General features: G+C 50.1%; 5 protein-coding genes across 14 annotated transcripts; 2 read left to right on the top strand and 3 right to left on the bottom strand.

Annotated features, from left to right (window-relative positions):
• The first annotated feature begins 1917 nt into the window (after window positions 1–1917).
• On the top strand, window positions 1918–5986 carry Dpp7 (dipeptidyl peptidase 7). Its single transcript, XM_027422868.2, has 13 exons — window positions 1918–2076; window positions 2165–2278; window positions 2354–2493; window positions 2585–2748; window positions 3308–3443; window positions 3518–3599; window positions 3706–3872; window positions 4016–4076; window positions 4506–4624; window positions 4712–4868; window positions 5009–5073; window positions 5473–5543; window positions 5684–5986. Exons 1-13 carry the CDS (start codon window positions 1980–1982, stop codon window positions 5829–5831), a joined length of 1521 nt encoding a protein of 506 aa, XP_027278669.1. The 5' UTR covers window positions 1918–1979; the 3' UTR covers window positions 5832–5986.
• Window positions 5987–6084: 98 nt separating this feature from the next.
• LOC100756512 (endoplasmic reticulum mannosyl-oligosaccharide 1,2-alpha-mannosidase) lies at window positions 6085–24557 on the bottom strand. 3 transcript variants are annotated; one of them, XM_027422865.2, is made up of 13 exons: window positions 24328–24557; window positions 23755–23863; window positions 22996–23111; window positions 19152–19306; window positions 17077–17186; window positions 15041–15226; window positions 13067–13215; window positions 12578–12766; window positions 10194–10384; window positions 9731–9851; window positions 8979–9176; window positions 8764–8891; window positions 6085–7971 (listed from the first exon to the last, which is right to left on the bottom strand). In XM_027422865.2, exons 1-13 carry the CDS (start codon window positions 24436–24438, stop codon window positions 7872–7874), a joined length of 1863 nt encoding a protein of 620 aa, XP_027278666.1. In that variant the 5' UTR covers window positions 24439–24557; the 3' UTR covers window positions 6085–7871. The 3 variants fall into 3 exon arrangements, with proteins under 3 accessions (XP_027278666.1, XP_027278668.1, XP_027278667.1); XM_027422867.2 differs by having other exon boundaries at window positions 8764–8895; window positions 24328–24556; XM_027422866.2 differs by lacking the exon at window positions 15041–15226 and having other exon boundaries at window positions 8764–8895.
• A 15636-nt stretch (window positions 24558–40193) lies between these two features.
• Window positions 40194–64484, top strand: Grin1 (glutamate ionotropic receptor NMDA type subunit 1). Of its 8 annotated transcripts, none has more exons than XM_027422856.2 (21): window positions 40194–40451; window positions 41818–41952; window positions 44173–44349; window positions 46528–46590; window positions 47392–47492; window positions 51875–51996; window positions 52067–52241; window positions 53742–53886; window positions 53984–54067; window positions 57876–58017; window positions 58098–58225; window positions 58492–58656; window positions 58731–58849; window positions 58978–59090; window positions 59164–59312; window positions 59427–59584; window positions 59752–59913; window positions 60348–60457; window positions 60550–60695; window positions 61961–62071; window positions 64416–64484. In XM_027422856.2, the coding sequence occupies exons 1-21, from the start codon at window positions 40194–40196 to the stop codon at window positions 64482–64484; spliced, it is 2832 nt and encodes a 943-aa protein (XP_027278657.1). The 8 variants fall into 8 exon arrangements, with proteins under 8 accessions (XP_027278657.1, XP_027278656.1, XP_027278659.1 ...); XM_027422855.2 differs by lacking the exon at window positions 64416–64484 and adding an exon at window positions 64052–64168; XM_027422858.2 differs by lacking the exon at window positions 46528–46590.
• Window positions 64485–65476: 992 nt separating this feature from the next.
• On the bottom strand, window positions 65477–66560 carry Lrrc26 (leucine rich repeat containing 26). Its single transcript, XM_027422863.2, has 2 exons — window positions 65873–66560; window positions 65477–65796 (listed from the first exon to the last, which is right to left on the bottom strand). The coding sequence occupies exons 1-2, from the start codon at window positions 66558–66560 to the stop codon at window positions 65477–65479; spliced, it is 1008 nt and encodes a 335-aa protein (XP_027278664.1).
• Window positions 66561–67418: 858 nt separating this feature from the next.
• Tmem210 (transmembrane protein 210) lies at window positions 67419–68388 on the bottom strand. The gene is made up of 4 exons (XM_027422864.2): window positions 68301–68388; window positions 68011–68146; window positions 67782–67811; window positions 67419–67620 (listed from the first exon to the last, which is right to left on the bottom strand). Exons 1-4 carry the CDS (start codon window positions 68386–68388, stop codon window positions 67419–67421), a joined length of 456 nt encoding a protein of 151 aa, XP_027278665.2.
• Window positions 68389–68882: the final 494 nt, after the last annotated feature.

The following is a 68882-nucleotide window of genomic DNA, read 5'->3' as shown; positions in this document are numbered from 1 at the left end:
AAGTGGTCAGAAATTTGTTACCATAACAGGATTATTGAAAGCATTGACACTGGCTTCAAGAGCCAAGCAGGGATCCTCACAGAAGACACACACACAAAATGGAGACAGACATGCAGGCAAAACACCTATACACATAAAAATAAATGAACTCTCAAACATTTTCTAAACTCAAAAGCGCCTAAGTAGATGTGCACTACTAAGAGGAATGAAGGTAGAGGGGAAAATACCCAACTCAAAATTAAGGACACTGATACAGTGTATACCCTTTTCACTTTAAAAGTCAGAACGGGAGACGCTAGGGCCTGGAGAGTTGGCTCAGTGATTCTCAGTATCCAGATGGTGGTTTTAACTCTAGTTCCAGAGATTTCAATGTCCTCTTCTGGATTCCAAGAAAACCAAACATGCATGTGGTACATACATACATACATCCAGGCAAAACACATAAGAAAACAAAAGTCATCTAATGTTTAAAATAAAAAAGGGAGATGACACATGGGAAATTCCCAGTCTGTCAAACTCTAAAATAAAAAGGAAGAGAGCTAGCACTCAGGAGGCAGAGGTGGATCTCTGAGTTTGAGGCCAGCCTGGTCTACAGAGCGAGTTTCAGGACAGCCAGGGCCACACAGAGAAACCTGTATCCAAAAACACACACACAAAAGGAAGAGAGAAATACATGACAAAGAAAGAGCCATGTGTTACGCCACAGGAGATGCTGTCTCTGTACTCAAAGGGCATATGGAAGCAGACTGTATCAACAGAGGCCAGGCAGGAACCAAGAAGTAACATGGCATAAAATTCAAGGGCGATGCAAGGGCACGAAGAACAGGAAACTTCACTGGACACATTTAAATACAGATACACAAGCCACATATAGTTAATGTCATTCTGCAGGTAGGACTTACTGGGCAATGCAACACCAACACCCCCAGAAATATACAATAGCAAAGGTAGGTGTTTACACCGGGTGAGGGCTTCCCTAATCTGTGGAGGCACAGCACTCCACAGCTCTAGAATGTGTGCCCCACTGGACCGTGGCTGAGCTGACCAGATGTTCCACTCATGGCTGAGTCAGTCCAAGTCCCAAGTCCCAATTCCCGTGGATCTCTCCCCTCCTCCAGACCCGGGACTGGGTTTCAGAGAGAAAACTGCTTCTTTCTTTTCTCTGCACACCCCCTGCCACCAGGTAGAGGGCAGCTTCCAACAGAAACCCTGTCCCTCCTTCTCCCCCATTCTGTCTAGGCACAGGCACAGTGCCAACAGTCAGGAGAAGAAAGCAGCCACACACTGAAAGCTCAGAGATCCCGATGCCACTCAGATAAGCCCAGTGACCTTTCTCAGAGACACTGTCCCTCCGAAGCAACCCTCAATATCCCTACCTTCCTGAGGCCACTCGCTCAGGGCAGACAGAACTGTCCCAGTTTCCCTGGCCCTGGGATTATGGGCCTGCCAGCGAAGCAAGGTTGCTGACCAGAACTGAGGGCTGGGCACAGGGTGGCCATTCTGACTGCGTAGGTGTTGGTGATGTCCCAGCTCAGCTTTCAGTGCCCGGGACACAGAATAGCTGACAGGCTGAATGAGTAGGTAGCTCCAACAGCCAGTGGGAGATGTGGGTGTGCAACTCCTGGGGACTTCAACACCCTGCAGTATCCCTGTGTGGGAGGACCCTCCCATCACTATGTGGTATTCAGCAGCTGGACAGTTGGGAGACCATACAGTCCTGACACACCCTAGCCCTCTGTCTGCTTCCTGGGTCCACAGTGATCCTCTGTGAGAACATAATAGGAGCCTAGGGAACCCATCAGATTTGGATCAAAAGACCCAAAGGCTGATGCAAAAGGGAGGAGTAACCGTGGTCCTCCAGCTAGAATCCAGCTACATTAGGACAGCCCTGTGAAGCTGTCATGTGACGTTGCCCCGCCTGACGTGTCTGACATGTGACCTGGGTCACATGACTGCCGGCACCCATCTCAGAATCAGGCATGAGCTTTCAGCCTTGTGTCCCTGTGGACCATGGGGTCCCTTCCTGGGTCCTGGTCCTGCTGCTGGGACTGGGGCTGTGTAACCTCCAGGCCAGAGGTGAGTGTAGACTGGTTGCCCTCTCTCCTGACCCTTCTGGGTCCCCGATGATCCCTGCCAGCTCCTGAGCCTCTGCCCCTGCCCTCAGCTGACAGAGTTCTAGACCCGGACTTTCGGGAGAACTATTTTGAACAATACATGGACCACTTCAACTTTGAGAGTTTTGGCAACAAAACCTTTGCCCAGCGGTTCCTGGTGTCAGGTGAGTGTTGTCCCCACAGTACGTTTTCTGCCTGCTTATCCCTACCCTCACAAAAAATTCACATACTTCCCATAGATAAGTTCTGGAAGATGGGCAAGGGGCCCATTTTCTTCTACACGGGGAATGAGGGGGACATCTGGACCTTCGCTAACAACTCTGGATTCATGGTGGAACTGGCGGCCCAGCAGGAAGCCCTGCTTGTCTTTGCCGAGCACGTGGGTACCTGGACAGATCCTGGGAGTCCCTGAGCTGAAGGAGCTGGGAGTGCTGAGGCAGCAGTTTGACATCCCTTCCTGCTTCCTGCAGCGGTACTACGGGAAATCGCTTCCATTCGGTTTGCAGTCCACACAGCGTGGGTATACACAGCTGCTGACCGTGGAGCAGGCACTGGCGGACTTTGCTGTGCTGCTCCAGGCCCTGCGGCAGGATCTTAAGGTCCAGGATATTCCCACCATAGCCTTCGGAGGGAGGTAGGTCCTTGACTTCCCTTCAGGACAGAGGCGTATTTATCCAATCTGACCTGACACAAGATCTGAGGGAGCCCTACTTTTACCCCTCCCTGATGTCCACCCTGTTGTACAGGAAGGGCCAAACAGATGTCTCTTACATTTGCCACATCCTCTGCCCAGCCCCAGTGTTCTCAGTCCTTAACTTCTTACACGGTAGCCCTGGTCTAGCTTTACCTCCTCCTTGACTGGACCTCATAGGTAGTGTTTGCTGAGTTGTTCACACTAGTGGGCCAGTCCCCTCCCGACTTTGTCTCAGCAGTGTCTTCATGCTGGGTCAGGGCAGGGCGTCCACAGGTGCCTTTTTCCCAGTGAAGGTTACTTCTGCTTTGGCCCTTGGGTCAGCATGAGTGGGTCTAAAAGTTTCAGGCCCTTCTTTCCACGCTTGGGTTCTGAGCAGGGAAAGACCAAGGGAAGGAGACAGGTTCAGCCAAGGAACCTCAGCCTGGAGGACAGGAGGGTGAGGGCGCTGGCCTGAGCATGCAGGCCGTGTCCCACAGCCATAATCTTGTGACATCCCCAGTTATGGGGGGATGCTGAGCGCCTACATGAGGATGAAGTATCCCCACCTGGTGGCTGGGGCACTGGCAGCCAGTGCTCCTGTGGTAGCTGTCGCAGGCCTTGGTGAATCCTACCAATTCTTCCGAGACGTCACAGCGGTAAGTGAGTGTACTTAGGTACCCCCAGGGCAGTGCAGCTATGGCAGCGGCAGTAACCATGGCCTTTTCTCCAGGATTTTTATGGCCAGAGTCCCAAGTGTGCCCAGGCTGTGCGGGATGCCTTCCAACAGATCAGGGACTTGTTCCTCCAAGGAGGTGAGGAGGTCCTTCTTCACCTGCTGTCCGCTTTGGACACTCATTCTTGCCTTTCACATTTGCCAGCAGTTTCCCCAGCCTTTTCTCCTGGCCTCTCCCTTCCCAGCTCACGACACCATCAGGAAGAATTTTGGTACCTGCCAGTCGCTTTCCAGCTCAAAGGACCTGACTCAGCTCTTTGTGTTTGCCCGGAATGCATTTACTGTGCTTGCCATGACGGATTACCCATACCCTACTGAGTTCCTTGGGAACCTTCCTGCCAACCCTGTCAAGGTGAGGTGGCTCTCTGGGTGCATAGGCACTGTCACATACTATTCCTCTGTAGGCTAGCAGCCCTGACCTACATTCTGGGACCAGGGAAGGTCAAGCTGGGCAAGGGGTCTCTGCTGAGATATTCTGCTGCCCTTCTCCTCCAGGTGGCCTGTGAACGGATGCTGAGTAAGGGCCAGAGGATCATGGGCCTACGAGCGCTAGTAGGTTGGTCTACTACTTGGCCTTCATGGGGCAAGGGTGGAGAACCTAACAGAGTTGGAGGACCCATAGCCCTGGCCTGGAGCTTTGTCTTATAGGCTGAGATGTAATAGGGGACTCGGTACAGTTTTTGAAAGGACAGGGCCTGTATTGTTGGACTGGGCAAAGGCTGAAGTGGGTAGCATGACTTCCCAGAGGTCCTAGGAACAGGCACAGCTACCAGGCACATTCCAGCTGCCTGGAGACCTTTGGAATCTCCAGCCACAAAGCTCTGCATGCCCTGGTGTGTGGCAGGGTACCGGGGGTGGGATTCCATGGACCCTAGTGCTTTTCTCACCACGGTACACCTACCTTAGGCTTCCTTAAGGTGGGTGGGAAATAGCCTGAGCATGTAGTGTCTGGCTGGCTGCTGGTCCCAGCACTCCTCCTATCTAGGGCTAGTCTACAACTCCTCTGGCATGGAGCCCTGTTTTGACATCTACCGGCTGTACCAAAGCTGTGCTGACCCCACTGGATGTGGCACTGGTTCTAATGCCAAGGCCTGGGACTACCAGGTTTGTGGACATGGGGAGCTGAACTGCCAAGTGTAGGGGTGGGGCTGTGAGGCTTGCCTGTCTTACTTCACTGTGTGGTACCTGCAGGCCTGTACAGAGATCAATCTGACCTTTGACAGCAACAATGTGACAGACATGTTCCCTGTCATCCCATTCTCTGATGAACTCCGCCAGGAATACTGCCTACATACATGGGGCGTGTGGCCCCGGCCAGACTGGCTGCGGACCAGCTTCTGGGGTGGCGGTAAAGAGCTGGGGATTGGGACTGGGAGATGGGAAGGATCCTACCCTCTGTCCTGAGCTGGTTCTGCAGCCCCCAGATGCAGCTCACAGATTTAAGGACCATATTGGATACCTTACCACCACTTACTTTGTTCCTTTCAGACCTTAAAGCTGCCAGCAACATAATATTCTCCAACGGTGACTTAGACCCCTGGGCAGGGGGCGGGGTAAGTCCTGACCTGGCAGCTGATGGCCCTGTATAGGTACTCTTGGCAATGCTTGGGCTGTGACTGTTACTGTTCCCCACTTTGCCAGACTTCTCAAAAAAAAAAAAAAAAAAAAAACAAAAACCCTCTGCCTTTTCAGATTCACGCTCAGGTTCACTCTGCTCCTGTTACTCTTCTATTGAGTGCTTCCTTCCCATATCACTTAATGTAGTCTAACATCTGGTCCACCAGATTTCAATTTTCTTTCCAATGGCACTATTTGCAGCTGCGCAGTAAGCTCGTTATTGCTTCAGTTGCATCCCACAGACAGTGCTGGCATCTGTCAGTGCCAGGGTGGGAGGGGGGCTGCCTACCTGTGGCTTAAAGCACAGGCCACATGCTTCAGATTCCTCCCAACAGATCCGGAGAAACCTGAGTACATCAATCATCGCTGTCACCATCCACGGGGGAGCACATCACCTAGACCTCAGGTGCAGTGAGGCGCAGCCCACCTGGTTCCTTTCTTGATGAATCTGGGCCAGTGGTGGGATGTGGGCTGGATGGGTATGAAGCTCACTCACTCTGTATGCTTGGCACCTGAATGACCCCTCCTCATTTGTCTGCTCCTTAGAGCATCTAACTCAGCAGACCCTCAATCTGTCGTGGAGGTGCGTAAACTGGAAGCTGCCCTCATCCGTGAGTGGGTAGAGGCAGCCAGACCAAAGCAACCAGCAATGCCCAGGTGGCCTGGACCTGAGAAGCAACACTCTTCCAGCTAAGACACAGCATGACTCAGAGATCCCTTGTTTTATGTGAGCAATTGTGACTTGACAGTCCAGATCCATGGTGGCCTGCCTACAATGGACTTGAAGCAAGTGGTGCCAAGGCTGGTGGCAGATGAAAGGGACTGAATAAAACATGGTTGATTGTTGGGCTAGATGTGTCCTTCTCGCCTGGCAAGGTCCACGTGTGGAGGGGTGAAAGACCCTAGGGATGTGCTCTAGACAAGACAACACACTGCACACAGCCTGCTGAGACCAGTTAGACATTTAATTAAGCACAGACTCCAACTCTCAGGTTTCGTGCTTTAGGGTGAGAGGGAGGGAAATCTGCCTTTCCTGGGGAGCAACCCCCCCCCCTCCTCAGGACTGTTCCCCTGTTGTCTGCTTCAATGTGCCACCAGCTCAGCTTTGTGGACATCTTCAACCCAGTTATTCTGACCCACAGCAACTCCTCGAGGGGCACAGGGCAGTTGCTGTCCCCTCAGTACTGACCACACCTTCCAGAGATCAAGGCAAGAGATGAAGAATACATACTTCTCAACTGCTTAGGCTTTGCCCAAAGCCTGAACCTGCCTGTTCACGAGTCTATGGTGCAGAGGACAGAACACGGGGAGGCTGACATCCACGGGAAGGGATATAACCCGATGTGGGGAGGCAGCCTCTACACACGAGAGTGAGGCCTAAGGACACACCACCAGGCAGGTCCTTTGTAGACACCTTTGGGATTAGAGCTGGCTTGGGGTATAAGTGGTTGACAGGAAGTCCCTGGGGCAACTACTGTGCCTCAGAGACACAAGGTGGCCGCCACTGAGCTGCAGATGGGGAGTGAGCAAGTCAAACCTCCAGATCTTGGGGTGCACAGGTAACACAGGCCCCGAGCCTGAGGTGCCTTAGATTCTGTCTAGTTTACCCTACACTACCGCATGGAACTATCCTGGTCTTGGATGGGAAAACCCCATCCATGGCCAGGGACAGTCCACTAACAGGTCAGACAGGGCTACTCTATCCTCATCTCCATGAGCTCAGACACCAAGGCACAAGCATCTCACTATGAGAAAGGTACATGCTTCTGCTGGTGTCCCCCTTCCATATACGTACTCCTACCAGCCAGCAGGTAATCATCACAGACCATCTGAGAAAGCACAAACCAAGCTTTCTGGCCTATTCGCTCTTCAGACCTGAAGTGACAGCAGTTCTGACTAGGGGGCAGCCCCTACAATGTTACCTAGAGAACTTGCTATTCCTTAAGGTCAGTTCAGACTCTCCAGTCCACAGATACCACCCCCCTCCCCAACACAGGACGCATCACAGTGGGACCAAGTCCACTTTCATCTCAGCTGAGAAATCACATTATCCCAGGGTGTCCTGGAAATAAGACAAATTTGCTGTTCTAACCCCTGCCAGCCCAGTAGGGTAGCCAGGAGGATCCCTGAGTCCAACCCGTAAACACCAGAGCCACAAGGCCCCTTGAGGTCACATGGCCCACCAGACCTGTGGGTCAGGACTTGTACAGGCCTTCAGGCCAAGCCCAGCACCTCACTGACTAGGGATATCACTCTGAACTCAACACAGGTACTGGAGTCCTGAGTGGTGCCAGGAGGTGATAAGAAGTTTTGGGACTACCATGGGGGCTGCCTGCAGCCAGCCAACAAGGTCATTTGGGCATAGGAATCAGGAGTCATGGCATGAGTTTTCAAGGAAGTCAAAGGCTTCTGGTAGACAAGTCAGCCTAAATATCCCAGAATCCCATACCTGCTGATTTGACTCTTGTTCCCCCCAACATCTTCATGGAAAGCTGAGACAGGAGAGGCCTAGAACTGAGCAGGAGCATCACACTTGATGGCTGCCCAAAACTATGTGGGCCCTGTGAAGGTCACAGACCCAATAGGCCCACGTCAGCCCTCCATCTGTCCCCAGGCCACGGGCTATCCTCCTAGGCAGGAGCCCAGATGGGTAGGGGATGGGCCTCTGTGTTGAACACACAGGTGTCCAGGCTGAGCAGCTCCAGATCATCAGAAAACAGCAGGTAGAGGTACTTCAGCGTTTCTCCCACAAAGAAGCTCTCCATCTTATCCCTGGGATCAGGCTTCTGGGAATTTTGGACATTGTTGATAGAAGAATAGCCACCTGAGGGGACCTGCATCAGAGTCAAAGCCTTAATGACACAGGTGGAGCATAGCTTGGGCCCAATATGAAGAGCCAAGCCTTGGGAAGCGCCACTAGCCAAAGGTGTCACCCGGGCTACTTGCTCAACCCCAGCATTTATAAACCCAGGGTAGGCTCAGGGCTAGTGACCACCTAAGTAATGGGCACGGTCAACTACAGTTCCATGAGGACCCTGTAAAATGCCAACAACCCGAGTGGCCAGAAACTGTGTCTATAATGGTATGGCCACAGGACATGTCCAGGGTCTAGCTTGTTATACATAACCCAGGGCAGGCACAGGCAAAAAGATAAAATTGTTGAGGTTTGGGGAAAAGAGCTAGGTGTCACACCAGACCATGCCTAGCCCCACCACCTTTCCTAACCCTTCCCAATGGGAAGGCAAGGCAGGCCATGAACTCCAGGTAGGGATGGTGGGGGTGAGGGCAACACTCTGAGCACATGTTTCAGAAACCATGGGCACCACATAGCAAGAGAAGAGAAAGAGACCCTTTCTCAGAAAAGCCTGAGTTCTGAGAGTGAGTCCAGAGACACCGGACATCTGTAAGCCTTGAAAGACAACAGGGCCCCATGCCACTGAGCCCAGCAGGATGAGTACACTATCAAGGTCAAATACAACTCGGGGCAGCCAACTAGAGGCCCAAGAAAGCTGGCTCCTCCCAACCTGTGCCACAGCAGTCTCAAGGGTGGGTCCAGCCAGAGCTCTGCAGGAACCTAGCTGTGTCTGTCACCAGCCAAGACCACAGGGAGGTACCTAACAGCTCACCCGTGTGTACTTATTGAAGCTTTGCAGGATCTCCCAGCCCCAGTCCTGGTACTTGTGGTCCCTTGTGACACGGTACAGATAGAACAGGCTTTCCACAGTCTCCGGCCGCAGCAGGTTGTGCCTGTCAGCTGGCTAGGGGCAGAGCAGGAGGCTTAGGGAGTATCCACCCATGCTGGCATCACCCTTACCCAAATGCTGCCTATGCCCAGGCTCACCTTGACCTCCACATCCTTATGATCCGCCCGAGTGTACAGGTTGAAGTGTGCAATCTCAGGGCTCAGACCTGTCTCCATCTGCCGGTTCATCTCATAGCAGGTCTCCATGAGTGCCTGAGCCAGATCCATGTGGTCAGCTGGAAGGCCATGATGGACACCCAAAGCCAGTGTCCCCGGCAGGAAGCACACCAAGTGGTCCTGGAATCAGAGTGTCTCCTCACATCTGGACCTAGGCCCATGCTGCTAGGCCAGAACCAAGTACACTTAGCCTAACTGGAGGGAAGGAGTCCCAGGGGTAGTGAGGCTAAGCAATACTGGTCACATGCATACTCAAGCCCAGGCAATGCATACTGTACCCTAGAATTCAAGAGGAAAACTACAGTGCAGGCTCCTCCTGGGAGCCATACTGACCCAGGCCCGCTCAACCCCTTCAACCTACTCAAAAATACCTTCAGAGACCTGCTGCATTCCAGGAACCATAGAAGGTACCAAAAGGAAGGCAGCTGGCCCTGGGAGAGCCAGTGACTGCTACTAAAAGGCATGTAGGGCCTCTGTTTGTAAGCTATCATGTGATTAGGTCAAGGCAGGCAGCAAAGGCCAACCTGTGGCCATAGCACATAGCTGTTGACCAGATTTCCTTGTTACTTCTGGCAAAAAAAAAAAAAAAAAAAAAAAAAAAAACCAACCAAGGCTTTGGAAGCCACAAAGAAAGTAGTAGCTTCCTGAAGGTTCTGTCAGTCCATACAACTTACCATCTTGGCACTGAAGCGGCCATGGGCAAGTTCTCCCACGAAGGTGAGCTTTCCAGGCTGAGAATGCCGTAGCAGGTGTGTTTTTATCCCCTCAATGGCTTTAACATAGTCTTCCAGCAGTCTGTGAATAGCACAAGTCAGATTACTCTGGGCATGGCAGGGACCATCTTCCCTAGAGCTACAGGACCAGGAGCTTCGCTGAGCTTGACCCATATACGAGCTCTAGAGACCTAGCCCTCCCTGGGAAGCACATATTGCACACACACAGCCCAAGTCAAAGCTCAGACCCCTGAGCATCTGCCATATGGGCACTGATATAAGGCAGGTCTTGCTGAATGACTCATGCCATTTGGGAGGCAAGTTCACATAGGGGACCTAAACCACCTGCATCACTGCTAGCTTCTAGCAAAGGATGGGGACAGAAGCTTGGGGCCCTGCATCAAGGCAGTGGGTCAGGCCTCACGCTGTCTCCTTCTTGCCACCCTGGATCCACTGCTTTAGCAGGTATTCGTAGTAGCTGTCAGCCCTGGCACCCAAAGTGAACACTCCTGGGTGGGTGAAGAAGCCGCTGTTCGTGTTGATGAACATGGGTACCAGCCCGTCCTTCTTCCCAGACAGGGAGTGGATGTGCTCTGTTACTTTCTCCACGGCCTCCTGCGGCAGACAAGGGGAGAGGGGGCTTACTTTAGTCAATTCTTCCCAAACTTCAGGAAATGGAAGGGGCAGCACTTCCTGACATGTCCCATGAAGCCAGTAGTATCCTAGCACCAAAGCCACATGAAAGCACCAGCAGGGAGAAAACTAAAACCAAATTCTTTACCAACACAGAAACAGAGATCCTCTACAACATGCTAGTAAGGCAATTTAGAAACATATTAACCTGTCATGGCTCCTGATTGAAAATACAAGGATGATTTCAGCACATGAAAAATCACTAAATGTCACAAACATCAACAGGATCACCTCAATTAATTAAACAGTATCAGAACAACCAACGCATGATAGCTCATGCCTATAGCTCATGAGAACTGCATCAAGTTCAAGGCCAGCCTGGGCTATAGACTGAGATCCTGTCTCAAACAAACATATTAAACAAATGAAAAAACAAGCAAAAACCCCCAAACCATTAGAAGGAAACCAATTTTTTCTTTTCCTGATAAAAACATTCAAGAACAATCCCTAACACCTAAGAAAAACAAGTGGAAGCTGGATGTGGTGGCCCACTCCTTTAATGCAGCACTAGGGAGGCAGAGGCAGGCGGATCAATGTGAGTTCTAGGCCAGCCAGGGCTACACAGAGAAACCTTGTCTTGAAAAACAAAACCAACCAACCAACCAACCAACCAACCAACCAACCAACCAACCAACCAAATGAGGTGGCCATCAAAAGAACTCAAATAGACATTTCTCCAGAGAAGTTAAATAAGCACACAAAAAGACATCCATCATCAGGGTGTGGAGAAACTGGGAGACTTGTTATGACTGGTGGAAAGCACTACGCTGGCCCTCTGAAATAAACACAGAATTACCATGCGACCCACCAATTCCAGTTCAAGTGATGAAGCTCAAGAAATTGAGAGTGCACCTCAAATGGATATCTGTATGCTTATGGCCTAGAAGCAACTCAAATGTATACATCAGCAAGAGAGCAGCAAGACCACAGTAAAGTCATCCATATGGGATGATTACAGCAGGGAAAGAATGGAACCCCAGCTGAATGGAAACAGCCATCAGGAGATGGCCAAGTGTGGATTCTACCCACACTAGCCCCCTAGTACATACCCTTCACAGAGATAGACAGTAGACTGGAGCTGTCAGGGGCTGGTGAAGGCAAGCACAGTTTTTTGTTGTTGTTGTAGTTGTTTTTGTTTTTCCAGACAGGGATTCTCTGTGGCTTGAGGCTGTCCTGGAACTAGCTCTTGTAGACCAGACTGGTTTCGAACTCACAGAGATTCACCTGCCTCTGCCTCCTGAGTGCTGGGATTAAAGGCGTGCACCACCACCACCACCACCACCACCACCACCACCACCACCACCACCACCACCGGGCTGGCAAGCAGTTTTTAACTGGCACAAGTTTCCATTTCACAAGATGAGGAGGCTATTAATAACTGGCTTTATGTTAACAGACATATTGAAAATCAATGTGAACCAATCAAATGGCCCAGCAGGTAAAGGCAGCTGCCATGCAACCTGGAGACCTGAGCTTGATCCTTGGAATCCATGTATATAAAGTTAGAAAGACAGAACTGAGTATACCTTGGTTGTCCTCTGACCTCCACACATATACCATAGTAAGTACACACACACACACACACACACACACACACACTTTAAAAAAAAACAAAAAATGAATTACACTTGTGAGGAGCACTAAGATCCAAGGAAACCATGTCTATCTGGAACCTGTCCATCCTACCTGAAATTGTTTTCTTTTTTGGCCCTCTTAGATTTTATTTTTATTTTAAGTGTATGAGTGTTTGCCTGCATGCATGGGTACCACATGTAAGCCTGTTGCACATGGAGGCCGGAAGAGGGTGTCAGAACCTCCAGAACTGGAATTACAGAGAAAGTTGTAAGAGTGCTAGGTGTGGTGACTCACACCTTTAATCCTAGTAGTCTGTAAGAAAACACTGGTGGATTTCTTTGAGTTCCACCAGGGGCCTGGTCTACATAGTGAGTTTTAGGCGAGCCAGAATGATACAGTGAAACTATGCCTCAAATCAAACAATCAACCCAGCAAACAAGCACAAAACAGAGGGTTATGAGACATCACATAGTTTCTGGGTACTGAACCTGGGTCCTTCTGCAAGAGTAGCAAGTACTGAGCCTTCCCTCTAGCTCCTACCTGGAATTTCTTATTTCCAGTAAGACGAGAGAGCTCCCGAAACTCCAGCTGAATGCTTGTCACTTCTGCCACAGTGCTGTCTGATGTCCACTGGGGTGAGTGGGCAAATCCAGTGCCAATGTTCACATCAGAGTATGGAATCTTGGAGGGTGTGGTGAAGGCAGGCATTAACCGATTTCCAAAATCTTCCTAACATAAAATCACAACAGAGATTCAAGTTTGAGCGTTTTTTTTCCACATGACACTGATCTACACCCAAGTGGAGAAACATAGTTTGGTATCTCCCTAATACCCATCACATGGCAAAACTAGGCTATAGCACCAGCACAAAGGGATTTTCCTATACACCACAGCAGCAAAAAACAGTATTGTGGCAGCTCATAAACACCAATGCAGAAGAAACTCAGTTGTACTGAAAGAGGAAACTGGAAATAACGTCTCCAAATGCCACACATCAAGTCCCAGGAAACCTCAGTCAGGAACACTCACAGCTTTTCTCAGGAAGAGGCTGTCCCCCGATAGGTGGTATGTACTCAGCAGGCCCCCTAAGATTCGGATGGTACTCTCAAACAGGTTGACATCAACATTTTTCTGAAAGTTTAACTTCTCTGACACCCAATTCCTTGCTTCCTTAAATTCTGCGTAATGAGAGGGTGAAAGCAAAGAACAAATTTACAAATCTCTCATGCTATTATGGAACAAAGTGTAGTGGCACAGGCCTGTAATCCTAGCACTTGGGAGGCTGAGGCAGGATGACTGCCCAAAGTTCAAGGCCAGGGGCTAACAGTACCAGCCAAACCTATATACTAGACCCTGTTTTTTTTTTTGTTTTTTTTTTATGTATATGGGTGTTTTGTGTGTAAATATGTCTGTGCACCATGTATTTGCATGCCTGCAGAAACTAGAAGGTATCAGATTCCTCCTGGAAATGGGGTTATAGATGGGTGGTGGGAACCAAACCTGGGTCCTCTGGGAGAGCATCCAGTGCTCTTAAATATTGTGCCATCTTTCCAGTCTCTCAAGACGCTGTTTAAAAATACATGTTGGGGCCGGGCGTTGGTGGCGCATGCCTTTAATCCCAGTACTCGGGAGGGAGAGACAGGCAGATCTCTGTGAGTTCGAGGCCAGCCTGGTCTCCAGAGCAAGTGTCAGGACAGGCTCCAAAGCTACACAGAGAAAACCTGTCTCCAAACAAAACAAAACAAAACAAACAAACAAACAAAATACATGTTGGGATTTTATTTTTATGTGTTCAGATGTTTTACCTGTATGAATTTCTACGTACAACATCAGATCTTCTGCAACTAAAGTTACAGACAGTTGTTAGTTGCCATGTGGGTACTGTAAACAGAACCTGGTCCTGTGGAAGAGTAGCCAATCCTCTTATCCAATGAGCCTCAAGACACTTTTTTAAAACCAAAATAAACAAACAAAAAAGCCAGCCAGTCATGGTATAGCATAACATAGAGGTAGGTATCTTCAGCTATACATGGAGTTCAAGGCCAGCCTAGGCTACCTGAGACCTGTCTTAACAAACAAGAAAGGTGAGATGGTCAGTTACCCACTTACCAATAAGTCTGACTACCTGGGTTCAATCCCTAGAACCCACATGGTGGAAGAAGAAAACCAACTCCCACAAGTTGGTGTCTGACCTATACATGTGTGCTGTAATACACATAAGTGCCCACACACAAAGACACACAAAAACAACACATTTAACAAACAATCCCAAAACAAAAGGCTTCTTCAGAGAAAGGATATCCGGTGGAGCAGCCCTGGTAAATGTAAATAGTCACTACCAGACACTATGACACAAAGAGCACACGAGTGACTCACTGGTGGCCATCAAACCACTAAGCAATTAAACAAATGTTTAAACTACCAATTTGGAGCTGGAGTAATACCTCAGCAGTGAAGAGCACTTGCTGCTCTTATAGGATGGTTATCCGCACCATCAGGAGGGTCATAACTGTGTGTAACTCCACTTTAGAGGATCTGATGTCTCTGGCATTGCAAGGGTACCTGCACTCATATGCACATACCTACATGCAAACACACAAGCCTACACATGATTAAAAATAATAAAACTTTTAAAATAAACAATTACCAATTTAGAAATGATTAAGGATCCACACTACCAAATTAAATGGGATCTGCATAACCTAAGGATGACATCTTGGAGATACAGAGCCAAGTCCAGCCCTCTTGCTGTTTCAGAACAGACAGAATGAGATCCCAAGGCCACCCTCAGCTCTTCAGGAGATAAGAGACAGCTGCTCTGAGTGAGTGGCTGGATGAAAAATGGGCTCTGAACACACTAAGCACACACTTTCCTGTACCCAGGAAAAGAAAAAGTCAAAGTCCAATGGAGTAGCATTTGTAGCCTACATGGATCACTTACATCCTGCTCTGGTTTATGTGCCACACATGGAAACTCAGTCCAATTAATAAAGGAGTCATTACCTTCTTTCAGACCCAAAATCCACATGGTATCCAAGGCATCGATCAGCGTGAGGCCCAGGCCAAACCACTCACTGAAAGTTTTGGACACAGGCTTCAGTTCATCATGGCCCCAAGCGAACTCTTTGTAACCCTTCCAAGCATGGAGAAAGGCCTCAATCACCCCCTCCTGGCGCTCATTTGGGAGGCCTAGAGAGGAGATAGCACAAGTAATAGTGGACAGCTCCACTCTTGGGGCAGACTGCAGTTCAAAGACCAACTGTGACCCCTCAGTTATTATACTGACATGGATACTGGCAAGAATTATTAGTATAAAAAAGGGCAGAGTGAGTTACAGTGAAGCAGTGATGGCTGAGGCCAGAGCACAACACTAGACCCTCAGAGATATACACAGTGATCATTAAGCATGTTCTCTGGAGGCCATACTCAATGGCACTAGGACCTCAGGTCCCTCTCTGATCAAGGGATATAGGGCAGCATTCCTATGATCTGCCACAACATTGAAGAGCAAAGCCCTTTGAAGCAGATGGTGAATGCAGAGCCTAACCACTGAGACGTGTACTATAAATTTAGGAATAAGTAGTAACCAGTGACAGGGCACTATGGCATATACACTCTATATGCACACATATTGTCCAACCAAATGAGCTTCCAGAGTCCCATGGGGACAGGGGCAGGTGCAGATACACCAGTACCTATATGGCCTCCTTGAGAGTGCCTCACCTCCATGGGGAGCTTTTTCCTCTCAAACTAGGCAGCACATAGCAGTCTGTAGGGCGCCATACCACATGTCTCTTCTCACCAGGTCATAAGGTTCCTGTTGATGGACATGGCTTGACCCTACCACACCTAACACAGTGGTTTCTATGTGCCCCAACAAGTGGTACCAAGAATCAGAGGTTCAGCTTCCTATAAGCGGGACCGCAGGACTAGCCACAGCCTCAGTTTCTCTATGTACAATGGAGCTATGTAGACATCTCTTATCTCAAAGAACATCATAACAGAAACAGGCTAGGTACACTATGAGAATGGAAATGGGCTGGTACACACAGAGCTCTTAGAACAAGACTAGGATCAAGCAGATCTGTAAAAAATGCTACAGTCCCAGTGACCCACAGACCAGCCCAAAGACCTGTTAGGTCTTGAAATAAGTTGACACATCAAGGGACGCTGTGTCTCTTATTTTCTTAAAAAATTATTATGCATGTATTTTTTTAGGCATGAGTACTTTGTCTGCATTCATGTCTGAATGCTGGAAGAGGGTATTAGATCCCATTATAGATGGTTGTGAGCCACCATGTTGTTGCTGGGACTTGAAATCAGGACCTCTAGAAGAGCAACAAGTACTCTTAACCATTAATTCATCTCTTCAGTCCCTGATTTTCTTTTTCTTTTTTTGAGATGGGGTTTCTCTGTGTAACAGCCCTGGCTGTCCTAGAACTTGCTTTGTAGATCAGGCTGGCCTCAAACTCAGAGAGATCCACCTGCCTCTGCCTCCCAAGTGTTGGGATTAAAGGTGTGTGCCACCATGGCCACCTTCTTTTCTTTCTTTAATAAGGCATTTGTTTTATTTTATTGATGCCCAGGCAGTGGTGACACACGCCTTTAATCCCAACACTCAGTGGCACAGGCAAGTAGATCGCTGTGTTTGAGGCCAGCCTGGTCTACAAAGCAAGTTCCAGGACAGCCAGGGCTACACAGAGAAACCCTGTCTACAAAACAAAACAAAAAAATATTTGATTAAATCTTTATCATTAAATGTATGAATTTAATCTTGTCTATCTTCTTATGCTAAGACACAACCTGGCCCAGGAGCAGAATGGCAAAGTTAAAACTTCTCAAACACAGCATCCTCTCTAACAGCTTAGTGATCAGGTGAAAAATCAGGGGAACCAAGAAGCCACAGATAGTCACAAGGGCTGTATGTGGACAGAACATGGATGCTGAAGGGTGAGCTGCACAGGGGTCAGAATGCAGAATGTTAACTCCCAGGCTCTTGGGCACAGGATCTGGTGAGGCAAGGGGGCAGGAAGACTCACCTGACTCTTTCCATATCCTAGGTGCCAGAAAAGGAGGTTTGGTGGAGGCTTCAGCTCTTTTTGAAGGGAGTTCTGTGGCCTGTTCAGGCTCAATCACTGCTCCCCGCCAGCTGGGGGTGGGGGTAGGGCAGCACACAGGAGAAAAGCAGTCAGCTAGATCAAGGCCTGCTCAGTACAGAGTGACAGGAAAACAACCAACCAATCCTGACAAGCACTCATCTGAATATGGCTGCCTGAGTACAGTTATCTGGATGTGGAGAAGACAATCCCAGGGCTGTAAAAGGGAGAGGCTAGATCAGAGATCTAAGTAAGAGAAGCTCCTGCGATCTGTAGGGAATTTCAAGGAGGCACCCTGTGGAGGGATGCAGTAGCTAAAGGCTGATGCTGCTAAGGTAGTGACTGTGCTTTACTGAATAAACCCAAAGTAAAGTCAGATGGGTCAGAAGTCAGGGTAGCTGTCTAGACTGGCTCCTCTCTATGGATAAATATGACATCTGGAGAGTCCATCTAGGGTTCTGCTTAATGATAAGCACACCAGGAACAGGCAGAGGTTTGAGTGTAACCTACCTGGTTGAGTGTAGACCCAAAGGGTTTCTTTTTTGTTGCTGTTATAGTATATTTCTTTTTCTGTTTTTCTTAATTTTTATTTTATGTGTATTAAATGTTTTCCTGTATATATGTATTTGCACCATGTGTGTGCCAGGTGCCCTCAGAGGTCAGAGGAAGAAGTCAGATCCCCTGGAACTGTTGTTATAGATTGTTGTGAGCCACTATGTGGATCCTGAGAACTGAACCTGGTTCCTTTGCAAGAACAAGTGTTCTTAACCTCTAATCCATCTTCCCAGCCCACTCTCTCTGAGTAGCCTTGGCTGGCCTGGAGCTTGTTACATAGACCAGGCTGGCTTTGAATTCACACATATCCACCAGCCTTTATCTCCCAGGTGCTGGGATTTAAAAGGTGTGAGCTACCATGCTTGGCATCTTTCTTCTCTCTCTCTCTCTCTCTCTCTCTCTCTCTCTCTCTCTCTCTCTCTCTCTCTCTTCTTTTCTTCTCCCCCTCCCTCCCCCTCCTCTGGTTTTTCATGACAGGATTTTACTGTGTAGCATTGACTGTCCTGAAACGCACTCAATCACTCTGCAGAACTCACTCTGTAGCCTCAAACTCACAGACATCCACCTGCCTCTGCCTCCCAATCCAGCTTCTTTCTTTCTTTATTTTTTTTATAATATAGAATGCTTCACAGATTTGCATGTCATACTTACATAGGAGACAGACTAGTCTTTTGTCATTTCAAAGGATCTCTACAACAACCTGAGTAGAATTGGGCCCAGGCTCAGATACTACCTCTCACTCCTTCTGTGTTTAAGAGCACATTATAAGCAATACCAAGTTGAGTCAGATACCGGCTGTGGAAGCAAATCTTTCCCTCCTGCAAACATGACCAAGCGCTTCTCAAGACAAGCACTCTCTCTGGGACTTTTCTACGCTGCTCCTTTCCATACTGTCTCCTTACGTGATCACAAATCTAACACCTCAGGACAGCTCCTCAGGCTCAGAGCTTAGGGCACTCCTCCTGGTAGAGCGGCACCTGATGTTTTCAAGCGTGACGCTGAGTAGGAAACGAAGCTGAAAGCCTTTTAAGACTGAGGCATCTGTGAGTATTGCCAGCCAGAAACTTGTCAGCTCAGTCCAGGGGAACCAGGTTACACCCTCTCATTCTGTTCACTGTCAAGCCAGAAGTGCTAGAGAGGTGCCTGTCACCAGTTGTCACCCCCATAGCTGCCTGCCATAGAAAGAAGCTGAGTCTCGCTTTCCTCCTTACCTCATTCCTCTTGAACCTCACACTCCTTAAAACAACCTTGCTCTCAAATGGAAAAGCACACAATGAGAACAGGCCATAGACTAAATGTGGCTCTGAAATTTGACTGTATAATAAAACTTACTGAAGCCATCTTTAGAATACTGTTTGCTTCAAATGGAAAATACGACACGGACAAATGAATTCTCACTAAAATAAAACCAGCAAGGCTGGCATCAGATACAGCATATTCAGACCCATCTCCTGCTATCATACCTGATGATGGTTCTCTGTGTGTTTTCTTCCTGCTGAGCATTCCCCAGGGCTGTTTCCTTCTCCTTAGCATCATCCTCTGTCCCATCTTTGGAGACTGTGTTGGGGGGTCTGATCTGTAGGTGGGGAGGGCCCCGCCGGAAATGCCTTAGCCGCTTCTAAACCAAAATCAGAGTCTCAAATGAAAAATCATCACCTGTCATGGCCTGAGCTTCTCTATATGTATAAGATTCTGTCCCTCAAATGTGCATTCATACCCAAAGAGGACAGTGGGCTGTTGTGCTCTACCAAGCCTTGGGGGGAATTGGTTTCACTTTTTAGCAGTCTGCAGGTTTGAGAAATGAGTTGCTTAGGAACTTGGAGAAATACCAAATGGCTAGTACAGGTCTGGATACAGAGTTGAGAGCCCTGGTTGGGATAGTTTAAAACTGAAACAGTCCTAGAGAGATAAGAATGACAAAGACAAAGACACTATGGATGACAGTCAGGGTTACTCACTCTATCTGGGAAAATGTAAAAAGACCTTGGGTTCTCACAGATTACAGGGTTGCAAATGACAGAGCTAGGTTCCCACTGTCACCCTCCACCCAGGGCAGTCCTGTCAATAGGATAGTGTACTTCCCAGACTTATTCTGTGCTCCCATAGCATTAGGCACAGAAATTTAACCTTAGCTTTATTTATATCCTCAATAAATGATTTGGTAAATCACATTAAAATACACATGCAATGAATAACCTAGATATAAGAATTTACATGAAAGAAGATACCAAAAATTCAGGATAAAAATGCACACGACAGGGGGCAGAGGAGGAGGGGAGGGAAAGGGACCTGGGATTGACATGTAAAATAATTTTCTTTCTAATTAAAATAAAAAAATATTATAATACAAAAAAAAAAAAAAAAGCACATGACACAGACCTAGTTCCAGCACTCCAGAAGCAGAAACAAGCTAGTCTCTGAGTTCGAGGCCAGCTTGGTTTACAGATCCCATTCCAGGAGAGGCAGGGCTGCTGTGGGATAACCCTTCTGTATGCTGTGAATACGTATTTCTCTCATTGGTTAATAATAAAGCTGACCTGGCCTATAGCCAGGCACAATGAGGCTAGATGGGAAAGCCAAATGGAGATACAGGGAGAAAGAAAGGTGGAGTCGAGCCAGCCGACAGAGGAACAAGGCATGCTAGAGAACAGGTAAAGCCATGAAGCCACAGGGCAAAAGTAGATTAATATAAACGGGTTAATTTAAGTTCTAAGAGATACTTAATAATAAGCCTGGGCTATAGGCCAAACATTCTATAATTAATATAAACTTTTGTATGATTATTTGGGACTAGGAGGTAGGAACAAAAGAAAAGTTCCACTTCCGTTTATATAGGGTTACACAAGAACCCCTGTCTCGAAAAACTAAATAAGTAAATAAATAAATCCACATGATACCTAATCCACAATTGTGTTCAAATGTATACATCCAATTAAATCTACTAAAGTACACCAAATATTAAAAAATTTGCCTTGAGTAGGATGACAGTAGATACATTCATGTTATATCTGTCTTAGCATTCCAATTTTCCTTCTTGTGACACTGAAATTGGTTAAAGCATAAACATGAGAAGCTATCTCCTCCCTGTAGAGAAAAGCCAGAGGCTGAGCACATGACAAAGTCCATAAAGCTGCTCAGGGCAGCACACCGAGCCACTGGGAAAAACTACAATACTTATCTCTTGCATATGGCAACATCACAGCTTAAGGAAAAATCCAGAGCAGGAAAGTATCCACCCAATGGAAAAATCCCATCCTGCAGGGAAGCTTCTTAAGCAGGAAGCCCCTGAACCTGACCAGATTCCCTAGGCCAGTCTCTGCCAGAGTAAGCAATAACAGCTGAGAGTCCTACACAGAGGAGCTGAGTCGAAATGAAGACCCAGACCAGACAAGCTACTTGAAAGGAGCAGAAAACAGTGAGCTGCCCGAAGGAGTTTAGACCAACTAAGTCACCTGGAAAGGCCACTCTTCAACTTGAGCTGCCTGTCACTGGGGTGGGGTGGGGTGGGCTTTGGGTCATTTCTGCTCCTGTAAGTAAACCTCTCCCCCATACTCCCGTAAGTAACCCCAGTAAAGTAACTGGTTCACCAAGGTGAACTCTGGTAGAATCCTGTACTTGAGTCTATTGTGGGACCCTTATGTGTGTGTGTCGCACCTCCCTGGGGAAGGTTTTACCACACACCACCTCTGCATTCCCTCTTCTAGATTCCACAAGCCCAAAGAACACAAGGAAACTGGAAGCACCACCATATGCACACACACAAAGCTGTCTAGAAGCAAGTCTGTCACCCAAAAGCTGTATCAACAGTCATACATGGATGGCACATTGACTGTCCTTTTCCAAACTCTACCCACTCCCCATTACGGCCTGACCAAGGGGCTTGCCAGCATAGGGCTCTGTCTACTTTCCAGTACTTTCTAGAGAGTATTCAGAAACTTAGTAACAACAAGCTTTCTGAAGAAAAAAAAAAAAAATACAACACTCCCTGTTTAGAATGAAGGTCACTCAAATTCACCAGGACTGACAACCCTATGCTTGGATCCCTGACCAATGTGTGTCTATTTCTCAACTCAGGAACCAGTACTAGGGAAGCAGTTCCCTAGAGTGGCTGTCAGCAAGGGTTTCCTGTTTGTATGATACCATACCCTACAGGGATATGAAACCTCCACCTGTGTCCAAGACTCCACCCACAGGGGAAGTTGAAGTCTTGTAACATCTGCTAGGTGTAGTCTTGGCTATGGGGAGGAAAAAAAAAAAAGATAGCCAAAGGCTTCAGAGTGTAGAGAAACTCAATTACTGTGGGCAACTGACCCAACTCTCAAGAAATCTGGGTCTGGCCCTTCTCTGTCACAAGTCAGCTCCCAGCAACTGCCTCTTTTGTTGCCTCTGACCTACCTGTAGGCTCTACTCCATCTGCCCCACTCCCCACAACCCTAATCTTCCCAGAGTGGGCACCCCAGGATGCGGCCGGGCTGTTCCCAGAACCCCTTCTAGACAAACCACACTGCCTCTACCCAGGACTCCACAGACATGCCTCCCGACAGGTGATTCTAATACCACCCACCCTCAATGGCTCAGAGCTGCCTCCTAGGCACAACACAGCAGTCAGAAGGAGCACCTCAGCGTTCCCACTGTCTCTCCCTCATTTCTCACAGGCCCCTCTGCATGGGAGACCCCTACTCTTTCCCACACCATGCCCTAACTGTGCAGCATCTCCCTCCGCTTTCGCTGTGAAGCAACTCCACACAAGCACAGCTCTATTCTCCCTCCTCAGCTCTTCCTGATCACACCGTCTACACCCCTTAGACACCATCAGAACCACAACTGGACAGAGCCTAGTCCCTACTCCCCAGCCTGCTCCATCGGAAGGTCACTTCACAAAGGTCTATCATCTCCTTCAACCTTGCTCTGACCACCCAGACAGAAACAGGGGCTTCTGGAACAGTCCCAGATGGCTCCAGCTCTCAGCACACTGCCACAAGCCAACTGTCCAATCCTATTTGCTGCTCGTTTCTCATCAGCCCTTCCTATCAGCTCCTGTGGTTCCTCAAAAGAGAAAGGTCTCTTTCCTTATGAGTGGGAAGCCATCACCTAACATAGAAGCTGGACCACGGTGGTGTGCCAAGAGAATGAAGCAAGTGTCTGCTTCTTCTTTCCCCAACTTTATACAGACAGCCTCAACTGAGCCAGTGTGAGGTTGAGTGTGATAGTGGAAAAGCCTTCAGCCTCTCTGGGCAATACTTGCCTACTTGCAATGCTCCAGAACAGACCCCAGTGACAACTCCACATAGCCTTTACTGGAAATACCTGAGGGACTATATCTGGAAAATCTTCTGGTTTAGCTCTTTCCTTCTGAGGCGCTGGTAGGGCAGGTGGGACTTCTGGCTTCACCTTCTGTTCTTCTGCAGGTCTGCCACTCAGCGCTGTGGGAGAAAAATCTTTCACCTTAAGGCCCAGATGCCTAAACAGGTGTTATTTGTTTAGGTCAGTGAGATCTCCTAGAAGCTACTGAATTCAAGAAAGTCCAGAGGAATCAAATTAGATACAGGCTGAATCAATTCTTTTTTCAAGCACCTGGCAGTATGTGTCCTTAAGCACAACATGCAAACCCCCAAAACTATCAACCTAATAGTGTCTATTTTGGAAAGAACAACATGGTGGTAAGCAGCCTGATCGGAGCAATTTGCAGCACTGTTTGGGTCTCCAGAAACGGCAACCCTAGAGAAGCCCGGAGGGATCCTCACCACCCTCTTAGGAAATCTGCTGGTCTTTGGCAAACACATTGTATCAAGCGGTAGGGACACTTATGTGAATAGTGTTGATGCTTTTGACTGATATTCTCTGAAAGAGAGGCAGCACTGTTGGCACCAAATACCTAGAGAGCAGCCTTCAGAGTCTGCTGCACAACCAGGTGGTCATACTGACCTCCGAATTTCCCCCTTAGATGCATTTCTTGTGCATCTGTCACCGCATATGCCTCCTGGTACTGTTTCAACTGGATGGCAAGAATGTATCTTACTCCAGCCTGCGCCCCCACTACCCTAATACCGCTAGTATTTCTAGTACCTTTCCACTGGTCAGCCGCCTGGAGATAAGACAGGAATCCACAGAGAATCAGAAAGCCCAGGAGGAAGAGAATAACATTCCGCTGTAACCTTGAAAGTTGCTTCCATTTCTGAGGAAGAGCCAGAAATGACACTTGTCACAGATTCGGAGGAGAGCAATTCACAGAGACCCTGAGGTATGTCTTCACCCAAGGTAAGCTCCCTGTCAACAAAGTTTACATTGCTGGGGCAGCACCAGAGGTGAAAGAGCACACTAGCTCGTACGTGGCAAGAGAACCGTGCACCATCTGTCCAGCTGCACGTGCAACTGAGAAAAACTGAACTCCCCATGACCTGGCTCAGGCGTCGACCGAACCCTGACTCTGACCATACATGCTGTGCCCGTGCCCCTCAGCCAAGGACCACCAGGAACACCTGGCTTCAGTTAGGGGAACCAACAACACCGGAACACAAGCCGCGAGAGCCAGACGCGGCAGAGGACCTTCTAGAAGCTGGAAGAGACCAGGACACCGGGTCCAGGCTCCGGCTGGCCACTACCCCGGGCAGGACGTCCCCGGCCCGGACCCCGCCTCACCCTCCAGCATGAGCGCCGCCGCCGGCTCTTGCTGTTGTCGTAGCTCTCGCCCAGGCTCAGCGTCACCGAGATGAAGTCCCGGTGAGGCGCCGGCGGCGGCGGTGGGTACATGACTGCGAAACCGGCCCAAGAGACCTCGCTTGCTGGAGGCGTCAGGAAGCCCAAGACTGAGAAAGATCGCGGGCTGCCATAGCGAAGGCGTCCACACCCCGCCCATCGCCCTAGACACCAGCGCGCACGCGCCCGTCTTGGCGGTCATTGCGCAAGCGCACAATCCGCGTTAATCACCGCGCATGCGTACAGTGTCGTGTCGCGATTCCCTAGTGAATCGCTGGCGTCAGGATGCCCGCCCCTCCACCGTTTGACGTAATTTCATCGCGTCCTTACGTCACTGCTTTGCGTCCACCTGTGCTTCCGTAGGCGCCCTGCAGAGTCCCTGATGGGGGTGGGCCGGCCGCCGCGTGGTGGTGTGGTCCTTGTCGCGCTTCTGCCTCCCTTGAGATGCAGACGTCCGGTCCTGAGGGACCTCCGCGCTCGGTCTCGGAGAGCTAGGCCCCGCGTCCACCTACCGCGCCTGGAGGGGAAACGCAGAACTGGCGACCGAGGGAAGGGGCGGCCCTGCTGAGGCTGAGGCCTGGCCTGGCTCCGCGTCCTGAGGCGGCGGCCTTTTCTTTCTCGTCGCTGCGGTCTGGGAGCTACCTTTTCTCCGATCATTCCACTCCGAGCCCCCACGGACTTGGAGAACTGTGTACAACGACTGCGCTTTGCCGGGCGCGTGGTTCCCTCGAGGAAAACACCCAAAACGGCAAAACTGCCCACTGTCCGGGAGCCGAAACTACTGCCTCCCAACAGCTTAGCTGTGACATCTCTGGGTGTGTGGAGGGTTCCTTGCTCAGTGAACATACTTGATTTACAGAAGACCCTACTGTGCCCCTTTCCCCTACTTTAGTTCCTCTCTGGTTTCGATACTTGGACGACTGCGTATCTTCTAAAATTAAGTGGAATTCTGGAGCCAGGTCTGCTTATTCCCAAGTGCTGCTAGTTAGAGCTCAAAGTTAAAGAGTTAATTCAGAGAGAAAATAGAGTTTCTGGAACTCACTCTGTAGACCAGACTGGCAACGAACTCAGAGAGATCCGCCTGCTTCTGCCTCCTTAGTGCTGGGATTAAGATGAATAAAACACTTCTGTAGCTAAAAATCTTCTAGTTCAAGTCAGGCAAAAATGAATGATAATCTCCTGTGGAACAAATCCTTGTCCAGGTTCAGAATCTAGCATCAATTAAGGATTTGGAGTTGAGAGAGGAAAACCAAGTCAGCGACAGAGCGTAAAGATAAGGTAACCCCAGCCTGATACCAGCAGCAAAGTGACACTGACACTCTTGTATGTGTCCATATATGGAATCTTACCACCGCAGAGGGTGAGAAAGGAGGAGTGCTACAATTTTAAGGCTAGCCTTGGATTATGTAGTAAGTTCCAAGCCAGCCTGGGCCACAGAATGAAACTGTCTTTTTTTTTTTTTTTTTTTTTTTTTATGTGCATTAGTGTTTTGCCTGTGTTGTAGGTCTGTGTGAGGGTGTCAGCTCCCTGGTGAGCTACTGTATGGAGTCCGTGGAAGAGCAGCCAGTGCTCTTAACCACTGAGCCTTCTCTCCATTCTCTGACCTTTCTTTGTCCTGTCCTTCCTTTCCTCCTTTCTTTCAAGATACGTTACAGTGTGTAGCTTGGTCTTCTTGTGGGATTCCTCACAGTGGAAGCAGGGGCTGTCTGACTCTTTTGCAGGCTTTTGGGACCCTCTTCCTCATAACTGAATTGCCTAATCTTACTGAAATTTGATATGCCATGTTTAGTTGATACCCATGGGGAGCCTGCCCTTTTCTGAGTAGAAATGGAGGAGGAGTGGATGGGATGGGGCAGAGGGGAGGTTGGGGGAGGGACTGGGAGGAGAGAAGAAAGGGGAAACTGGGGGGTTGGGGTGTAAATATATATATATATATATATATATATATATATATATGCTGGGCATGGTGGCATTAGACTTTAATCTCAGCAGTTGGAAAGCAGAGGCAGGTAAATCTGTGAGTTCCAGGACAGCCAGGGCCCTTTCTCAAAAACAAAGCAAACAAACCCATACACACCAAAACTATAAGATAAAAACCTTACAGAACTTTTAATGAGAAACAGACATATCAAAACCAGTATTTAGAGCCAGATTTAGTGAAGATCTGTGCCTGTATCCTTGACACTTGGGAGGTAGAGGTAGAGGACGGGGAATTCAAGCTCTATTGAGAAACACACACACACACACACACACACACACACACACACACACTAAGCAGTTTGTCAGAGCACCCTGGCTTAGTAGTAGAGAAAGCAGAGAGGAAAGGGAAGGGCTAGGGCTAGGAGGGAGAAAGATGAGAGAGAGAGGGAGAGACCAGTCCAGTGCTGGCAATCAGTTGACTCTATCACACAGTACTCAACAACAGGAAGCTATACCTTTTTTTTTTATACCTTTAAGTGCACAGACATTCATCATAGGACATATGTAAGACCTAAGAGAAGTCCAGATAAATTTGAAAAGATTTAAATTACACAACATACTTTTAGCCACAGTAGAACTAAAAAAAACAAAAGAAAGAAATCAATAAATACTTGAGAAGTTTAAATGAATACCATTCTAAGTAAATGAGAGATAAATCACTAAATTAGAAAATAATTTTGAATCAAATAACAAGAGTTAGGAGGTTGATTGAAAGCATGTACTCATTCATGTAGAGGACCAGGGTTTGGTTCCCACACCTTGTACCTTACAACTACCTATAACTCTAGTCCCCAGATACCTCATGTCTCTGTCCTCTGTGAGAACCTTCACTCACAGCACACTCACACACAGAGACACATATAATTAAAATATATGTTAAAATTTAAGATGCAGTGAGGACTATTTTAGAGGGGGAAATTTTGACTACAAACTTTCAGTGGAAGTGATGGAAAGTCTTAAATGTTTCCATATTCCAAACTTGGGGTGGGGCTATAATTTCAGTGCTTAGGAGACTGACATAGAAGGATTTCAAGTTCAAAGTCAACAGAATGAGACCCTATTGAGGATGGAAGCTGTAGGGATGTGGGGGGGAGGGAGGAAAAAAGAAAAGGAGAGCTGGAAGGGAGAGAGAAAATACATTATAAGAGACTAGAACAAAGTATACTCATGCATCAGGAAACTTGGGTGAACTAGGGAAATTCCTAAAAAGATACCAGTTGCCAAAACCAATTCAAGAAGTGGGAAATGTAGAAATACCTATAGAAAGAGTGATTTAAAATCTGTCAGGAATAATGGCACACCCCTACGATCCCAACACTGCAGGCTAAGGCAGGGGGATCTTGAGTTCAAGTTCAGACTTGGTGGTTGAGACAGGAGAATCACTGTGAGCTTGGGGCTAGTCTAAACTACACAGTGAGTTCAAGGCCAGCCTGGAGTACATAGTGAAGTCTTTTCTCAAACAAAAACAACCACTGCCAATAAAAAGACCCTCATCCTATACATCTCCCTTCATAAGGTCAAGCCAGCATTCTTCCAGCTACTTGGACCTATAAACTTTGGAGTTATTCTTGGGTCCTCATCTTTACATTCCACACTAGAAAGAAATGCTTCAAATACAAAGAATATGGTCAAGCCTTTAGTCTAAGCTTGGTCCTTCCCCTAGAAATGGAAAACATGTCCAATCCTCTAATAGCTACCCAAGCCTTACCAAACACCAAAGAATGCATATGTGATGAAAACTCTACATTAGGAAAGTATGTGGCAAAGTCCAGTTACTGGAGACCAAACGGTCCATTCAGAAAGTCGACATGTGTGGTGGTTTGAATGAGGAGTGTCTGGCAGACTCAAGTATTTTTAACAATTGGTCTCCACCTGGTGGTGCTGTTTGGGTGATATTGTGGAAACTTCAGAAGGTAGTCTTGCTGGAGGAAGTATGTTACTGGGAGTGGACTTTGAGAGTTCATAGCCTTACCCACTTCCATTTTGTTCTCTGCTTCCGGCTCTGGCTTTCTGCTGCCATACCTCACCACCACTGCCAGGCAATAGTGTTTTATCTAAGTAACAAAAAGTAATGCTTGAGCCTGTTGTGCCCAAATTCTGAACCCCAAAATCACCAAGAGGCCCATTTCAATGTTAAAGCAATGAGTCTTTTATTGCAGTTGTTTAACGAGTTAATCCCATTAGCTCGGGCCTTTCATCCATCCACCAAGGCAGATGGCTGGGGAAAGACCCCGAGAAACCACAGGACAGCATAAGGGGAGTGTCTAGGGGTACTCACATGTAGGAAGCCGAATTAATAAAAAAAAGGGGGGATAATGCAGGAACCGGCTTCCTACACTCACAGGCTCAGGAATTGTGTGCTTCCAGGCTTGGAGGACTTGCCCTGTGTTGATTGGTCAACTGGTTGTTATGGCCCATAGGCTGCCAAAATGGGGAGCTGGTCCCTTCAAGCCATGATCTATAACAGTTATTTACACTGGATTCAGCATGAGAGAATTCATCCTGGGGAAACCCTATGACTATAAAGAACATGACAAAGCCTTTAAATCTCAATCCTTATTGTGTCACATTTGATAAGAATTTATACATGTAATTACTCTGGAAAAGTAAGCAAGATATTCTGAGAAACATTTTACAAATGTAAAGAGAGTAGCAAAACTTTCCTTAGATCTCTCTCTCTCTCTCTCTCTCTCTCTCTCTCTCCTCTCTCCGAGGATATGGACACTAATTATTCACTTGTGGAAGCCAGAGGACAATGAGAATCTTCTTCAGTTGGAGCTTGCTGTTTCTGCTAGACCAGTTGGTGAGTGAGCCCCTGTGGTCCATCTGCTCCACTCAGCTCTGTAATTACAGACACATGCTACCTGCCTGGCTGATGTAGGTCCTGGTGTTACGGAGTTCTGACCCTTGGGAAAAGACCATAGACACAATCCAATTATAACTAAAGGGTTTATTGATTATCTGCTAGCAGGACAACAGTCTGTGTGCCAAATGAGATTGCCTTGAGAAAGTGGACAAGGAAAGGACTTTCTTTTTAAATAAAATTTTTGAGTTTTTTTATTTATTTTGGTTTTTTGAGACAGGATTTCATTTTTAGCTCTGGCTGTCCTGGAACTCACTCTGTAGACCAGGCATTTTTCTTTATTTTTGTTTTATGTGTGTGAATGTTTTGCAAGCATGTATATATACCGTTTGTATGCAGTATCTATGAAGGCTAGAAGAGGGCATTGCTTTTTCTGTGACTGGAGTTTCAGATGGTATCTGCCTGATGTGGGTGTTGGGACTCGAACCAGAGTCCTCTGGAAGAGTAACCAGTGCTCGTAATCACAGAGCCATCTTTTCAGCACAAGGGAAGGATCTTAAAAGCAAAATCCACAAGAAGACCTTGAAAATTACACAGGGAAGCCAAGAGCTGTTTTGCTCTTCAAAGATTAGGTAGTCAAGACAACTTGAATATCTGCATAAGCAAATTACAGAAGCAAAACATGTTAGTCTTAACAAGTAGGTGGTCACTGCTGTACATTTCTGGGGTGTGTGTGTGTGTGTGTGTGTGTGTGTGTGTGTGTGTGTGACTGTGTCAGGGTTACTGGGAACGGATCCTCCAGGGACTGGAGTCAGAGACAAATGGCTGGTGGATACCAAGAGGGATGCCTAGCATAAAATGGAAGGTTTTAGCCATCACATTGGGGAATGCCCCTCAGATCTACAGTGCTTACTTGCTTCACCACCACACCATCTCCTCAGCCCCTCGTACATCAATTGTAATAAAGGAATTTTTGTCGTTTTGTTGAAACAGGGTCTTGTTGCCTGGATCTCTTGGTTTCTGTCTCCTTGAAGGAAAAAAATTCAACTGAAGCGGGGTGTGGTGGCATATACCTTTAATCCCAGCACTTGGGAGGCAGAGATAAGTAAGCTTCTTTGAGTTTGAGGCCAGCCTGGTCTATAGAGTGAGTTGCAGGACAGCCAGGGCTACAGAATAAGATCCTATCTCAAAAAAAAGAAAATTCAATTGAAAGACAAAAACAAATCTAAGCATAAGTTTAACAAAATCAAAGCAGGAAATTAGAATGGGCTACCAGGTGGAGGAGGGCAGCAACAGAGAATCCTGTTTGTTGGATTTTTAAAAGAGTTTATGAATATTTATGACATAGGTGGCAGTAGCATATTTGTGGGGTAAGATGACCCTTTTCTCTCGGAAGTCATAATGTATCAGGGGCCTTCCCCACCCGTGAAAGCCTCACAGCTTTCAGTGGGATGTTCTACACAAGAGATGAAGAATGAAACTCAAGACAATACCATCTTTGCAAGCACTGGGTCAAAATCTTTGAGAGACTAACCTCATGGTTTACTTTTCCTACACATTTAAACATAATAGAACTTGTAGCCAGTGACTTTACAATAAGACTGAATTCTATTGGCTGATAAACAGAGTTCTGGGCTAGGGCCTAGAGTAGGTGTTCTGAATGTTCTTAATGCTTCAAACCTTTAGTACAGTTCCTAACGTCGTGGTGACCCCCCAACGATAAAATTACTTTCATAGCTACTTTATAACTGTAATTTTGATAATGTTGTGAATCATAATGCAAATATCTGATATGCAGGAGTCTGATAATGTGACCCCTGTGAAAAGGTTGTTCAAATTGGGCGGTGGTGGTTCATGCTTTTAATCTCAGCACTCAGGAGGCTGTGAATTCTATGAATTCAAGGCCAGCCTGGTCTACAGAGCAAGTTCCAGGACCACCAGAGCTACACAGAGACACCTGTGTCAAAAAAAGGGTTGTTCAACTCCCAAAGGGATTGTGACCCACAAATTGAAAACCGATGCCGAGAGGAGGATCTATGATAAGCATAAGGATAGATCCTGTTGGTGGAGTACTTGAGGCCTCTTTCATAGGAATGAGTTCTATTAACTGTAGGATTAGGGCCTAAACATTGTTCAGGATATTGGGGATTCAGTTGGAGGTTGGCTCCTAATAGAATAGCTAAGAATCACCAGATTGATTGACCACTTTTCACTCTGGCATTCCAGGTAACGAAGTGCCATTTGTTTCTCTCCACTGAAGAAAATAAGCCCACATGGTTGACAAACCTGATCTGTCCAATGCTTATTATAAACTGTGCTTCCTACAATAGTGGGTCACTTAGCGCTCCCTTTCAGATCATGTGGTGGTCCTTTAGAAAACGCTATACTTGGGGTAGTGCAGATCCTTCCCTAGTGCACATGTTCGGGACAATATCCTGCTGCTTTAGATTCTGATACAGCAGGAGCAACCTATCTGTAGTTTCAGGGTCAGACAATCATGAAGGGGCCTTCTGACCCTCAGGAGACACAGACACCAAAACACAGTTATAGTTTCCCATCTAACTCCTTTGTGAGACTTCTTGAGGTCCCATGTTGGATTTCATGGGTATCTGTCAGTGAAGAAGGTTGATGCTTTATCACAAAAGCTGGTGTTAATCCCAAAGATGGGAGGGAAAAAAAACAGTGACCCAATTCATCGTGGCCACATTAATCAAAGCAAGCAAGTAATTAAAAGAAGCACTTTTATTCGTGTACATGGGCTGCCTCCCCCTAAGGTGGGGTTCAAGAGTTCAGAATTGGATATGAGGAAAACAAGGTTTTTATAGATAAGGGGTAGGGGGTTTTCAAATGGGGGATTGGTGGACAAAATAGACGGGGTTATGGTAGAAGAACATAAGCATAACACGTTAGTCCTAATGACCTCCTGAAACGAAGACATGGTTGCAAGGTGGGCAAGACAAGTAGTCATAGGTAGTCAAGCAACATTTTGAAACAAAGGTAGAATTGCAAGATGGTTATAAACAACTTTTTGAAACAAAGACATGGTTGCCATTCCTGGACCAGGACTTATAGAACCATTTGTAGTTAAGGTTACAGGCAAGGCATATCCCAATCCTTGAGAAATAAAAGTTTAATCATAAACAGGAATGAACCTAGTTTGTCTTTGCTATAAGATGATTGTTAAGGCTAAGATGGAAGCAAGCTGGTTTTTCACTGGGGCCAGTATTTTACAATAGCTCATAAGGCAATACAAAGAGAAATGGGATGTTGGCACACTTTTAGGAACCCACACATCTCCTAACTCTGTCACTCATGTCCGTCTTCCACTTAATGGTCTCATGTATCCAAGGATAGACTCAAACTCCTGATCTTCCTGAGTCCACTGCCAAACTGCTAAAATTACAGGATGGTTGCAAGAATTCCTTCCCTGGAGAGATATTTACTTTTCCTTATAAGGTCCCAACAACAAACCAAAGTTCAGTTCGACAAAAGTTTACACTAGGGAACCAATGAGTTTAGTAGGCTTGTAGAGCAAAGATGAGGGATTACTCTTAACAGGATTGTGGGGGAAGCCAAAGCAGCCACACTGGGAAGTCTCCATCCTGCATGAATGACAGTTGTCCACATGCCTAATCTTGATGGCGTCTATCAAGTAGACACAGACGATCTCATGAAGATACCGCCTGCTTGACATAAAAGACCTGGAATTATTGAAAAAAGAAAACCCACAAATATATGGCATGGGGTAAAGCTATAAACTATTGCCTATAATTTACTGGACATCTTTGATTGATGTAGCTGGGAGTAGGGAATGAATACCATAGATAACAGAATGGTACAGATAGCTCCTCTCAAAAAGGATAACTTTGTTATAAATCCAAATGTACTGTCAATTCACTTGAAAACTGTGGGAAATTCTTTTTGGGATTTATTATTTTACGTATATGAGTGTTCTGTGTGGATGTGTGACTTTATGCCAGAAGAGGGCATCAGATCCCACTATAGATGTTCATAAGCCACTGAAGTGTGATCCTAATTAGTTTTATCAACAAAAACCCAGAGTCAGATATGGAGATGAATGCTGAAAGATCAGAGAAGCAAAAGAGCAGCCACAATCACTTCTAACCTCTAAATCCTCAGACCGAAGAGGCCGAGATCCTGTCTACACTTAGCCTTATCACTCTGTCTCCTGTCTCTTCCATCCTATAATAAACCAGTTAATGTGCTCTCTATAGTCCATGTCCATCTCTTGAATTTCTAATTTAAACAAAAGAATAACACTTACATTATTAAATCATATTAAATGCCATATTCTATAGATCTCTGAAGTGTTTGAAGACCACCTGTCTATCTAAAATATATGTTTGAGCTGAGCATTGGTGGCACATGCCTTTAATCCCAGTACTCGGGAGGCAGAGGCAGGCGGATCTCTGTGAGTTTGAGGCCAGCCTGGTCTCCAGAGTGAGTGCCAGGATAGGCTCCAAAGCTACACAGAGAAACCCTGTCTCAAAAAAAAAAACAATAAAATATATCTGTTTGACCTTGAAAACATGACTACAAGTTTGATTATAATAGGTAACTATTTACCTACATTTCTTTATTATTCTAGATAGTTTGTAATAACTTTCAAGGATGAGAAATTTACATTTCACTGTTAAGTGAACTGTATAAGTACAATGCCTTAAACAAAATTAGAAATGTATGTACTGTATGTTCTAACAAAAATAACCTTAAATGTAAAATATTTAAAGCTAATAGTTGCTTTTTATCCTAACATTTCTATAACAAACATACAGTACAATAAAATAACCTCAATTTCATATACAATATACAATATACAAATATCCAAGCCATTGTAAGATATTTAAAACTAGTAGTTGCTTTTTTGGTTTAAAAGTAGATTCAATAATCTACCCTTTTATTCTATTTCTGTATCCCCCCTTTTTTCTTTTTAGAACAAGATCCATGAATCTAATCTTTGTTCAGCTTTTTTTTTTTTTTTTTTTGGTTTTTTGAGACAGAGTTTCTCTGTATTGCTTTGGAGCCTGTCCTGGAACTCGCTTGGTAGACCAGGCTGGTCTCGAACTCACAGAGATGCACCTGCCTCTGCCTCCCGAGTGCTAGGATTAAAGGTGTGCTCCACCAATGCCTGGCAAAATGTGTAGCCCAGGCTGGCCTTGAACTTGTGATACTCTTGCCTCTGCCTCCTTCAGCAAATCCTACCGGCATGTGCCACCACAACCGGTCAGCTTTTTTTTTTTTTTTTTCTGACCATTACCAATAACAACTTGTAACCAATTTCCCTAAACAATGAAAAATATCCATAATCCAGAAACTGCCCACCCACCTCTTGGGAATGTGGGCATTGTGTTCTTAAAATTACTTTCTGCTGTCTGGGGGTGACAGCATCTTTAGAGGACCCTGAAAAAGATTGGGATAATTATCAAGTCCTGGGAGAGCTAGCTGTATCATTTATTGTCCAGTCTCTGTGTGTGCTGGTGGATCTCTGTGAGTTCAAGGCCAGCCAGGGCCACATAGAAAGACCCTGTCTCAGGGCTGGAGAGATGGCTCAGAGGTAAAGAGCACCGACTGCTCTTCCAGAGGTCCTGAGTTCAATTCCCAGCAACCACATAGTGGCTCACAACCATCCGTTATGAGATCTGGTGCCCTCTACTGGTGTGCAGATATACATGGAAGCAGAATGTTGTATACACAATAAATAAATAAAAATCTTAAAATAAAAGAAGGACCTCGTCTCTCAAAAAACGTAACTTATTCTATCTGTATGAGTTTTCTACCTACTTGTATGTGTGTGCACCATACATATGTATGCATGCTTGGTGTCTGTGGTGATCAGAAGAGGGCTTAGGATCCCCTGGGACTGGAGTTACAGATAATTATATAAACCACTATGTGTCTGGGAACTGAACCAGGGTCTTGTAAAGAGCAACAAGTGCTCTTAACCACTGTCTTAGTTGGGGTTTCTATTGCTGCAATCAAACACCATGACCTAAAAGCAAACTGGGGAGGAAAGGGTTTAATTGGTTTACACTTTCACTATTGAAGCAAGTCAGGACAGGAACTCAAATAGGACAGGAACCTGGAGGCAGGAGCTGATGCAGAGACTGTGGAGGGGTGCTGTTTACCGGCTTTCCCCTAATGGCTTGTTCAGACTGCTTTCTTATAGAACCCAGGACCCTTGGGCTCTTACAGAGCCCAAGGATGGCACCACCTACAATGGGCTGGGCCCGCCCCTATCAATCAATAATTAAGAAAATGCCTTATAGCTGGATCTTAGGGAGAAATTTTCTTAACCAAGGTTACCGTCTCTCAGATGACTCCAGCTTATGTCAAGTTGACTTGAAACTAGCCAACACTGAGCCATCATTCCAGCCCTAGCAGAGGAGAGAGCCCTGGCAAGCCCCCAGGAAATGTGAAGCTGTGGCATCATTTAAATGAGTGGGAGGAGCAAAAGGACTCCAGGAGCTCCAATGAGGGACACAGAGCAGCATTTGTCTTAATCAGAAGTGTGAATGGTTTTCCTGGGGAGTCCTGGAAATTTCTTCTAAAGTTGGACCTGAGCACCCCTAATAAGTAAACCCAGTACCCAGTAGTGCAATATTAACTGCACTACTGTACCCTCCTGGCAACACTCCAGATTGCCAGCAAAGGAGACAATGGGGGCTCACCCTGCCCATCCAGTTACAAAGAGAAAGGTTTGTAAAAGCTTAAGCAGCATCTTTTTCTAGGACCTAGATGCCAGGACACTAAAGTAAAAACATCCCTTTATACAGATCCCAATTAAAGTGAAAGCATCATTGCTTCTGACCTACTTACAAGAACGGCCAGAGGCTGGGTAGATAATAGCCCGTGAAGTGCTTATGTGCAAGCATGAGGACTTCAGCGTGGGGCCCAGACCCACATAAAAAAGCAGGTCATGTTGGCATGTGCCTGCAATGTTATATTATGGATGCTAGGTCCAGTAGGAGCCTAGAGATTTGCTGGTCAGCTGGTCTAGTCAAATTGGTAAGCTTCAGGCTCATCGAGAGACCCTGCCTCAAAAAAAAAAAAAAAAAAAAAAAAAAGGTAGCTGAAAGGCAAGGTGGCTCAGTGGTGCTTGTTGCCAAGTCAATCCTGATAACCTAGGCTGTATTCCTGGGGCTCACACAATGGAAGGATAGAATCAATTCTCACAAATTGTCCTCTGATCTCCACATGCCTGCACAGTCATACACACATATTAAAAAATAATGTGGAGAGTGGTTGAGAAAGACACCATATGTTGACCTCTGGCCTACACACATGTAGGTACACACACACACACACACACACAAACACACACCTATGTACCCATATACATGAATACATACACAATGCACTACACACACATGTGCATCCCCACATATAAATACATAGTGTGCACACATACTCTCATACACATGAACTTCTGCTTCTGGGGAAAGAGGCCTTGTTACCTTTATCTTTAATAGCCTTAACCAGAGAAGGGAGAGCTTCCAGTCAACCCTTAAGAGGACATTCTTTCCAGTTGGCTGATTTGACATGTGGCATGAAGAAGGCAGCCCAAACCACCAAGTCTGCAGTAGCAGAGATCCTGAAATGACACCTAAGGACTGAATCCTTTGCTCTATGCCTATTTCAAAAAGTGTGATAACCATAAGCTTGACATTTGGAGCACTCAAAGTTCTAGGACTTTCTTCTCTACATGCAGAGTCAGAGAGGACAGGGACAGGGAGGAGGGGTGGTGGTGGAGCCAGGCAGTGAACAGTGGAGACTGATATGGTGGTCAGGAGATGATACAGGCTGGTTCAGAATTCTTGCTGGTAACTGGCTGTTCTCTGTGAGGCCCTTGGCTGCCCCAGATCACTTTACCTAGTGGCCAGGCCTACTGCTGGCTCTCCCCAACCCCCAGTCCAAGCAGAAGTGGCCTCCAGCAGCTGAGCATCAGGTAAAGGCCTATCCTCTGCCCACAGATCAGTATGGGTAGAGACGTCTGCATATGGCTCTGTTTGGGGACTGTTAGCTTCTTCCTTGGAAACTGACTGCTGCTTGGTAAAAATGTATCTATAGTTGACACTGAGCCTAGGCTGCAGGAATTCACCTCTAGAGAGAATGCAGAGCCCCTTTATTATCCCATCTTCTGATCTGAGATACGAGGGCAGAACCCAATGGGCCAGTCTGGATTGGCTAATAAATTCATATTTGTCCAGGTAGTGTCAGCACATGATTCTAATCCCTGCACTTGGGAGGCAGAGGCAAGGAATTTCTACATTTGAGGCCAGTCTGATCTACAGAGTGAGTTCCTGGGAAGCCAGGGATACACAGAGAAACCCTGTCTCAAAGAAACAAACAAAAACAAAACAAAACAAAACAAAACAAAACAAACCCAAAACTCAAAAAAAAAAAACAAAAAAAAATCTACAATTCCATATTTGCTGTTTGGGTTTTTGTTTGTTTTTTGTTGTCATTTGTTTTGTTTTGTTTTTTAATTAAAGGCAAGCACTGCTCCACCCAGCTTCAATCCATATTTTCCATGAACTGAGGTCAATGGGCCCTGTGTCTGATAGATTTAAACTAGGAGTTTGAAAGGGAAACCCCCTTCATGATAGGGCTGCAATGGCCTAAGCAGAGGATGAGCATGGAGAGAATCGAGAGCATCCACGGCCTCCTTCCCATGTGCTCTTTGCAGAGCAGGACTTGCCACAGTGGCCTAGGGGCAGAACTGGGCCTCAATCCCAACCTGGGCACCCACCACAGGACACTCCTAATCATTTTTGGTCATGTTCACAGCCTTTGTCTTCCTGGGACCTAGAGAGGTCCCAACCCAAGTCAGTCAGTCTGTGATTGCAGCAAGATTGTATCTTCCATGCCTGCAGCCAGCCATGACAGGGGTGGGGGTGGGGTGGGTATGGAAGAAGACCCCAAAGAATAATTAGGAGCAGAGTAAAAAAAAAAAAAAAAAAAAAAAAAAAAAAAAAAAAAAAAAAAAAAAAAAAAAAGATGATGGGTGAGGTAGGCCTCCTCCTTGTCCTCACTATTGGGACCTTCCCAAGGAGTTTAGACCAAAATATTGAGGACCCACAGCCTGAGTGAGAGGGGCAGTTGTATGCTGGGAAATGGGCTCTTAGAAAGTGGGGAGGGAAGCCCCATTGCTTGTCAGTCTTCTATGGTATAAATAAGTAACTCTACCATGGTCAATTTCAGATTCCTGGTTGGAAAGAATAGCTTCCTGATCTCTGAATATTCAGCAGTAAGCTCTACGGTGCCTGTAGAAGCAGTGTCCAGCCCCCCTAGGGGCATGGGGTGGACTGGAGGCTCCTGCCCAGTCATGGAGGAACTCTCTACACAGTCTCCAGGACCTGACTTGCCAGAAGCAATAGACATCTGGAGGTGGCTCCAACTCATCTGCAGATGGTGTCAGTTCTAGGCCTCCTGAAAACTGTTGCAGCACCAGGGCCCTGAGGCTGGAGCTCTTTCCCCTGTGTTCCTCAATGCCAGAACATAGTATGCAGGCATGTAACCTCCAGGTGGCAGAGAGAAGAAAGGGGGTCAAGACAGGGGTGCTCAGACAATGCCACCAGCCTGCCTGTCATCTGCTCCAGGAAGACAGTTTTAGCAAGAGGAACCTGATGGTCCAGGATTCCCCCCTGCACTGCTCAGCACTTAGGTGTGGAGACCACCTGCTTTGTCCCCTAGGAAGCATTTACAGTGGAGCCTGCAAAATCCTTGGTTGCTATTGGAAATAGTGATGTCACCAGCAGGGGTGGGGCTTCAGCTGTTCTTTGAATTTGGGAAGGGCTGTAGTCTATAGGGCTGAAGAGGGACAAAGAATTAGGATCACCAGGCCTGGAGGAACAAGAGGAGCTCTGGGAACTAACAGCTGGGAGCAGGACCTGGCAACGCGTTAGAGAAGTCTAAGAGAAGAAGCAGGAAATACGAATACTTAGCTCAGACATGACAGACAGGAGCCTGCTGTGCTGCCTGATGTCTAGCCTTGTTTTTGCTGCTGCAAACAGCTCACTCTATCCTTGGTCTTCCTCGGGTTTCCTAGAAGGTACCACTCTGTAGTAGGACAGCCAATGTCACACCAATTCTTAACCTCCAGAGGGAAGTTCAAATCACATATCCAAGAGGGTGTGGCTACCCCACCCTCTACCCCCCCCCCCCCACCACCCCCACCTCCACCTCACTAGCTGGCTTGATACTTACTATGTAGCACAAGCTGGTCTTGAACTCCAGGCAATCCTGTCTCGGTCTCCTAGCGTGCTGAGATTACAGATGTGCCCAACTCTGTCCTACATTACTGGGCCCTGTCTGGAGGGGGGCACCAATGTCCTTCCCCCAAAGGTCTATAAGTGATAGGGCCTCTCCCTGTCCTTGGAAGAATCAAGTCCCAAAGCATTACAAACTATGGGTAAGGACTTACACGCGCACGCACAGGCAAGCATGCACAGCTCACATCCCCTCCTGTTGAAATACACGCAAGGATGCAGCAGCACGCGGTGATAGGAAAACCCTTTAGCCTTCCAAGTTCAGCTGTTGAGGGTCTGGGACCACACGGGTGACTGTCCCTGGGTCGCTTAACGCTAACGCGCGTGCACTCACCCTCGTGAGCGCTCCTCGCTCGCTCGCTCGCTCGCGCGCACTCAAAGCATTCACGCCAACGCAGGCGCGCGCGGCAGGAGGCGCGCGCTCGACTCGGCAGCGTCAGGAAGCGGGGGCGGTGGGAGGGGTAGGACGCGTAGGTCCCGCTCATGACTCCGCAGCTGCTGCAGTCGCCGCAGCGTCGGGATCAGTCGCTCAGCCCGCGCCGCTGTCCTTTCCTCTTTTCCGCGCGGGTGTTCGAGCAGCGCCAAACACGCTTCAGCACCTCGGACAGCGTCCGTCGCGCTCGCCCCAGGCTCCTGGAGGACCCGCGGGTGCTTGACCGCCTGAGCGGCCCGCGGGTCGTACACCGGGGTCGTCGCACTCGCGCAAACCAGAGCCAGGCCCGCCGCGCCCGGAGCTCATGAGCACCATGCACCTGCTGACATTCGCCCTGCTTTTTTCCTGCTCCTTCGCCCGTGCCGCCTGCGACCCCAAGATCGTCAACATCGGCGCCGTGCTGAGCACGCGCAAGCACGAGCAGATGTTCCGCGAGGCCGTGAACCAGGCCAATAAGCGACACGGCTCTTGGAAGATACAGCTCAATGCCACCTCTGTCACCCACAAGCCCAACGCCATACAGATGGCCCTGTCAGTGTGTGAGGACCTCATCTCCAGCCAGGTGACCACTACTTCCCTTTTCTCTTGCTTCTCATCCATTCACTGTCCCGGTTTCATTCCATCCTTCCCTGGTCCTTCTCAATCTCCTTACTAGACCACTCCAAGCCAACTGGCACCTGGAGAGGCTTGGGACAAACATCTGTGTCTGCCGGTTCCCCCAGCTGGTCACCTGGACTGGTCCTCAGAAGGACCATGTGTGTTGCCATGTGACTATCATTAGTGATTTGTTCCATCCAGTCAATGCGGGTCCAGACATTCTGGGCACAAATGGAGGAGCACTTCAAGGTACTGACTGGATGAGGCCTGGGGCCATCTTTGTTTCTTTCCTTACCCCTTCTCCCTTCCCCCATTCAGGAGTCTGCAATGGATGGCCCAGGTGCCAGAGGAAGCAGGCTCTGCAGGGGTGGGAGTGAGTGAGGATTGCGCATGCCAGAGACACCAAGGCACAGTGTGGGAGCCGAGCTCAGTGTGCTGCAGGGGAGGACATGTTGCTGTTGAAACTGTCCGCCCCTGGCAGAGCTGGTTGCTGAATTCTAATGAAGCCATATGAGGGTCACTGCAGTGCACCAGTTTATGTAAGAGGAGGACAGGGGCTGGGCCAAGGCTGTTCATACACTCTTTTCATAGGACATGCTACATCCATGAACATGTCTGCTCCCTCACATGTACATGAACATTGCACCAGCACACACTGCATCTCAACATGACACAATCAACTGCACATGCTCACTCACACAAATTTGCACATCCGTGGGCACGCTGCTTTGTATGCTCGATGCACATAGCAACCCTGACTCCATTATGATAGACATATATAAACATGGACGTGTTGATGCTTATAGTGCATACATATTCCAGCATGTGTTCATGAACACTTACATTGTCACATGCATGCCGACATGCACTAGTGTCACCGAAAGGATGCAGGCTGGGTGTCATGGTGAGGGGCGTAAGAACCAGTCCCCACATCCCAGAATATAGAGGCCATGCCAGAGTTTTGCTCAGAAACTTGCCCCCCTCCTCACTTTACAAGAGGCACGCCATGGTCAGAGAGGACTGGCTGAGCAAGGATCTGCCAACTCTGTGTGTGTGTGTGTGTGTGTGTGTGTGTGTGTGTGTGTGGGTGTATGTGTGTGTGGTCTACATCCCTGGAGTCTTGCTCAGTGCTGCTCCCTCTCCACACCTGGTTTATTACCAGAGCATTGTGGTTTGGCTCATTTCCCTGTTTCTTGGATGTATAGATATATGCACAAATGGTATCATCTGGAACCCCTGCCCTGCTGGTCCTGACACTTCCGGGTCTCAAACCCTAGCATAATAATGTCCATTCTGCCTCACAGAGCTGACTCTGTCTCCTGCATTCACAGGTCTACGCTATCCTAGTTAGTCACCCGCCTACCCCCAACGACCACTTCACTCCCACCCCCGTCTCCTACACAGCTGGCTTCTACAGGATCCCCGTTCTGGGACTGACTACCCGAATGTCCATCTACTCTGACAAGGTAAGCCTGACCATCAGACTCACACCCAATTGTTTTTTATCCTCACGGTCAGCTCCAAGAAACTCCAGGGCCACATGTAGCTGGTCCACGTACGTTGGCACTGGGCATTGGATACAGATGGGGTGGGATGCTTAGATCACAGGCTGCCTCCCAGGGACCTTAAGTAACACATTCACTCATACCTCACACTGAATCACATACTTGAGCACACTGACATGCCTGCCTATGACAACTCAGTCACATACATGTTCATATGTATCCATACTCACCACATATTAACATGCACACTCAGTCCCCGTGTGCTCACGCTATCACAGTCCCATACACCCTCTCACCCAGCACTAGCATCCTCACCCGCCCTCCACTTGCATACTCACAGATGCTCAAACAGTCACACATACTCAGGTTGGTCCCTTATAACAATTGAAAAGACCAATAGCATGCCCTTTGGGAAGAAGAAGGCTTTGTGGGCTAGAAAACGGAGTAAACAGGGAGCTTCCTAGAACAAGCGGGCTTTGGACACAGTAGTAAAAGAGTTGGAGAGAAGTTTCTAGGAGAAGCAGATGCCTGGATGGAGAAGCACTCAGAGGGATGCTGTGAACCCTGGCCTTGACACCTGAAATGCACATGGGAGGGTGGCAGACAGGGTAGTCAGGCAGCCTGTGGCAGAGATTCATGTCTCAGGGACTAAAGGAGCTCAGCTCAGCATTCTGCAGAGGTCTTGTGGCCTAAAGGCTGGGATAGCCTCCATCCAGTTGAGATCAAAAGCTGAAAAGTAGCTACTGAGTTGTAGAAAACCACAGCCTAGAGACACAGGGAACTTGTTCTAGGTCATACAATCTTTAGTTTTTCATGATTTTGTGAGGACCTATCAACTGGAATGCAACCCAGCCACCCAGTGGCCCAACAGGCACCAAAGTCTGCTCCCCATATCCTGTAGACTCAAGAAGACTATAGGCATCCAGGAGCCATTCGAGGTCAACCAGTTAGTGCCTGGGCTCAGCCAGAGGGCTAGTGGGCTGGGCAGTGGGCCTCAAGGTCTCCCTACACCCTCCAGAGTCTCCCTGCCCAGAGCCTATAGTCCCCGAAAAAGCTGCCTTAAAGCAGGGAGACTGGTCATTCAGGCCCAAGAACATGATGAGTCTGCCCTTCAGTGATGAAAAAGGAGCCAGAGGGGACTCTTGTAGGAGAGCCCCCAAAGGGAGGGGATCAAAGTGAGATCAAGGGCCCTACATACCAAGGCACCTAAGTCACTCTTCCCACGCCAATGAGGAACAGGCTCTCATCCTATGCCTTCTGGCCATTTTTTCCTCTGGAACACTTTTACCCTCATGTGTAAAAGAGATGAATGACCAGAAGAAGCAAGGTAGCCAGGGACACACAAAAAGCTGGGAGGCCCCATACAACTGAACCAATGTAGGGACTGACCGTAAGCAAACTCATTGGGCCTGTGTGTGGCCAACAGTGGGCCAAACATCACAGCCACATTCTGGTCCCTGGTGATCCCAACTCAGAGTCAGCCCTCTGTCCATCACACAAACCAGCAAGACCATTCAGAGCCAATCTGCAGCGCCGACTGTGATGCAACCTGCCTGCAGCCAGTGGCACAGGCAGTGTGCATTCTTTTACTCCAAAGCACTGCCCCTGGCCACCACGAGGGAACTGGAAAAAACACTAACACAAAAACAAAACAAACAACTAACCTAGAAGCCTCAAGGGACCAAGAGCAGTGTAAGTCACAGGAACATAACTTGGATAGACACAGACAGTCCCTGGCAGCTGGAGTATTTTAAGCAGCAAAGGAACCAGTAATCCACAGTCTCTGGATTCTGGGGGAAAGACTTATTGTAGATGTAGTTGTTATTTCCTTACCAGTGCCTGGGATAGAACCCAGAGCCATATTTGCACTAGGCAAAGGCTTTACCACTGAACTATATCCCAGCCCAAAATAGAGCTATTGAAATGGATGAGAGCACCGCGTTAGGCCCATTGAGGTCTTGGAGAATCTTTCATGGTCAGCCTTTCCAGGAAGGTGCTGATGGGAAGGTGGCAGTCACCCTAGGAACAGAGCCTCTTCATCCATGTCAGGGTGCTGCTGGGAAAATGCCAAGCCTCTGCTCTCACGGTAGATGCTGTGAGGGAAGGGGAAGGGCACATCAGTGGGAGAGGGAAAAGCCTACTTAGCCTGGTCTTGCCTCAGCCTCCCGGTCCCACCCACAGAGCATCCACCTGAGCTTCCTACGCACCGTGCCGCCCTACTCTCACCAGTCCAGCGTCTGGTTTGAGATGATGCGCGTCTACAACTGGAACCATATCATCCTGCTGGTCAGCGACGACCACGAGGGCCGGGCGGCGCAGAAGCGCCTGGAGACGTTGCTGGAGGAGCGTGAGTCCAAGGTGAGGCCCTGGCCCTGGAGAGGTCCTTTTTGAGCAGGAGCAGGCGGGCCATGCCATGTCTGTGGCTCCTTGTGAACACTCTCTCTCCATCCTGCATGCTCAGCACCACTGCGTCTGGCGGCGCCCGCCCCGGCCTGTCCTCGGCTCATTTCACTTGCTTTTGCCATTAGTCGAAATCTCCTTCGTGTCAGTCCCTGCTGCGCGAGGGCTGGACCACCTGGAGCTCTGCAAACACCCCTGTCCCGACCCCCACTGTTTCAGACCTCCCTAACCCCAGCTGAGGCCCCAATCAGACTCATAACTCAAGAACCGTTCAGCCCCTCTCTGCCAGATAACAAGCCCTATCCACCTCTCAGAAACACCCTCTACAGAGTGTGATCCACCCCAACATGTCTCCTCCCCAGAGCACTGGGATCCTCTATCTGCTTGGATACAATCCATTTGCTCACAGAGGCCTTGTCCTTCTAAAACCCTGCTGCCTGTGGCTGCCTGTGGCTGCCTGTGGCTGCCTGTGGCTGCCTGTGGCCCTAATTGACGCTCCAATCATTTGCAACTCACCCCCACCTTGTGCTATCCTTTCAGGCTTACACTGTGCCCCTTCCCTCCTCTTCTCCCCCCCCACCACTTCAGCGCTGAGCTCTGCATCCCTGTAGACACTGATCCCAGGATACACATACACTCTCATCTCAGCCTGGCCCCCAATCTGTAGAACTGCCAGAGACCAGAGTCAGGACTTGGGGTGGGGGTCAAAGTGACCCCTATGCCCTTCCTCACCAATGCCTGTCAGCCTAATAAGGATTTGGCCCCTGACCCCACCTCAGTCCCAGGGCCCAGAGCACCAAGAACCAGGTGGTGCTTTTCAGGTAGCAGAGAGGAGGAGGTCCAGGCTGGGGAGGGGCCCCAAAAGGCAGGTGGGGGAGGGAGATGGGTGGGAGCATGTTCTGCCTGCAAAATCATAGCTGGCCTCATCATACTTAGCACCAACCATTGTCTCCCACACCCAAGTGCCATAGGCCTCTGGAGGGAGTAGAGGGGTTTGGGGGGTGGGGGTGCGGATTGAGGCTAGAGACAGGCCCATAGTGAATCCTTTATGGCAGTCCATTGAGTCTGGGAAGGAGGGCTGGTTATTAGCACCAAGGGTTCCACCTCTTCGAAGACAGAGCTCCACTCTCAGCATCTAGCAGGTTCCTTCATACTTCTGCCTTGGCTGTCATAGCCACACAGACAACTACCAACGTGCTCAACATGGTCATGAGCCTTATCTCTGCACACCCAGCTATCCGCTCACACACTTGAAAGCACAGACACAACACTTGTCATTCCCATTCTTGGATATTTTAGTGGCGTGCCACACCTTTTAGAAAGACTAACCTCACTTATCTCCATATACCTCTGCACTGTCCAAGGCGATCACATGCAAGTGCTTCCTGAGTACCTGCTCATCTTTACTTGTAACTACAAGCTTTACAAGCCTAAACACACACACACACACACACACACACACACGCACGCACGCACGCACGCACGCACGCACGCACGTCCAAGCACATAGACTATTTTGTCCTTCCATCACAGACTGTCATATATTTACCTTCTGTGAAGGTGACAGGGCCATATCACCCCTGCAGGCATACATACACACATCCAATCACACTCAGTCTCAGACACAAACATGGGCATTTGGGTGTGAGCATTATCAGTTAGTGAGAAGAGGACACCTTGATCTCTAGCGAGCAGGAGGGAGAATAAGGGGGAGGGGGTGGGAGGGTCATGGGGACAGGGCCCTGCAAGCTGCTCCTCTTTCACTCAGGACTGATGCGGGTTGGGGTGGGTACTGCTGGGGCCACACAGCAGGTGCATGACCAGGGGTGGGGGTGGCAGGCGGGACCCCTTAAGGGTGGCGTGGACAGGGCTGTCCTCTCTGCTGAAAGTGACTGTTTCCAAGAGTATAGCTCCATGGCAGGGAGCCTCCGTGGCCCCTGTCCCTGTGTCCCTTCCACCCTCAGCTCCACTCCAGCCCCCAGCCCCACCGCGGGTCTCGGTGTTTGCGAGCTCCAGGTACGTGCCCGTCTGCAGACGTGCCGAGGAGGTGGTGTGATTGCTTTAGCGCCGTCATTTTCAACCGTTTATAATCTTCTTCTGTGTCTGCATATTTTCTCTGTGCACATTATTCATCAGAGTAAAAAAAGGAACTATGAAAACCTCGACCAACTGTCCTATGACAACAAGCGCGGACCCAAGGTATATATGCATGGACGTGCACGCCACCCACCGACTAGCGAGTCCCGGCCTGCGGTGCCTCAGCCACTGGGTGCTATCTGGCCCCACCGCGCCGAGCCGAGCCGCAGGCCTGAGCAGTGAGGAGAGAGAGAGGTGGTGAGGCAGGCAGCAGGCAGGCAGGAGAGGGCAGGGGTGGGCGGTGTGGGTGCCCATGACCCACCCGCCGTGTCCCTGGCCTGCATCCTCAAGATAAGCACGGCCACAAGGAGGCGCTGCTCTGGGAAGTGCATGCGAATCTCCAGGTCCGCCAGGGTTTCCTAGTGGAACCCCGGGAGGGAGCCTGCCCACCTGGTCACTTCAGAGTCTGGGCCGCTCCTAGAGGAGCAAGAGGAATCAGGTCTGAACTGAGATCTCCCAAGGTTTTGGAAAAGTCAGCCCCATCTCTGTTCCCAGTTGCATTCCAAAACTTTTCTATTTCCTGTCCGCTGCACGTCTCTTTCTGAGTCTCGGTCCACTTCAGCTTGCATGCTCAGTGCAAAAATGAGGACAGGAATGAGATGGAAAGAGAGACCCGGAGCAAGCATAAAGAGAGAAGAGCAGAGCGTGAGTACAGGACGTCGAGCAGGCTGAAGAAAGGACAGGCAGCAAGGACAGGCCAGCGAGGAGTGAGGAGGCAGGTGCACAGTGCAGGTGGCAAGGACAGGCCACGGCAGCTCTAGCTCAGCTGCCTCGGGGTTTCTAGCAGCTTTGGCCCCACTCTTGCCACTGAGGCACAATGTTCCCTTTCCTAGCTACCTGCTAATGCTCCTGCTCACACCACAGGCGGAGAAGGTGCTGCAGTTTGACCCGGGAACCAAGAACGTGACGGCTCTGCTGATGGAGGCTCGGGAATTGGAGGCCAGGGTCATCATTCTTTCTGCTAGGTGAGTAGGCTGGGTCCCTTATCACATCACTGTGATGCTACCTGGGGCCCAAGTCCAAAATCTGGCCTAGGTCTGGGGCACCAGTGAGCAAAAGAGTTTCAATTTGAAAAAGAAAATTCACCGAGAGCTGAACTCCACCCCACCATCCTCCTACTCACCTGGTAGCCTAGGCAACTCCCATCCTCTGTCCATCCTTCCCTGGATTCTCACCTTTTGCAGTCACATAGGACCTAAGGGTTGGAGATACAATGCTAGGAAGCCGGGAGATTAGGAGACATAGCTATGTAAATATCCTGAGGGCTGAGGACAGAGAAGGAGCCCAGCAAAGCGATATGCAGGTGTACAGGTGAGCCCGAAGTCCAAAACCACTGATGGAGACTCATGAAACTCAGGCTGGTCATGGACAGGACCTGCTTCCCAACCAATGTAAATATTGCAAAAGAGTCCACAGTAAAATCACCTATTTGTAAATAACCAGTTATTCCTGTGACGGGAGAGACTAGATAGAGCTTAAGACCTATGGCAAGGAAGAATGGGACAGGTAGTGGGGCAGTCCCACTGACAACAGGGAGGTCCAGGTGGATTTGGTCCATAGTCTGCCCAGATCTGCTGGGTTCCAGCAAAGTGGAGGAAAAAACATCATGTCATCCACCTTGGAGGAAAATATCCCAACTCCTGCTGCGCTGCTGCCAGGAAGGAACCACCATGTTCAGGCACAGGATAGATGTCAGTTTGTAGATTCAGCCAGCAGACTGTCTGTGTACACAGCTGGGTACACACCACTCACTGTGCACAGGTTGCAGGGTGTGGCAAACAGGACCCAGACAGCAAAGCAGATCATTTTTTCTCAGATGGCAGGGTTAGGACTAGCTGCCCCACTCCGAGGGTGACAGCGGGCAGATGTTGGCGCAGAATGATGTCCTTAGCTTCACCAACTCCACCAGAAGGAGCATCAGCAAGCCTGTGCCAATTGTTCAACTACCACCACACACACACTGTGTGGCAGGCACCTAATGGTACAAAGACACACTGCAGAATCATGGACCACTGCCTTTGCTATTCATCTAGCTCAGTGGTTCTCAACCTTCCTAATGCTGTGAGGGATGGTCCACGGCTTTTAAAGAATGGATTAAGAATACATCCATATGGGGCTAGGGATGATGCTTAGCTGATGGAACACTTACCTAGCATGAACAAAGCCCTCGGGCCCATTTTCCGCACCTCATAAAGCCAGGTATGATGGTGCACACCTGTAATCCCAGCACTCGGGAGGCAGGAGGATCAATCGTTCAAGACCATTCTCAACTACTTGGCAAGTTCAAAGCCAGATTCAGCTCCGTGAGGCCCTATCACGGGGAGGGAGTGGGAGAGAGAGAAGTGTGCCCCCCAAAAGGGAGCCGGACAGACCCGGATGCCCAAGGAAAGCCCTGCTCAGGAAAAGGCCCACCACTCCTTCCTGTCTTCTGATTGTTTATACTTCTCATCATAAGGCTTGAGGGAGATTTATTCAAATTGGATAAAAGAATGTTCAGGACGGTGGGCAAATGAGTATACATAGCAGTCAGGCAAGAAGGAGACAGGGTTACTCTGTGACTTTGGAGGCTGTCCTGGAACTAGCTATTGCAGACCCGGCTGGTCTCAAACTCACAGAGATCTATCTGCCTGCCTCTGCCTCCCGAGTGCTGGGACTAAAGGCCTGCACCACCACCGCCTGGCTCAAGAAGACTTTCTTAAGATCAAGGTTACTTAAGGAAGCCATGCTTTTAAAACATACCTACTCAGCTGTCGGGTGCTTTTGTAATGGACAAAGCCAAGTAGTCCTGCTTGGCTTATGCATTATATTGAGGGTGAGCAGGACACAAGGCAAAGAACAGCCCTTCATAGAATCCCACCACACCCAGGCCCCAGCAGTGGACACTTGGCCACTTCACAGCCAATAAATTCCAGTGCCACTCACTGCAGCTGAAGGGAGTCTCCCCTTTCTTCAGACATAGGGTGAGAAGGGCCTCTCCATGTGGAGTACCCAAGGGTTAAAGACAGGCTTGTCAGACATGGCTCTAGCAAAGAAGGTAGCCGAAGGAGGGTCGTGGTAGGTGGAGGTACTAACATGAATAGGAGTTGTGTGAACACCGCCCATTAGTGCACTGAATACACAGCACATATGCACACAGCATTCACATACAAATATGCCCACATTAGCGTGGCCTGTATTCATGCATCTATACCCTTGCACTCCACTGCATGTCATACACATACTGAGTCAGATCCATACTCACACTGCTCTTTAAACCCTGAAGAACCTGTGGAACATCAAGCTAGTGTATGTTAACTGAGGGAGGCTCCACATTTCGGCTCCTTCTTCATGATAGAGGTTAGGCTGGTTGGCAGACTTCATTAAATTGACCTCATTGTTTTGTCGATTGTGTACACAATAGGATACACAAAATTCATTTCCAAAACTTTTCATGCTTATTTTCCTCATGTTGTCTTTATTGGCATCGCTACTTCCATAAAATGGTCTGATGAGGTTTGCTGGATTGATCAGACCTTTCGTCTATAGGCATTTCATTGATCACAATCATTCCACCAAGCGACGTTGTGTAGATCTGCTGGAGAGATGGAGTTCTCTGTCTGATTTGGTGGGTATGGCTGACGTCAGACATGCTCCTTGACACATGTGGTGCTGGGTGATCTCTACCATATTCAGTGCACTGCACCGCTGTCACATTTTCTTTTGTTTCGTTTGTTTTGACACAGGGTCTCTCTTTGGTTTTGGTTTTGCTTTTTTTTTTTTTTTTTTGAGACAGGGAGTGTTGGGATTAAATCCCGAGTGCTGGGATTAAAGGCATGCGCCACCAATGCCCAGCTCTCTCTATGCTTTTTTTTTCCTTATCTCTTTTTTTGAAGATTTATTTATTAAATTTTTTTAAAGATTTATTTATTATGTATACAGTGTTTTGCCTGCAAGTATGCAGGCAGGAGAGAAGAGGGCACCAGATCTTGACAGATGATTGTGGGCCACCATGTGGTTGCTGGGAATTGAACTCAGGACCTCTGAAAGAGCAGTCAGTGCTCTTAACCTCTGAGCCATCTCTCCAGATGGCTCTCCCTCTATGTTTCTGAACTTGCTGTGTAGACCAGGCTGGCCTTGAACTTGTGGAGATCCACCTGCCTCTACCTCCCAAGTGGTGGGATTAAAGGCATGCGCCACCACATTTGGCTCTGGCCTATGTTCTTGATGAGGTACTGCCTCCGTGTCTTTAGTGTTGCCTTCACTCACCAGTAGAATTGCCATTTAGGGCATTTCTTTTGGTTGAGAAAGTTGGGAGCAGGATTTTTGGGACAGTGGGGGTTATTTCGGTTATGAATCAGCTGGTATAAAAATAACCCAATAAGGGCTAGAGAGATGGCACTGTGCTTGCAGAGGACCCAGGTTCAGTTCTCAGCACCCACGGTGACTCACAACCATTCAAAATTCCAGTTCTAGGGGCTCTGACACCACCTTCTGACTGCCACAGGTACTAGGCACTTGTTTGGTACACATATATGCATGGAGTCAACATTAATGCACATAAAAAATAGCCCAGTATCAGGTAATCCACTCGGTTTCACTGTCCCTACTAAACATGCACTGCAGAAGCAAAGTGCCAGTCATGGTTCAGCCTTGAATGGAAGAGTCTAACAGGTGCAGGCTGGAAAGGGGACGCTTAGTGGCCACTGGAGCCCCAGAACACCTAGGTCCCCTGTTTCACTGTCCACAGGAATTACTTATGAGGACACCTCAAGTACTAAGGACCATATGGCCCTGTGAGGTGGGGCTTGTCTTGGTGGCCCTGGCCTTGGATGTCAGGGACATACCTACTGGAGAGGAATCTCTCTTCTGTCCCATCATATCTTCAGGCTGCTCAGCCCAGCACCTAGGGCACTGGATCCTACCGGCATCTACTCAGTCCAGAGCCCTCACCTTGTAATTTCACACCTTTGAATACCTTTTCTAGAGCTCACTGGTTCACAGGTACTGAGTGAGCTGTCCAGGCACAGACCCTACTCTGCCACTTACCACTGCTGTGTCTTGGTTTCCATCCTGATCCAAACACTTTCCCCTTAAGGATGCTGAGATGGTTCCGGCAAAGCTTTAGGAGCACAGAGCAAGTGCCCAACAGTGAGCCTTCATTATCCGAAAGTCATCCTGTACCCTATTCCTGCCTCCTAAGGGCGGGAGGCCAGCAATTGAAGACTGGAAAAGCCCTGGGTCCAGCCTCATCTCCTGTGTAGACCTCCGGGCCTGGCAACAGAAAGGGTGGTGGGAGTAGGCACGCTCGGCTGTAGCCGGGGGTAGGGAGAGCTGGAGTCCTGTCTCGTCACCCGGCTCTGCCCCACAGCGAGGACGACGCTGCCACCGTGTACCGCGCAGCCGCGATGCTGAACATGACGGGTTCTGGGTACGTGTGGCTGGTGGGGGAGCGCGAGATCTCGGGGAACGCCCTGCGTTACGCCCCAGACGGTGAGTGCTGGGCTGTGGGGTAGCCTGGGGCCGAAGGCCCATCTAGTCTCTAAACTGCGGGGTCGCGCAGGCATCATCGGACTGCAGCTCATCAACGGCAAGAACGAGTCGGCCCACATCAGCGACGCCGTGGGCGTGGTAGCACAGGCTGTTCACGAGCTGCTAGAGAAAGAGAACATCACCGACCCTCCGCGGGGTTGCGTGGGCAACACCAACATCTGGAAGACAGGACCACTGTTCAAAAGGTGGGCGGGGTTGCTCTCAGTAGGTGGGAGGAGTCATCCCTTAGGAGGCGGGAAAGGCTGGGGGCGGTGTGTGTGTGTGTGTGCGCGCGTGTGTGTGCGTGTGTGTGTGTGCGCGCGCGTGTGTGTGTGTGTGTGTGTGTGTGTGTGTGTGTGTGTGTGTGTGTGTGTGTGTTTGGATTTTGGGGTTTTTTTGTTGTTGTTTTGTTTGATTTGTTTTTGTTTTTTGTTGTTTTGTTTTTTGGTTTTTTTTTGAGAGGGTTTCTCTGTGTAGTCCTGGCTGTCCTGGATCTCACTCTGCAGAGACCCTGCCTGCCTCTGCAACCCAAGTGCTGGGACTAAAGGCATACTCTACCACGGCCCCAGATGAAGGGCTGTCCTTAAGCACGGGTTCACTCTTCCAGGAGTGGTCCTGCCAGCCTTTGTTTGTTTCTGGTTTGCTTTGTTTTGTTTTGTTTTGTTTTGTTTGAGACAGGGTTTCTCTGTGGCTTTGGAGGCTGTCCTGGAACTCACTTTGTAAACCAGGCTGGCCTCTAACTCACAGAAATCCCCCTGCCTCTGCCTCCCGAGTGCACTGAAGGCGTGGACCCCACGCCTGGCTTCCAGCCAGTCTTGTCTAGGACATACTATGAATAGTCACCTCCGTCGCCTGTCCACATTCCTAGCACCATATCCTCTGACTTTGCTGTGACAATCATTCCTTTTTCCACAAGTGCCCTTGCCTCTGCCGTCACTGAGTTGTGACTGCCTCCACTTCTCCCCCTCAGCCTGCCTACACCACAGATATTTACCTCACTTCCCAGTGCCTGGTGCCCTAGAAGAAAGCTCTTGCTGCAGGTGGGGTCTGGGACCCTCTAAGGATTCAGAAATCCAGAGTAGGCATCCATGGACAATGTGAGATTCAAGGTTGACCAAGGGAATTGCGGCAGAACTTAATCCCAGAGCCAGTGTCCACGGTGCTCACCACAGGTCCCCATGCATCCATGAAGTTATATGTTGCACACAGACCAATGAATGCACACAGAAACTCAAAGAGGAACATGACTTGTATGCCACAAGCACACTCACAGGGGTGACCCCTGCATTTGGGTTGTATGTGCACGAGTTCACTGATATGTTCCAGTGAGCAAACATAGAGCCAGGTAAGCCACCCAGTGGCTTGATCTTGGAGCAGGTTAAATCTAGTTCCACCACTGGATGGCAAGAGAGCCTGAGATCCTATGGGGTTCTGCCTCCCCTGTAAAACCAGGGTGGTGGCTTTGACAATCATATATCCTAACCCAGAGAAGCCCTTGACACGAGGTCTGGCATCTAAGACCCACTCAGGTGCTGTAGCTGTGATATCCATCTGGTGTTGCAAAGCACGCACCATGTTGTCCACCCAGTGTGAGGCGATACCATCTGCTAATCTTTATTTCCTTAAGACCTGGGCAGAAGGGGCAGGAGCTTGGGCTGCTCAGAAGCCAATAAGAGCAGGTGCTCTAAGCCATGCTCTCTTCCCAGGGTACTGATGTCTTCCAAGTATGCGGATGGAGTGACTGGCCGTGTGGAGTTCAATGAGGATGGGGACCGCAAGTTTGCCAACTATAGTATCATGAACCTGCAGAACCGAAAGCTGGTGCAAGTTGGCATCTACAATGGCACCCATGTAGGTGGGGGTCATGAGGGGGTGGGGGCTGGGGCCTTAGGGTCCTGGGGCCAAGACCCCTGCGTGGCCACCCTCCATCTCATACTCCCACCCCCAGGTCATCCCAAATGACAGGAAGATCATCTGGCCAGGGGGAGAGACAGAGAAGCCTCGAGGATACCAGATGTCCACGAGATTAAAGGTGGGGGGCTCTGTTGAAATGCTCCAACGTTCCCATCCCCGGCACTTCATCTGCTCCTTCAGGCCAGGAGAAAAGGGGGTGAGGTCACAGAACACAGGTAAAGGAAGTGGAGCTGAGTCCGCTGGCAGCTGGCTCCAGCACACATGGCGGAGGAAGCAGGAGTGGGGGGGGGGCAGGAGAAGCAGCAGCAGTTTCCAACCAACAGGTTCTCTCTAGCACTTTAACCTGTCCCAGCTCCAACTAGGTCTGCGGAAGAACTGATTATTGAAGGCAGAGGGATAATGGGTGGGTACTCTATGCCCACTGAGGAGTTCAGCTTAGAACTTACACTCTTGAGTGTCCCATTTCTCTCTGGGCTCCCAGAGAAGGAGCCCCCTTCTTGAGTTGGCTTCCTCCTTCATAGCCTCTTCTCAGCCTGATTTACATATCCCCTGGGTTCATCTGTGGACCTCTCCCTCTGTCTAAGGACTGTTTTGAGAGTTATTCTTCATGTTGAACCACACCACACCCAGCCCTGATAACACAGAGCACCAAAGGCAGGATCTGAAGTGCCATGTGCCTGGCCAACCTTCTCTCAGTGTCATCAAATATCTCAGCTCTACTCACTTTCTGAACTCACCTCTGCAACCTGGGGCCCATGGTCTCAGCTGGTGAGCGCCTGCCTCCACTCCTCACAGGACAGTTAGCGTGTGTGTCTCCTTGCAAAGCCAAGGTAATATCTCTGCAGTTCAGGCACCTGATGTAGAAAGTCTGAAAGCACAGGGTGGTGGTGGCACATGCCTTTAAGTCCAGCACTCAAGAGGCAGAGACAGATAGATCAAGGCCAGCCTGGTCTATAAACCTAGTTCCAGGACAGCCAAGGCTACAAAAAGAAACCCTGTCTCAAACAAACAAATAAACAAACAAACAAACAAGAAAAAGAAAAGAAAAACAAAAAACTCTGCGCCAAATAATCACTAACCAAGGGGACCCATCAAGGTGCAGATGGATATTAGCAACTCTTATGGACTCACTAATTTGTTACACTTTATTTTATGTGGGTGGGCATTACAAGTACACACACACACACACACACACACACACACACACACACACACACACATCGTGTGTATGCCTGGTGCCCACAGAGGACAGAAGAAAATACAGGATCCCCGTAATAGGAGTGGATGATTGTAAGCCACCATGTGGGTAGTAAGAAGGGAACTTGGGTCTTCTGTAAGAACCTCAGGTGCTCTGAACTGCTGAGCCATTTGTCCAGCCCCCTCACCACCTTTTTGGCAGCACTAACATATATAGTTGCATAAAAGGAAAAGTTGGGTTCTTGAATCCCTTTCTAAAGGAGCAAAATGGTTTGCCTTTTACATCACTGATTTTTCTAACTTTCATAATTAATTATTGGATGATAGATGATCTGCTAGTGTCTTGGAGGACTATGAATTGGAATGCATGCATGAATCTAATTTAGGGCAGTGGTGGCCCATGCCTTTAATCCCAGCACTCAGGAGGCAGAGGCAGGTGGATCTCTGCAAGTTTGAGACCAGCCTGGTCTACAGAGCCAGTTCCAGGACAGCCAGGGCTACACAGAGAAACCCTGTCTTGGAAAAAAAGAAAAGAAAAAGAATGTGGTCCTGTCCCCTTCTCATGACTCTTCCTTCTCAAGACTCCCAGCTGAGCGTAACTCCTCCACTGCCTGTCACACGCCTGACCTTGCTGTCCAGTCCTTCCTGGGCTGCCTACCCCTCTGCTCTTCATATCCCATAGAGGCCCTGTGTTCCCCTCCAGTATCCTCAGACTGTGGTCCTAGAGGACATGGAGGGAAGACTGTCACAGCTGAAGTCTGGGCTGAAGAGGAAGTCCTGAAAGAGAAGCATTAACTAGGCATGGTGGAGCATTCCTTTAAACTCAGCACTCCCGAGGTAAATGGAAAAGAATCAGCCAGGCATTTAAGGTCATCCGCCACTACATAGCAAGAGGCCAGCCCAGACTATACGAGGCCCTTCCTAAAAAAAAAAAAAAAAAAAAAAAAAAAACTGAAGCTGGGCGGTGGTGGCACACGCCTTTAATCCCAAGACCTCAGGAGGCAGAGGCAGGCAGATCTACATGAGTTCGAGGCCAGCCTAGTCTATAGAGTGAGCTCCAGGACACACTCCAAAGCTACACAGAAAAACCCTGTCTCAGGGAAAAACAACAACAAATCTGGAATTGGTAGGGCATACCTTTAATTCTAGTATTTAGGAGTCAGAGTGGATGGATCTCTGTGAGTTCAAGGCCACCATGGTCTGTCTACACAGCAATTCCACATAAGCTAGAGATCCATAGTAAGACCTTTCCTCGAGTGGTAAATAACGCAATGAGTAGCATGAATTTGGATCCCAGCACCCATATAAAAGTCTGGGCATGGCTGTGCACCATACTTATTTATTGAAACCATGTCATTGGCGGAAGAAGGGAACAGAGACAAGCAGATCACCAGATCTTGCTGACTAACCAGCCTAGCCAGTTACTGTGCTCCAAGGTTAGTGAAGAAAATTTGTCTAAAGAATAATAATAGTAGTAGAGCTGGGGAGATTGCTGAGTGGTTTAGAGCACTGGCTGTTCTTCCAGGCGACCCAGGTTCAAGTCTCAGTACCTGGTACCCAGATGGCAGCTCACAGTCATCTGTAACTGCAGTCCCAGGGGATCCTGTGTTCTTTCTGGCCTCTGTGGGCACTGCATGTACTTGGAGTGCAGACATATATGTGCCAGCAAAACACCCACACACATAAAATGCAAATAAATAAACCTTTAAAATAAATCAGGGGCTGGAAAGATAGCCTCTCAGAGGTTAAGAGCACTTGTTGCTCTTCCAGTGGCTCTAAGTTCAATTCCCAGCACCCACATGGCAGCTCACAACCATCTGTAACTCCAGTTCCTGGGGACCTGATGCCTCCTTCTGATTTCTGTAGGTGGGCACTTGCATATACAAACTTGCATGATACAAACACTCGGACACACACACATAAAATAAAATAAAATATGCTTAAATAATTTTTAAAAAGATAAACAGTGATAAAGACCCCTGACATTGGCCTCTGGGTGAACAGACAGGAACAGACAGTACACACATGCAAACATACCTTAAAAAGTAATTTTTAAGACTGGAGAGATGGCCCGGAGGTTAAGAGCACTGATTGCTCTTCCAGAGGTCCTGAATTCCATTCCCAGTAACCACATGGTGGCTCACAACCATCTGTAATGAGATCAGGGGGCCTCCTCTGGCATGTAGAAAGAATGCCATTTACATAGTAAATAAATATTTTAAATGTAATTTTTTAAAAAGACAAGGGTCAAATTCTAAAGGCTACATGCCAGTGGAGGCCAGGGTGGCTCTGTCAAGGGCACAGGGTTTCTCCTCTCTGGTCAGAGATCATGCCCAGTACACACACTAATTACTACACAGAATTATGATAGAATGATATATAAACTGGAACCTGAGGAAAGGGGGCTACAAGAAGAGGACAGTATCGCAGGAAGCACTTTTGATGAGTCAGGGCAGATGGCTGGGGAAGTCTGTGCCCCACTTCAGCACCTTTCCAGACCTGTATCTGTACCCTGAGGGCAGCAGGAGCAATGCTAACCATGTCAGAAGGATGTGGACTGACCTCTGAAAGCCAGTGGAGAGGTTCCAGGCTGGGGTCAGGGCCCAGGTATGGGACTGTACAGAGTACTGGAAGAGAGATGGAGAAGAGGGGTTGCTGTGTGCTGAGAAGCCAGCACCTGGGGACAACCAAGGATAGGTGGCCCAGGCTGGTTCTTGTCTTTCCCCCAGATAGTGACAATCCACCAAGAGCCCTTTGTGTATGTCAAGCCCACACTGAGTGATGGGACGTGCAAAGAGGAATTCACAGTCAATGGTGACCCAGTCAAGAAAGTGATCTGCACAGGGCCTAATGACACATCACCAGGCAGCCGTGAGTGCCGGGCAGAGTGTGGTAGGGTACCGGGTAGTGAAATCAGGAACCCACTGTTACTATTCCCCCACTGCCCACAGCACGCCACACAGTGCCTCAGTGCTGCTATGGCTTCTGCATTGACCTGCTCATCAAGTTGGCACGGACCATGAACTTTACCTATGAGGTGCACCTGGTGGCAGATGGCAAGTTTGGCACACAGGAACGGGTATGGAGTGGATGGCAGGGGCAGGGCCTGGAGGAAGGAGCTAGTGGGAGGGTCCTGTAGGCTGACATGGATTAATTGGAAAGTCTATGGGTTGGGTAGAGCCTTTTGGGGAGGGGCCTGTTAGCTGGGGCTGGGCTTTAGAGGTGAGCTAGATATGGAGCAGGAGACCTGTCCCCCTTGTGCTAGGACTAAGACGGTGCAGGGGTTCTTGTTCTAGGAACCATACCCACCCTGCCTGCAGCCCCACTGGCTCTCTCACTTTGCAGGTGAACAACAGCAACAAAAAGGAGTGGAATGGGATGATGGGAGAGCTGCTCAGTGGTCAAGCAGACATGATTGTGGCACCACTGACCATCAACAATGAGCGTGCACAGTACATAGAGTTCTCCAAGCCCTTCAAGTACCAGGGCCTGACCATTCTGGTCAAGAAGGTAGGCAGGGATCAGGTGGGGATGGGATGGGGGCCTGGAGGACCAGGCAACACTGACTACTTGATCACCTGCAGGAGATCCCCCGGAGCACACTGGATTCATTTATGCAGCCCTTCCAGAGCACACTATGGTTGCTAGTGGGGCTGTCAGTGCACGTGGTGGCTGTGATGTTGTATCTGCTGGACCGCTTCAGGTGAGCGCCATGCCGAGAGCTGGACCCTTCACATCTACAGGGTGGGCAGAACTGGGCAGGGTTGGGCAGAGCTGCCCCTCCTGTCCTCTCTCCCGCTCTCTCTCCCGCCTTCCCTTTGCACTCTGCAGTCCATTTGGCCGGTTCAAAGTGAACAGCGAGGAAGAGGAGGAGGATGCCCTGACCCTGTCCTCTGCCATGTGGTTCTCCTGGGGTGTCCTACTCAACTCTGGCATTGGGGAAGGTGAGACTAAACCCGGGTCCTGCCTGGCTGCATCCTCTGCTTTCCGGGAACTGACCCAAGTCTCCACCCACAGGTGCCCCCCGGAGTTTCTCTGCACGGATCCTAGGCATGGTGTGGGCTGGTTTTGCCATGATCATTGTGGCTTCCTATACTGCCAACCTGGCAGCCTTCCTGGTGCTGGATCGGCCTGAGGAGCGTATTACAGGCATCAATGACCCGAGGGTGAGGCCCCTCCCAGGGTTGGGAGAAGGGTCAAGAAGAGGTTCAGAGGGAGTGTCGCTCCCTGGTGGGGTCTGGGAAGCAGCCGTGAGCTGAGGTCTGTCTGTGTCCCTGCAGCTCAGAAACCCCTCAGACAAGTTTATCTACGCCACTGTGAAGCAGAGTTCTGTGGACATCTACTTCCGGAGGCAGGTGGAGTTGAGCACCATGTACCGGCACATGGAAAAACACAACTATGAGAGCGCAGCTGAGGCCATCCAAGCTGTGCGGGACAAGTGAGCAAGCCAACGAAAGGCCACCCTGGCTGGGTGGGACAGTAAAGGGACAGGCAAGGGGGAGTCCACTCACACAGGAAACACAGGTGAAGAGTGTCTGTCCTGGTGTAAGCAAGGTGGGGTGAACCGGCTATGTGGGGCTCCTTTGATTCTATCTCTGCCGGCAGCAAGCTCCATGCCTTCATCTGGGATTCGGCAGTGCTAGAGTTCGAGGCTTCACAGAAATGTGACCTGGTGACCACGGGCGAGCTGTTCTTCCGCTCAGGCTTTGGCATCGGCATGCGCAAGGACAGCCCCTGGAAGCAGAATGTTTCCCTGTCCATACTCAAGTGAGTTTGCCATGTGCTCGAAACCTCCTTTCCCTTCTCCACTTTGCTCTAAGAGCCTCCCCACAAGGCTGGACCTTGTCCTTAGTGCCCCCAGTGATGACACACCAAACTGCTCTACCTCAGGCCAGTAGCTGTGAACCAGACACTGACATCATCTGGTACAACTGCCTTGAAGGCTACTCCACCCAAATCAGGCGTCAGCCCCACTCCCAGCCCAGCAAAGGCTACAAGCTTCCCCGACTCCCAAAGCCCCAGGGGGGAGACTGAAAAGTCTGCCCCACAGTACTGCCTCCCCTGTGAGCCCTGCCCATTCTCAGTCCTTCCCCTGAATAGCCCTGCACACTCACACAGCCCCACTCCTAGATGCAAGCCCTACCCATTTCCAGTCCCACTCCTGCTGCAAGCCCACCTTGCCTCTCCCCTTCCCTTCCCAGGTCCCATGAGAACGGCTTCATGGAAGATCTGGATAAGACATGGGTTCGGTATCAGGAATGTGACTCCCGCAGCAATGCTCCTGCTACTCTCACTTTTGAGAACATGGCAGGTGGGCCCTCCGAGCTGCCTTGATACTGGGATGGACTCTCCAGGGGCTGCAGCCTCTGGGCAGCCAGCCGAGGCACTGGGTACTTCACACAGGGGTCTTCATGCTGGTGGCTGGAGGCATCGTGGCCGGCATCTTCCTGATTTTCATCGAGATTGCCTACAAGCGACACAAGGATGCCCGTAGGAAGCAGATGCAGCTGGCTTTTGCGGCAGTGAACGTGTGGAGGAAGAACCTGCAGGTAGGGCAGGCCACCCTCCGAGGCCTGGCGTCCAGGGCCCCGCCAGGCCACGGCCCTACTCTATCCCTACAGGCCGTGGCACTGGCTCTGGCTCATGGGCAGGACTGGTGCTAAAGCCATGGCCAGGGGCAGTGGTGAGTGTTCCTAAGGCACAGGGGCAGCACAGGCAGGGGCTGCCTGCAGGTGGCCACCCACTGCCAAGCTGGGCCAAGGGAGGCCATGCACCTTGCTCCAAACTTCTGCCTGGCCCCTCTGTTTCCAGAGTCACCTACTGGCACCCAATCCATAGGAAGGCAAGCAGGCAGGGTAAGACAAGGGCCCACCTGTGTGTAGCACGTGATCTGAGATGCATTTGGCCCATCCAAGTTTCTTTGACACCCCTTCCTGAGACCCCTTTTCTTACTGTGTCCAGATCTGTGACTCCAATCTAAATGGGGCTGATCTGCCTCTCCCTGGTGCCTCCCTCAGGCCACATCCATGTGGATTTGTGGCTAGCAGTGATGAGCTTGCATGTGGGATGGTGAGAGCCCGCCAGGGAAAGGGACAGGGTGGGCAGTGAGGTTCATGCAGGCCTGAAGACTAGTGGCCAATGGCCAGGTTCCGACTCACTTGTCTCTTCTCTTTCTCTGGGTGTCTTCCTGTAGCTGTGTCCTGAGCTGACATTGACATTGCAATGAGGGCTGTTGGGGGACAGGGCTATTGGAGCCCCCACATCTCTCATCCACCCATTCTTGCTTTTGGCCCTACAGGTCCCCTGGGGACCTGGCCACAGCTGTCCAGGGCCATGCTGGCCATCAGACTCCAGGCCAGTGCCCCCGGATCTGCCTATCACTCCAGTTCCAACTGGACACCTCCTTGGGTCCTTGGCCCCTTCCTGGTGTGTGCCTTTTGGGTTCAGCAGCCTCTGAACAGAAGGGCTGGTGTGGCCTGAGAGGAAGCTCTTCCTGTCCTCAGGGGCTCCTCCTCCTCAGGATGCCTCTAAGCCAGGGCCACCCAGGAGCCAGGGAGCCAGGCGGACATCCCAGGAAGAGTGCCAGCAGGACCCCCAAGCCCAGCCCCAGCACAAGCAAGGACAGGCCCAACCCCGGGCAGAAGAGGCCACTCTCGAAAGTCTGACTGTTGGTCGGTCTGTGCAGCACAGTGAGGCAGGCAGGAGTCAGGGCCTGAGTGGCCGGCCAGGCCTGGCAGCGGCCCCCAAGGAGCAGGCAAGGGCAGGTGTGGCCGCCACCCTTAGCCATCTAATCACTTATACATATTCATTTTAGGATAGAAAGAGTGGTAGAGCAGAGCCCGACCCTAAAAAGAAAGCCACATTTAGGGCTATCACCTCCACCCTGGCCTCCAGCTTCAAGAGACGTAGGTCCTCCAAAGACACGGTAAGGGGGAAGCACCCCAGTCCCGCGTCTCTGACTCCTCCCTTGCCCCATGTCTGTCTCCCTCTCCCTCACCATCCCACCCCTGCCCCCACCTCCAACCCGGGCCATCTGTGCCGATGCCCCAAGTCAGTCCCTCACCCACCCTCCACCCATACAAGGGTGCTGTCCTTTAGAACTCTCCAGAACCCTCCTCAAGCCCTCACTGGTCCTCAGCTTCCCCATGTGTCTCCACGTTAGTCTGCCCACCTCTCTCCCCGTGCCATGACCCACACACCATCTGGAAGCCGTGTCATGTTGTTGGTCAGTCAGTCAGCCTCACCATCTCTCTGGGCTACCCAAAACCTGGGAACCAGAATAGCCCTGTCCCAGGTTGTCCCTGTCAGGAGGCCACACCACGTCTGTTTCATCCCTGTTTCTCTTGCCTCCACAAGGGGTGTGATGCCTTCATTCTTGCCCTGCAGCAGCCCTGGAGGGTGTAGCTGTGATGTCCCATCCCGTCCGTCTGTCTGGCCACTGGCCCCGCCCCCCAGACACCTGTCTCACCTGTCTCACCAGAGCCATGCGTGTTGCATCTTCCATGTGGTCTCTGTGTGGGCCGGGGGCTGGGGGCCGGGCCTGGGTCCATCTGGGTGGACGGACGACTGGGGCCTAGCACTGGCACTGACCCTTGGTCACAGGGAGACTGTCAGGTGGGGAGTGGGGTGGGGCCAAGTTGAACAGGTCCCTGATGGAGGTGTTGCAGCAGCGCCCAGGTGATCTAAGCATGGACAGGGTATCCCTGAAAGGCCTGGCCTGAGCACCCAGGGAAACACTGATGTTCTCAGAGGGAGGCCCAGGAAGAGGAGGCTAAGACCAGTGCTTCAGCTCAAACCCCCAAGCACTGCCACAAGGCCACTGTCAGAGCCGGACCTTCTGCCTTCAGAGCCAGAACCCCATCCCCTGCCTTGGGCAGCATGCCATTACACCAGAAATTCGTACTCAGAAGAAAGTCCTCCAAAGAATCCCCATTTTACTAGTCACCCTGGTTCTAGGCAGTTACCCTCTAGCTTACAGGAAGCTCCTCTAACCAGTGGGCAGTGTCACCCACAAGGGGCATGCATCCCATGAGGAATCTGGATTTGTAGTTAAACCCCTCGGCCCAGGAAGAAAGGTGCACAGACAGGATTTGGTCCAGAGCAAAGTTCCAGGTTGAAACTACTAGAGTGCTCCAGAGAGACAGAGGTGTGGCTGCTCAGTTCCTCTGAGGGCCCCGGTACAGAAAGAGTGGATGAAGTGTAAGAGTCTGTTTGCTGCACCAACTTGAGGCTCCAGGAGCTGGTGCAAATAAAATCTCCAGGGTCACCCAGACCAGGGAAAGTGAGCATCGCCTATGTTACAAGATCTGAGCAAGGATCCCCACAAGGGGGCGCAGGGGAGGGAGAGCAGGGCTGAGGGCACTGTGGGCTGGAACTGTGGGAAAGGGGAAATCTGACAGAGAAGAGAATCTGTATTTTGGGCCAGGTGGCCAAAATGCGGATAGTACAAAATTCCTGCAGGTGGCAGGCCATTTTCAGAGGGTGTCACTCAGTCTTGGGGCCCCATCTGGAGCTGGCCAGTTACAGCTCAGAGATCTACATGGTTTCTTTCTGGGCACTTGTTCTCAGTTCAGTCTTTACCTGAGCCTCCCTGGGCACCAGGGACCCGTTCTTCCGGGCCATCTGAAGCTGGCCCCACCCTGCAGGGTTGACCTCTGGGCATTGCCACTGTGGGCAGGGTGGGGGAGGGCAACCCAGCTCCCACCCTGTCTCTGGGGCTGGGTGCTGTTCAGAGGGAGGCCTGGGTGGGGGCTCCTTTGGGTGGGATGGGGTCGGTCCAGCTGCTGAGATCCTCTGCCCCTGTCCTGTGGCCGGTCCGGGCCAGGGCAGCACTGGGCGCTCAGGGCTGGGATCCCTGGTGGCCGGCGGGGGCCAGCAGGTATTGATTGTTGGTTCTTATTTATAGAGCACCGGGGGTGGACGCGGCGCTTTGCAAAACCAAAAAGACACAGTGCTGCCGCGACGCGCTATTGAGAGGGAGGAGGGCCAGCTGCAGCTGTGTTCCCGTCATAGGGAGAGCTGAGACGCCCCGCCCGCCCTCCTCTGCCCCTCCCCCGCAGACAGACAGACAGACGCACGGGACAGCGGCCTGGCCCACGCAGAACCCCGGAGCACGACGGGGTCGGGGGAGGAGCACCCCCAGCCTCCCCCAGGCCGTGCCCGCCTGCCCGCCGGTCGGCCGGCTGGCCGGTCCACCCTGTCCCGGCCCCGCGCGTGCCCCCGACGTCGGAGCTAACGGGCCGCCTTGTCTGTGTATTTCTATTTTACAGCAGTACCATCCCACTGATATCACGGGCCCGCTCAACCTCTCAGATCCCTCGGTCAGCACCGTGGTGTGAGGCCCCCGGAGGCGCCCACCTGCCCAGTTAGCCCGGCCAAGGACACTGATGAGTCCTGCTGCTCGGGGAAGGCCTGAGGGAAGCCCACCCGCCCCAGAGACTGCCCACCCTGGGCCTCCCGTCCTCCTGCCCTGCTGCCTGGCGGGCAGCCCCTGCAGGACCAAGGTGCGGACCAGAGCGGCTGAGGATGGGCCAGAGCTGAGCCGGCTGGGCAGGGCCACAGGGCGCTCCGGCAGAGGCAGGGCCCTGGGGTCTCTGAGCAGTGGGGTGAGGGGCCTAAGTGGCCCCGGTCGGAGGGGTCTGGAGCAAAAATGGCAGCCCCATCCTTCCTCCAGCCACCACCCTAAGCTACAGTGGGGGCCCATGGCCCCAGCTGGCTAGGTCACCCACCCACCCCTCATCCAGCGCCTGCTCTCTGCAACCTGAGTTCCACCTCTCTCTCCTGCTGCACCACGCTCCCACGACCCTTACCCACCCCATTCTCAGGGCCGACCCTGACCTTTCCCAGGGTCAGCCCTCACTGCCATACTGGCAGCGCTTCCCAGGGGTGCTCTCTGGCTTCCAGCTGTCTAGGGCTCCAGACTCCAAGAGGGCTGAGCCTTCTCTTCTGCCTGCAGCCACAATAGGCTTCCTCAGACGCTGGCTCGCAACGAGCCCCGCACCTTGGGCACCAGGGAGCGCCATCCGCCTCCCATTTGGTGTCACTCACCCACCGCCTTGTACATGACCAGCTCTCCCAGTGTCCAAGCGCGTACCTTCCCCGTGCCGCTGGTGCGCAGGAGCGCGCTGCCCCTCTGCCCCAGGGACACCGGGCGCGCACAGCTAACCCCTAACCCCGGTATTCAGTGGTGATGCCTAAAGGAATGTCAGAAATTTTCCGGTTTTCTGTCTATTGTTGACGCCTACAGGGAGTTTGAAGGGAGGCCAGGGGTTTGGGGAGAGTTTTCAAAGTGCGGAGCACTGCGGGAGCGCTAGAAACAACCGCAGTACCCTTAGGCTTGGGTTGCCGCAGCTGCGGGTCTCCCAGCATCCTCTAGGGAGGCTGGGCCCGAAGGGTCTACCTGTCTCCTTAGTAAGGGGCGCACTGTGGTGCGACGGCGGCGGCGCCGTGCACTACAGGCAGTGAGCACGGAGCCCAGTGCCAGGCAGATGGCCAGACTGGCGAGGAAAGAGACCGGCCCGAGAGAGTATACCACCGCCAGGTCTCGCGCTGCGAGTGGCTGAGTGCAGTGTCTGAAGGCCGCGTCCGGAAAGGCTGTCAGTAGGCTGAGCGTCTGGCGTCTTGGAGACACGCAGAGCAGGTTCTCAGTTTCTGCGGGACACAGGAGCGGCGTCAGATGGCAGCAATTGCACCAAACATTATCCGTCCTGCGCCCCAGATGGCTCACCTGAAGCGGGACGCGGGTGCTTGCGCAGCCAGGTGCAAAGCGGGCGCAGCGCGCAACTGCACGCCCAGGGGTTGCCACGCAAGCGCAACACGTCGAGCGCGGGCAGGCTGTTCAGCAAACCCGCCTCGAGCGCTGACAGGGAATTGTCCTGCAGGCTGAGCACGCGCAGTAATGGGAGCGCGCCTAGGATTGAAGGCTCTAGCAGTGTCAACCGATTACCCGCTAGAGAGAGGAAACGCAGCGCGCGCAGCGGCGCGAAGGTACCAGGAGACAGAGTTTCCAGCTGGTTGGCGCTCAGGTCTAGCCATTGCAACACGCCTAGACCCCAGAAAGCTCGAGCGTGCACGGACCGGAGCCGGTTCTCCCGCAGGTCTAGGTACAGCAGCCCGCCAGCCCCAGCGAAGGCACCTGGAGGCAGTGTGCTCACACGATTGTGATCCAGCAGCAGTGAACTTATTCTCCAGTTCAGGCCGACTGGTACCGCGGGCAGCTCGAGTGCGGAGCAATTGACCTTGCCACCTAGTGAACATGAACATGCCTCGGGACACTCTGGGGCCACTGGAGATCTAGAAGGGGCAGTTCCAACATGCTCCTGGGCCCAGACTCGCCTCAACGACAGCAGCAGCAGCAGCAGCAGTAACAGTAGAGACAGTTGCGGCAGAAGCCGCGAGAAAAAAGAACCTCGCATGGGGGCAGCTCCAGAACAGAAAGGGACCTAGATCCCTGTGCAGCTTGGGAGTCCAGGTGACCCAGAGTTTGTGTCCGCCTCACTTACAAAAGTATTAACTCTCCTATCCGAGCACAACAATTTCTATCCCACAGCTGGTTCCTTGTCTTGGGCGGGGGCTAGGCACAGAGCCAATGCCCAATACTGCCAGCCACCTGTCCAGAGCTCGTCTTGGTTTGGCCCTGAGCCCGTAGTGGAGCTGATGAGACCACTGGATTCCCCACTGAGACCTAAAGAGCAGGATCAAACCCACCAGCTCCACACAGAATGCAACCCACAGTGTCTTGTCCATACCCAGTCTCAATTTCACTCATTTTCAGCAAAAAGCCCCCACAGAGACTGTTCACTCTCTTGAGAGGATTGGTGGAAGTATAAGCACATGATGGGGCCTAAATGCAAAGGAAAGACCTTGCAGCGTGGGAGGGATGACACACCTAAGGCAAAAGACCGAGTGCAGGAGAGCAGTTGCTTCAACCCCCTCATCTTGGAGCCCTTGAGGACAATGTCACTGGAAAGGAGTGCTGGCCCAAGGCTGGTGGTCAATGCAGCTCCCTTTTGACTTGCCAGTTACAGGTCCTGTCTTGGGGAATCAGGGAAGTAGGAAGGGCCCAGGGTCAGTCATCTTTGTAAGATCAGCAGTAGCAAGGTGCAAAGAAAGGCTGGACTGGCCAGCTGGCCTACGAGTTGAAAACCCTGGCTCAATGCCCCTGGGTGGAGACACCGCCCATGATCCATAACAAACACTACCTGAGGGACTTGCAAGAAGGACAGCACACGATCACTAAATACTGTTTAATTCCTCAGCCTAGCTGCCCTCCACTACTCTGGAGGTGGAGGTGGTGGGGGTGGAGGTGGTGGTGGTGGCTCCTCTAGAGGAACCTCCATGGGGATGGTCATGAGGCAATTGCTCTCCAAGGATGGCATCATGGATACCTCCAAGTCAGGGTCCATGAGTTGGGACTCCACGTGTACCGCCTGCAGGTCTATGCGATCTTCCTGGACCCCATAGGGCCCCATCAACCTGCATGATGGACTATGTCAGCATGATCTGGCAGGGCCTTGGCCACCCAAGAGAAGCCAGCCCTTGAGGACATTACTCTAGATGCCACTGTGATCTGTACTTCCAGGAGGGGGCAGAGAGAGGACATAGCTCACCCTTGAGGCTTCGCCTGGCATACTTACCTGTTTTCCGTGTGTCCGGAGCACGTATCACTGAGGGGGACAAAGGCAGGTGTGAATTCTGGAGACATACTCATTCCACATGCCTGGAAGCTCTTCCTATAACCCCCATGCCCAACACACCCTGGAAACCACTCTCCCAGCCTCTCACAACATACCACCCCTTGAAGAGGCCCCTCAAAGCATGACTGACAGCCTCACTCCCACTTCACCCAACCCCAAGCTCACGCACCCCTTGACCCGAAAGACACCAATCGCCACAACAACGAGGGCACAGAAGCAGCTGGCACTGACACCAGCCAGCACCACAATGAGGGCGATAAGGGCCTCACGGCTGAGGCCAAGGCTGCATTCACAGTAGGTTCCAGCTGCAGAAACAAGGCCACAAGTTCGGGAGCCAGTTACCTGCCTGCTGATGACCTCAGGTTCACCCCCACCCCAGTGACCCTCAGGACACAAATGGCTTGCCCTGCCTGTTAAAGGAAGGGACTCTGGCTGGGGGGGCCTAGTGGGAGGAGGCACCTGCAGCAGGGATGAGCAAAAGGGACAAACATATCAGGCCAAGGGGGCTGCCAGCTGGGCAGGAGTCAGGCTGGGGACAGGGGGCCATGTCCAGCCCCCAGCCCCACCACATACCTCTAGACGGAACTCACTGGAAGGTGCTGACCTCACAGAGGGGTTGTCAGACAGAGGGTGTGGGGGCAGGGCCTCAGAGCACCCAGGCTGGCTTGAACTTCATTCAAACTTGGATGCTGGAATTCCAGAAGTCCTAGGCAGACAACCACGGATGGAGCAGGTAAAGGGGACAGGGCTTGCAAGCTCTAGCCAGATCTGAGTAAGGGGATAGTAGGCCTTCAACCTTAAAGATAGACAACACTTCTAGTTAAATGCATGAGAACCCTGTTTTGATCTCTGGTGTTGGGGACCAAGGCCTCAGTTTGTTTTTCAACATCAGAGCTCTGAGTGAAGTTAGGGCTCTACCAGCCTTCCTGTCAACAAAACCCTCCCCAAGATGAGGCAGGTAGGGGACAATGGGAAGTGGGGTAGGTACATGTGTTCAGCTGCCCTCCTTGGTTGCTTCGGAGGACTGAGCTCATAGTCTTT

The sequence above is a fragment of the Cricetulus griseus genome, chromosome 6 (assembly GCF_003668045.3).
Source record: "Cricetulus griseus strain 17A/GY chromosome 6, alternate assembly CriGri-PICRH-1.0, whole genome shotgun sequence".
In the NCBI taxonomy this organism is placed as follows: Eukaryota; Metazoa; Chordata; class Mammalia; order Rodentia; family Cricetidae; genus Cricetulus; species Cricetulus griseus.
The sequence above is the reverse complement of the archived record's forward strand: the minus strand, read 5'-3'. Positions and strand labels throughout refer to the sequence as shown.

Bases quoted from the DNA above. Each gene is read 5' to 3' on its own strand.
- Dpp7 (XM_027422868.2), top strand. From the start codon at position 1,980: ATGAGCTTTCAGCCTTGTGTCCCTGTGGACCATGGGGTCCCTTCCTGG. The intron at 2,279-2,353 runs GTGAGTGTTGTC...TACTTCCCATAG, and splicing joins CCAGCGGTTCCTGGTGTCAG to ATAAGTTCTGGAAGATGGGC. The intron at 5,544-5,683 runs GTGCAGTGAGGC...TCTGCTCCTTAG, and splicing joins GCACATCACCTAGACCTCAG to AGCATCTAACTCAGCAGACC.
- LOC100756512 (XM_027422867.2), bottom strand. From the start codon at position 24,438: ATGTACCCACCGCCGCCGCCGGCGCCTCACCGGGACTTCATCTCGGTG. The intron at 13,216-15,040 runs GTAATGACTCCT...CTCATTACGCAG, and splicing joins GATTTTGGGTCTGAAAGAAG to AATTTAAGGAAGCAAGGAAT. The intron at 7,972-8,763 runs GTGAGCTGTTAG...ACTCTGATGCAG, and splicing joins GCTTCAATAAGTACACACGG to GTCCCCTCAGGTGGCTATTC.
- Grin1 (XM_027422855.2), top strand. From the start codon at position 40,194: ATGAGCACCATGCACCTGCTGACATTCGCCCTGCTTTTTTCCTGCTCC. The intron at 59,585-59,751 runs GTGAGCAAGCCA...CTCTGCCGGCAG, and splicing joins ATCCAAGCTGTGCGGGACAA to CAAGCTCCATGCCTTCATCT. The intron at 60,458-60,549 runs GTGGGCCCTCCG...TACTTCACACAG, and splicing joins CACTTTTGAGAACATGGCAG to GGGTCTTCATGCTGGTGGCT.
- Lrrc26 (XM_027422863.2), bottom strand. From the start codon at position 66,560: ATGCGAGGTTCTTTTTTCTCGCGGCTTCTGCCGCAACTGTCTCTACTG. The intron at 65,797-65,872 runs GTGAGCCATCTG...TGTGTCCCGCAG, and splicing joins GCACCCGCGTCCCGCTTCAG to AAACTGAGAACCTGCTCTGC.
- Tmem210 (XM_027422864.2), bottom strand. From the start codon at position 68,388: ATGGCCCCCTGTCCCCAGCCTGACTCCTGCCCAGCTGGCAGCCCCCTT. The intron at 68,147-68,300 runs GTGCCTCCTCCC...TTGTTTCTGCAG, and splicing joins TTTGCTCATCCCTGCTGCAG to CTGGAACCTACTGTGAATGC. The intron at 67,812-68,010 runs GTGCGTGAGCTT...TGTCCCCCTCAG, and splicing joins GGTGTCTTTCGGGTCAAGGG to TGATACGTGCTCCGGACACA.